The sequence below is a fragment of the Oncorhynchus kisutch genome, linkage group LG28 (genome assembly GCF_002021735.2).
Source record: "Oncorhynchus kisutch isolate 150728-3 linkage group LG28, Okis_V2, whole genome shotgun sequence".
In the NCBI taxonomy this organism is placed as follows: Eukaryota; Metazoa; Chordata; class Actinopteri; order Salmoniformes; family Salmonidae; genus Oncorhynchus; species Oncorhynchus kisutch.
Genome location: NC_034201.2, coordinates 32,009,920 through 32,081,158, shown reverse-complemented (window position 1 = coordinate 32,081,158; position 71,239 = coordinate 32,009,920). Strand labels below are relative to the sequence as shown.

General features: G+C 42.5%; 5 protein-coding genes across 10 annotated transcripts in view; 4 read left to right on the top strand and 1 right to left on the bottom strand.

Moving 5' to 3' along the window:
* LOC109872548 (RNA-binding protein Nova-1) overlaps positions 1-10,980 on the top strand; it is a 29,544-nt gene extending 18,564 nt beyond the window's left edge. For both annotated transcript variants that reach the window (XM_020463817.2, XM_020463818.2), the window contains exons 3-4: positions 1,479-1,645; positions 2,508-10,980. In XM_020463817.2, coding sequence (XP_020319406.1) covers positions 1,479-1,645; positions 2,508-3,524 — 1,184 coding nt within the window. In that variant the 3' untranslated portion in view covers positions 3,525-10,980. The remainder of the gene's footprint in view (positions 1-1,478; positions 1,646-2,507) is intronic.
* Positions 10,981-18,072: 7,092 nt separating this feature from the next.
* On the top strand, positions 18,073-22,438 carry LOC109873371 (calpain small subunit 1-like). Its single transcript, XM_020465021.2, has 10 exons — positions 18,073-18,307; positions 18,975-19,050; positions 19,651-19,743; positions 20,005-20,062; positions 20,284-20,348; positions 20,493-20,561; positions 20,752-20,830; positions 21,079-21,198; positions 21,616-21,674; positions 21,839-22,438. The coding sequence occupies exons 4-10, from the start codon at positions 20,008-20,010 to the stop codon at positions 21,863-21,865; spliced, it is 474 nt and encodes a 157-aa protein (XP_020320610.1). The 5' UTR covers positions 18,073-18,307; positions 18,975-19,050; positions 19,651-19,743; positions 20,005-20,007; the 3' UTR covers positions 21,866-22,438.
* A 572-nt stretch (positions 22,439-23,010) lies between these two features.
* zgc:153990 (Myb_DNA-bind_5 domain-containing protein) lies at positions 23,011-27,679 on the top strand. Of its 2 annotated transcripts, none has more exons than XM_020464680.2 (5): positions 23,011-23,268; positions 24,113-24,327; positions 24,603-25,136; positions 25,256-25,309; positions 26,607-27,679. In XM_020464680.2, the coding sequence occupies exons 2-5, from the start codon at positions 24,201-24,203 to the stop codon at positions 27,047-27,049; spliced, it is 1,158 nt and encodes a 385-aa protein (XP_020320269.1). In that variant the 5' UTR covers positions 23,011-23,268; positions 24,113-24,200; the 3' UTR covers positions 27,050-27,679. The 2 variants fall into 2 exon arrangements, with proteins under 2 accessions (XP_020320269.1, XP_031664225.1); XM_031808365.1 differs by lacking the exon at positions 23,011-23,268 and adding an exon at positions 23,276-23,807.
* Positions 27,680-36,753: 9,074 nt separating this feature from the next.
* On the bottom strand, positions 36,754-44,178 carry adad2 (adenosine deaminase domain containing 2). 4 transcript variants are annotated; one of them, XM_020463787.2, is made up of 9 exons: positions 43,746-44,178; positions 42,775-43,254; positions 42,147-42,275; positions 41,814-41,964; positions 41,400-41,567; positions 37,979-38,193; positions 37,641-37,878; positions 37,316-37,448; positions 36,754-37,095 (listed from the first exon to the last, which is right to left on the bottom strand). In XM_020463787.2, the coding sequence occupies exons 1-9, from the start codon at positions 43,864-43,866 to the stop codon at positions 36,985-36,987; spliced, it is 1,746 nt and encodes a 581-aa protein (XP_020319376.1). In that variant the 5' UTR covers positions 43,867-44,178; the 3' UTR covers positions 36,754-36,984. The 4 variants fall into 4 exon arrangements, with proteins under 4 accessions (XP_020319376.1, XP_020319374.1, XP_020319375.1 ...); XM_020463785.2 differs by having other exon boundaries at positions 42,147-42,287; positions 43,746-44,175; XM_020463786.2 differs by having other exon boundaries at positions 42,147-42,287; positions 43,752-44,175.
* Positions 44,179-58,756: 14,578 nt separating this feature from the next.
* LOC109872519 (delta-like protein B) lies at positions 58,757-65,149 on the top strand. Its single transcript, XM_020463784.2, has 7 exons — positions 58,757-59,015; positions 59,117-59,356; positions 59,467-59,524; positions 59,638-59,895; positions 60,953-61,314; positions 61,626-61,842; positions 63,367-65,149. The coding sequence occupies exons 1-7, from the start codon at positions 58,965-58,967 to the stop codon at positions 64,086-64,088; spliced, it is 1,908 nt and encodes a 635-aa protein (XP_020319373.1). The 5' UTR covers positions 58,757-58,964; the 3' UTR covers positions 64,089-65,149.
* Positions 65,150-71,239: the final 6,090 nt, after the last annotated feature.

Sequence of the window (71,239 nt, the reverse complement as noted above, 5' to 3'; positions counted from 1 at the left end):
TGAACTTTTTGGCAACAATGCAAAACGTTATGTTTGGTGTAAAAGCAACACAGCTCATCACCCTGAACACACCATCCCCACTGTCAAACATGGTGGTGGCAGCATCATGGTTTGGGCCTGCTTTTCTTCAGCAGGGACAGGGAAGATGGTTAAAATTGATGGGAAGATGGATGGAGCCAAATACAGGACCATTCTGGAAGAAAACCTGATGGAGTCTGCAAAAGACCTGAGACTGGGACGGAGATTTGTCTTCCAACAAGACAATGATCCAAAACATAAAGCAAAATCTACAATGGAATGGTTCAAAAATAAACATATCCAGGTGTTAGAATGGCCAAGTCAAAGTCCAGACCTGAATCCAATCGAGAATCTGTGGAAAGAACTGAAAACTGCTGTTCACAAATGCTCTCCATCCAACCTCACTGAGCTCGAGCTGTTTTGCAAGGAGGAATGGGAAAAAATTTCAGTCTCTCGATGTGCAAAACTGATAGAGACATACCCCAAGCAACTTACAGCTGTAATCGCAGCAAAAGGTGGCGCTGCAAAGTATTAACCTAAGGGGGCTGAATTGATTTGTTAAAAAAGTTTGAAATATCCAATAAATGTCGTTCCACTTCATGATTGTGTCCCACTTGTTGTTGATTCTTCACAAAAAAATACAGTTTTATATCTTCATGTTTGAAGCCTGAAATGTGGCAAAAGGTCGCAAAGTTCAAGGGGGCCGAATACTTTCGGAAGGCACTGTATATGGCCAATATACAATGGCTAAGGGCTGTACTTTGGCACGACGCAACGCAGAGTAATAATGTCATATTTATTGTAGTGTTTTTGCAGACTGCCATATACTGTAGTATTTACTCTAGGGTTTTTGTGACGTTACTATAGTGTTTTTAAAAAATGTATTATATTTGAAATAGCAATGAGGGCTTTGTCTTTGAGGAAACCACATTTTCCATAAACTGTAGGTTGGTAAGACTGGAGTCAGATTGGACAGTTTAGAGCTTTTACTCTTTTCTGGGGGAACACAATATATGGTCTATACTTGGCATGTCAGTTTCTCACTTATGGGTGGCACAAATTGGGATATATGGGAGGAGAATGGGCAGGGTATATGCAAATTAAGTATTTACTGTAATGTTTTTGTGGTCTGTTGTATACTGTAGTATTTACAGTAGCATTCTACAGTATACTATAACATTCTATAGAAAGTGTTAGTAAGCATTTCCTTGGAGGATTTATACCATGCGTATAACATGCGTATACCATACATACGACTAATAAAACTAGGAAAAAAATATAAAAATAAAAGAATACACATTATTGAGGTATACTACAGTGTGTAGTATAGTATTCTACAGTATACTAGAGTTTACTATAGAATGATTTAGTACTGTAGTATACTATAGTAAACTGTAGTATTTTGTCATGTGGGTAGTACTGATACACTGTGATGTTTCTTTTTTGTTCTATCCCCACAGGAACCACAGAGCGGGTGTGTCTGATACAGGGTACGGTCGAGGCGCTAAATGGTGTCCACAGCTTCATCGCGGAGAAAGTCCGCGAGATGCCCCAGAGCGCCCAGAAAACAGAGCCAGTCAGCATACTGCAACCACAGACCACTGTCAACCCCGATCGCGTCAAACAGGTGAGAGACAGGTCCATTACAGTCAGCCAACCCTGACACGGAACCCAAACCGGCTGCGCACGCGAGACATCGTGCATACATTTATTTTTTCCCCCCACACCAAACACGATCACGACACGCAGGTTAAAATATCAAAACAAACTCTGAACCAATTACATTCGTTTGTGGACAGGTCGAAAAGCATTAAACATTTATGGCAATTTAGCTAGCTAGCTTGCACTTGCTAGTTAATTTGTCCTATTTAGCTAGCTTGCTGAACTGACTTCTATTTTAGCCCTTGGCAACGCAGACGCTCGTTGACACGTGCGAGCAGTGTGTGTGCGCACAATAATATAGATTTCAAAATGTATTTTGCAATGCACGCGACGCGAGTGGTGTAGTCAGGGTAGGACCGACCACCATACTTAACATAACCATAGCATGGACAATGACCTGTCAGATATAGAACACGACCGATCAAAGCATGTTACCTCCCTACCTACGATGATCTGTCTGAGATGTCAATAGTGTAGACATGCAGAGTCATAAGGGCACGTGGTCAGCACATGGCAAGAACACAGTCACACTTTGTCTCACAGGGGCATCTGCCCCACAACCTGAGCCCTGGCAGGGTCAGGAAAATGTGAGAGCATGGGGTTATTTTTACCGGCCGCCTGCCCGCTAGGTCCTCAACAGTGCCACAGAGCTGGACGGCAGCTGCAGCCTTAACCCCTGGGATTAACACATCGCTGAGTAAAGCAGAGGGCTGGGATAGTAGAATGACTCAGTGAGCGTTCTCTCTCTCTTTCCTACTTTTCAATCTCTCTTTCTGCCTCTCTCCCTCCCTCCCTCCTTCTCTCTGGCTCCCACTATTCCTTTGCAGGCTAAGTTAATAGTGCCCAACAGCACGGCTGGGCTGATCATCGGTAAGGGCGGGGCCACAGTCAAGGCGGTGATGGAGCAGTCGGGTGCCTGGGTCCAGCTGTCCCAGAAGCCTGAAGGCATCAACCTGCAGGAGCGCGTGGTCACGATCAGCGGGGAGCCCGAGCAGAACCGTAAAGCCGTGGAGATCATCGTGCAGAAGATCCAGGAGGACCCTCAGAGCAGCAGCTGCCTCAACATCAGCTACTCCAACATCTCAGGCCCCGTGGCCAACTCCAACCCCACCGGTTCCCCCTATGCCAACTCGGCTGAGGTCCTTCCCAACGCCGCTGCGGCTGCTGCCACTGCCTCCAGCCTTCTAGGCCAGGCCGGCCTGGCAGGAATGGGCGGCTTCCCGGGAACCATGTCCAGCTTCTCTGGCAATGACCTGCTGGCCATCACCTCGGCCCTCAACACACTGGCCAGCTATGGCTACAACACCAACACCCTGGGCCTGGGCCTCAACCCCGCCGCTGCCTCCGGGGTCCTGGCCGCCGTGGCTGCTAGTGCTAACCCAGCTGCTGCTGCTGCCGCTAACCTCCTGGCCTCCTATGCCAGCGATGCCTCTGGCTCCGGCCATCCTGCTGTTGGTCTGGGGGGCTTCTCCCTGGGCTCGCTGGCTGCCGCCACGGGGGCCTCCAACGGCTACCTGAATGCCTCGTCACCACTGATGGCTTCCTCCCTGCTGGCCGCAGAGAAGCTGGGAGAAGGGGCCAAGGACGTGGTGGAGATTGCTGTGCCCGAGAATCTGGTGGGCGCCATCCTGGGGAAAGGCGGGAAAACGCTGGTTGAGTACCAGGAGCTGACGGGAGCTCGCATCCAGATCTCCAAAAAGGGAGAGTTCATACCTGGCACGCGGAACCGTAAAGTTACCATAACAGGGTCACCCGCGGCAACGCAAGCCGCCCAGTATCTGATCAGCCAGAGGATCACGTATGAGCAGGGTGTGCGTGCCACCAACCCACAGAAGGTGGGCTAAATGGGGGAAAAAGGATGTAATAAAGGAAAGATGGAGACAGAGAAAAGAAAGGGAATCAAGGGTCACGGAGAGAGGAAAAAACGTCCAAATATCCATTCAATATTTCAGTATTAAAAAGAGAAGGTGACAAAGAAGGAGGTGAGGCAGAGAGAAAACCGGGATACGTGTGTGTGATTGTGATTGTGTTTTTAGGACTGAGGTTGTGATGTTTTTTAAAAGTGGTGTCGAGTCCTTTTGATGACGAGTAAAGCTGAACTGGTCCACTGCCAAGCAGCAGAGTCAGGGGTGAGTCCACACGATTTCACCCCCTTCAAAAACCTCACAGCTGGGTTTGTTTTTGGATTTCGTTCTCTTCTGATTTTCTTTTCTTTGGCTGTGTTGATTTTTCAGCTTCAGTTGTAGATCTCCGCTCCCGGTGAGTTGAGGTTCCGGACAGGCTTAAAGAGCAGAGATAGCGTTTTGCTCATGCCTTTTTGCTTTGATGTTAACCTCGCTCCATGTGAACAAAGCAAAAGGCCTTGTTTACATGAGAGAGGTAAAATGACGAGCACCAGAGGTCATCCAATACCATTTGGCAACCATTTTAATCTAAATTCTTAATGGATATCAGAATATTAATGACATGCCACTGTATGGTTCATATCAAAATTGAGGTTTTAACAATTCGGTTTTTATCCTTTTTATTTTCCTCAATTATTTATTGAAATATGGTCTCATTCAAACACATATAGATTATTTAAACCTGTGAATTCGGGTTGATATGAATGTAAAGACATTATTATTGTTATTTTGTTATTAACGAGGATCAAATTTTGAGTTGCAGTGACAGATATGTATAGTTTTCACCCAGAACTGCACAGGACTAGTGTAGATCAGGGGTCAAATGTTCAATGTGAGAGGATAGAGACACGCAGGAATGTACACATACACAGGAACAGACACACATTCATACATGTTTACCGCCACCAACATACACACCACTTTTGGTGCTACGAAAACATAACTACAGATCTCTAGGCCTATATTACCTGTATCACCTAAATTGAAAATCCCTTTGGAGATTGCTCTCCCTCTCCTTGATTGTAAGATGCCAAGCATTATTCACTTATCTGTAGTTTACGGGATCTAGTTCTGCCTTTATATATTTGACCCCGCTAGTTCTCCTTCAGCTGCCATGGCAAACTGTATCTTGTACCACCGTGGACAGTTTAGATAACGTAGTTACTGATTTTTTTTTTTTATCCTATTGTCATGAATTAGCCCGGTACTTTGAGTTCGCCAGCCGATATTGCGCCTTGGGACATGCTCCTATGTAGAAATTTGAATAACCCCCCATGGGACGGAGCATCATACCCGAGAGGGAAGCCAGCACTATACACAGCTTGGTATCTTACATTACCTTTTCAATTGAAGAATCTAACCGGAAGAGTCCCGAAGGGAACAAAGCAGTCTTGTTAAGAAAAGCAGTATAGAACGTTATCTGTGAGCGAGGAGATGATTGCTTTATATCAGAATGGCTGGTAGTCAAGAGAGACACTAATGAGAAAGAAATTGACTCACCATGAAACATTTGGCGTTTTCTGTGAACCATTTTTCTCAACCAGAGTCAATACCAATATGGAGTCAAGCAGTTTATGCAGGTGGTTAGTCCAACCTGTTATCTTGCCTAAAGCAGACATTGACACTAGCTTACATTGGCAGTAGTGCATAATGCGTTGCCCAAACATTTATCTGACATTCTGTAAGGATAATTGTTTGGCAAAAACGCAGGAAGGGTAATTGTCTTCTAGAACATTCTCAAACACAAAGATTAACCTTGCTTCTGCGCTGCTATCCATTGGTTTTCATCCGAGTACACTGGGTCTCTTATGACTGCACTGTGAGACACAACAAAGACACAACGCAAAGTGTGTCTGTCCCTTCTTGAGCCAAGGGATCATATTTTGAAGTACATATCCAGGATATAGGCCTACAGCTGGTGCACTTACATCGCATGTTCTAGAGCAGGGATGGGCCACACCAGTCCTCGGGGGCTTCTTCCCCATCCCTAGCAAACACAGCTGATAAAACTAATTACATTGTAAACTGAAGATCATGATTAGTTGATTATTGGAGTCAGGTGTGTTAGCTGGGACAGAAGTGTGACACCAATCAGGCCCCAGAGGACTGGAGTTGCCCATCCCTGTTCTAGAGCAAAACCAGCTGAGCAGCGAGATAAGGAACAGTTCCACAAGAACATCCATAATGTGATGTCTTGGAGATATTTTGGTTTACCAATAATATTGCACAACAGAGAGCTGCTACTGGACGTTTTTTCTACTGATCAGTCCAGAGTCATCAGTCAACCATAGTGTCTTTTATTAAGGTCTGTGCTATCCGGGATCCTTGGCATGTCCCTAACCCATTGAAGTTGAAATGAAAAATGGTTAAGGTAAGGGTTAAGGTAAGTGTAGGGGTTAGGGTAGGGACATCCCAAGGATCCCGGATAGCATTGACCCTTTTATTAACCCAAATGACTCCTATGACATTTATTTTCCTGCATTGCAGTCCCTGTATCCTATTCTGACCCTCTTTTCCATTTCACAAATGTATCCATAGACTTATGTAACCAGAGCTCTGGGATCGGCTTCCAATAATACAGGACCAGGAATGATAGTGTCAGAGAAAGAAACAGCAGCACTCCCCTTACAGTGAAATGACGAGGCTCCTTCTTGAGACAGAATTGACCTTTACCCCACCTTACTAACAACTCTATGTTTGAGCGCTCCGCATGGCACCAGCCACGAGCCCCATTACCTTGACTCACTGAATACACGTTTCTCTTTCATTGTATTTCTGACGGGATGTGCTGTGACTTTTAATAGTAGTCAACGGCACACTAGTTACTTGAAATGAAATGGCACTCCAGTTAAAATATCTGTAACTTCTTTCACCTGTGGGGTTCAAAACCTTCATATTTTAGCCCTAACCTCACAACATTTTAATGCTGATTTAAAATACAAGCACAAATCAAGGTGGATTTAATAATAGAAGCAATGCAACTACGCTTGGTTTAGAGAGAGACTACTCCAGAGCTGTCTGATCTGTACACTGTACCAACTCCTCTCTCTCCATTCATTACTTTTCCTCCTCTTTCTTTAGACATTTCCCCACCCTACATGTGCTCTTTTTGGTCTATTTTAAAGTCCTCCTATATAGAGATTACCTTTTCTCTCTCCTCTGCACTGCTCTCCTTCTTTCTGTCTTGTCTACTCATAGGCGCTGACGTCTGGGAGTTGCAGGGAGTGCCGAAGTGATTGATAGGAGTTATGCACTATAGGTCAGAAGGGTATGCAAATATTTTCACAGCCCATAGAGTTCACCAGTCAAAAATGCACAGATATCACCTGCCTCCAAACTGTGACAACCCACAAGACCAACCAGCAACATTGGTTCAAACTTCGGTATCAAATTCCCCACTAAAAGAAGAACAAGTAGGATTTAGACAGGCTTACACCGTGATCTATGACCTTCCAGGGGAAGGGAAAGCAAAATAGGAAGGCGAATCTTGGTTGAATGAGAACATGTCTGTTGGTTGACCAAACAGAGCTTCTATTTCAGCCTCATAACAAAAGAAAGCAGGAGTTTATTAAAAAAAAGTAAATGAGAGAGAGAGAGAAAGGTGGGAACTCGTTCGTGACCTCATGCTGAAACAGTGACATCCTTTATGCATATCCTCTTATCTGAAAAATGACTAGAAATTCATTTCTGTGGAATATGTCATGTCAACATGATCTATATGTACTTAATTGTAGCTATTCTAGTTTGTAGTCCAAATGCAGTCCAGCGTCGTCAATACAATGTGAAACTCTATGTTATCTTTGTGTGGATGATGAAGAGTGCCAACTAACCCTGATTAAGATTAGCTTTGCGATTTGTTTGTGCATTACGATGACTCATCATCGACAGGTGGCGTTCATATTTCTGTTATTGAGGATTTAGTTTGACCGTAAGAAAAATTTAAAGAATATTGGAAGCAATATAGTAGCATGTTGTCCTGTTTTGTGTTTTTATTATGTCTATTGTATGAACCTTTGAAATTACTAAGATTTTGAATGAATAGGTTTACATGTACTTTTTGTAAGTTATGAAAATGCTGCTATTTGATAAGTAAAATATAAAAAATATTTTAGTTGAAAATATGTCTGGTCTGTTGATAAGAAACATGCTCTAAAAGACAGGGGCGTAAAACGAGGTGTATAGAATACTATACAGTATTGGTAAGATAGTAACAGTAATAATTGTACCTGTGCCAAACTAGACCTCTGCAGCTTCTGAAATTGTAGATGTGCGATCAAATGTTAGATATCAATAACTTGTTTAGAAGTGCTGATCAAGTGCCAATCAAACAATGTTTTTCAGTTAAGAAAAGATAATCGTATATATTACTTCAGAAAACGATGGACAAATAACTATTTTGTGCATTGTTTTACCCCATAGCTACATAGAGTAAGAGATAAAGATTGTGATTTTTATGGATCCATGTTGTTTTACACTCCATGCATCCCCTGTGTGTTCGTTTGACCTGTGGCTTAAGCACTGCTGTTTTTCACAAATGTCTCTATAGGCCAGCATGGACTAAGCATAACATGTTATAAGCATTCATAACATAGTCATTAACAATCAGACAAAATGTGTTTCGTGGAGTTAGGTGTTATCTTTTTGCACGTCTTCTATTGCATGGTATCAAAGTGAAAAATTGAGGGAGAAAACTAAATGGAAAAAAAATGGAGGTTTTCTCGCAACATTCAAAGACATAAAGTTGCATGCAGTCAGTTGTAGAACACTTAAGTTAAAATCACCTCATATTTAAAATGTTTCATGTCGTAAGTTGGGAGGGAGCCCATTATTGTCATGTTGGCCCAAATACAACACATTTCAGATCAAATTCTCATACAGTCCATCTCTTTATATTCTAACAGACCAGGTTTTATTTTCTTAAGGTACCATAAGGAGTATTACAAATGTGAAACAAGCAAACGCGAAAATGTTATTCAGTGTTATTCTTGAGTTTTGCTTTCTAGAATACCAGGCATTTTTTAAATCAGGTTAAACCTCACAAAACCCGTGTAATATTTTTTAAAGATTTTTTGTACCACAGTTTGAATGCCCAAATCTAATCTATGAATGTAATCCCATTTGCTCATTTTTTCAGTTGAATGTTTATCAGTCTTTTAATGTGAATTCAGGGCTGGAATTTCAACTACATGTAGAGTTAAGATATTATGTCAAGAACCAATTTCAGCTATAGTCAGGTAGGCCATAGTCATAACCCAGATATGTTTTAACAACACTTCCGATTCACTGTCAACATTGTCCTGTTTGTTTGGTGTTGCATAAATGCACTTTACTGATCAATGGGTCATACCTTTTTACAAAATTCCATCTCCTGTTATTGGATGTGAAACAAAGCAAACCATGTTAACGTTCAGCCGTTTTTGTCATTCTTTGCTGTTGCTCTGATATTGTTTGTTGAGGTTTTTTTTCTGATCTTTTTGGGTCTCTGTGTATCAGACTTCTCTGAAAAGGTGGCACCCGAGTCCACATAATATGGTTTATCCATTTCCTTTTGAAAATATTTGTGTAAATCACAATGAGTGAATCTTCTTTAAAAGAGGGAGAGGGAATTTAGAGTGGAGCTGTTCCATCTTGTCATGTTGCATTCTGCTGCCTTGAAGTCTAGAGGGCGGAAGTATTTTTATGAACAAATTGGCATTGAAAGCACGGTAAACCTCATACAATGTCTCTATGTGGTGTTATCAGAGAGTACATGTTTGTTACTTTACAGAATGCAATCCCAAGGTCTTGCTGATATAATTTTAGATGGGATACAAATACAGCACCAGCAAAATTTGATTGCCTCGGTTATACCGCTGTCAGTGTTGGTGGATTGGACAACTCAACCTGTAAGAACCCTGTGTAACCTAAAACTATTTTACCACTGCATGCTATGACTTTCTGTCTCCTCCTTCTGCCGTGCACTGCTACTAACCCCCACCACCCTTCTAACCCCTCCACTACTGAGTGCCAAACTAAGTCAACACCATTCCAAACCTTCAGTTGTTTTAAATATGATGTAGTCTGGACATGCATCTGACCCTCCAGGATCTTCCTAAGGGAGGATTCTATCGAACTATCAGACAGGACTAAGCCGGTTAAGGCTGCTTGCCCCCTCTTCTCCTCAACTCTCTCCATCATCTTTTCAGCCTACATGACATTATGATTATGTGTGCCGTTGTGTCTGGCACCTGTCATTGTATTCACCCATTGAATGGGAAATTATTCTGAGCCCATTCCTCTGAATAGTGGGAGAAAGACAGGATTTTTACCAACCAGCCACGACGCCATCTCTTATCTTTGACCCTCCCATGAACTAAGTTGACCTTATCCACCCTTTGCGTGCTCATCTGCATGTTTGGATTATTTTGACCCCAGATTTATTGCCAAAATTAGCTGAGACTACAACTGTATGAATTTTCATTTGGTTTTAATTGTTTTCTTGTCATCCGGACAATTCTGCAGGGTTGAAGCTAACAAATCTTGTCTGAAAAAAGCATGACAATGCCCTGCACACCTCTTCGGCTCCATTGTAAATATTATTTTGGGTTAGTTTTTCATTTTAATTTTGTAAAAAAAAAAGGTTTTCCATCTTAAGAAATGGACTGTCAGCATATGTAATATGTTGTCCTAAACTTAAGAGTTGGGTCAATTGGAATGACTCTGGTGTCTATATTGAGACAGAGAAGATACCATTTCAAAGTCCAGACCTCACTTGTCCTTTGACTGAAGCATTTGCTTCGATGCCTTTACACAGACACAGTCTCAATCTTAAAGCTACAAGGGCAACATTGTATTTCCTTGTGCCATGTCAGTGAAGTACGGGTGAGAGCCTTTTATTGAGATATTTGCCAATACGGGTGCCAAATTAAATCGGCACTGAGCCAAAAGCCAGCCAGCCTACACACTGAAGCTGTGGTAGCAATGGGATGGTTCACTTCCCAATCCCATATCCCTCCCAAAACACTTAATTGTTTGACATTTGACTTGACATGTCACTATATTCTATGCTGCCAGTCAATTTCTTGCTTTCCTCAGTGAAACATCTCAGAAGCAGTTAATTTTACAACATTACACTGTTGCTCAATGACAACAGCAACTATCAAAAGGGAATGAAAGTGTATTTTTATTATCAGTTTATCTGAGCATCATTCATTAATAGATTTAAGGGTAATGACTATTTAATGTAACTGTAGTATTGTGTTTGTAAAAAAAAAAAATCGGTGAGTTGTGTTTGATGACTCGTGGACTACCAGTGAAGTCAGCATTTCAGTGTTAATATATTGAATTGTTTTTTAAAGATTATTTTTGCGACAGCAACAGCAACAAAGAGTCATTATAAATGTTCATTTTAGCATCACTTGTCTTCTGTTCCTTTATTCTCCTCCACCTCTACTCTCTGTCTCATTGGAGTGAAAGGTCTTGAGTTGATTAAAGTGCATGCGATATGCTCACAGAAAAGTTCATTTTCTAAATGGGGTGCTGAATCTTAGCTTATGAGGTAGTCCATTAACAATTAATATGACAATACTCTCCAAATCATGACCGGTTTTATTGTGCATGTTCTGTCTGAGTGCTGTTCTAGTTGTTGTTCAAAGTCTTGAGTAAAAGCCAAAGCGAGCGTCTAAGCTAATTTGTAGTTCTAGTACAGTGGCGTGTGGGCAGAATGTTGTAGTGTTATCTGTTTTGTGAAGCTGTGCAGTTCTTCACAGGCCAGAACCAGTTTGGGAAGTTAAATTAATCTTTCCTTGATTTTTTTTGCATCCTCTCTTCTTGCCTCCTTCTCAAAACTCATTGGAGAAGGTCAGAAGGGGGACCGGGGACCTTCTCCAAAATAGTTGAGAAGCTCCTGAGTGGGGCAGCGGTCAAAGGCACTGCATCTCAGTGCTAGAGGCATCACTACAGACCCTGGTTTGATTCCAGGCTGTATCACATCCGGCTGTGATTGGAGTCCCATAGAGTGGTGCACAATTGGCCCATGGTCGTCCGGGTTAGGGTTTGGCCGGGGTAGGCCGTCATTGTAAATAAGAATTTGTTTTGAACTGACTTGAGTGGTTAAATAATAGGTTAAATAAAAAATAAAGGAGGTAAGGAGATAGGATTCGCGGAAAGACAATTGGGATAGAGTCATAATCCATCTTTGTCCCTCCAACATCATTCCTCCTGCACCATGGGACATCCTCCATTAACAATAACTTCTAAAACCAGAGTATAACAGTCATTGATTTATAAAGCGGTTTTCATTACATCTCAAAGTGCTAATTGTTACTGGTGCTTGAAGATTTTATAAGACAACACAGAACAAGGAGGGGTCTACTAGGAAGGCAAATCCTGTATAGGTGCATTTTGAGGTCAGATTTGAAAGAGCCAAGTTCCCTTGAGGTGGACGGCAGGGAGCACATTCCAGATGCGAGGATATGTGGTCTAAAATGGCTAGCTGCTAGCTTTTCTCATAGGTCAACCTGGCACAATAGGCCACTATGCTGAGGATGACCAGCTGAGAACATAATTATATCCGGTAACAGAATAACGAAACAACGGAGCAGTGACCTTACAGGGTAGAGCCACCATCCAATCACATTTGTTAAACAGGTGAACTTGTCCACCAGAGGGTTATTATAAAACCTCCAACTTCAAGGTAAGTGTTTGAAACCCTTGCCTTAGTCTAAAAGGTGGAGTGTGACAATAAAAATGGCATGATGCTTCTTTATGGGCTACTTACTCAAATTTCAAAAGGCACGTTTTGCATATATGACTAAATTCAAAGTTGTTGCTTACCATTTCCCATGCATCCATGTGCTTTTACAGAGAAGAAAACATGGAGGATTCTACATCAGTTTTGTTGACGTTGAGGTAGAGGATATTTTCCTGGCACCACTCTGCCAGGGCCCTCACCTCCTCCCTTTAGGCTGTCTCGTTATTGTTGGTAATCAGGCCTACTACTGTTGTCGTCTGCAAAGTTGATGATTGTTACCGGTTAGAAATATGTGCTGGGCTGGTCATACTTAGGCCAACCTGGCTCAATTAGCCAATATGCTATGAGAAAAGCTAGTCATTTTAGACCACAGGTCTAAACCTCGGTCTAAGCAAAAGTTTGAGAGTACGGCCCCACTGAGTGTGTCTGGCCAGGTGGCTGAGCAACCTCCATGAATGAAAGATATTGGCTGTTCTGGTTACTTTGTAACTTTTATGTCTCATCCAATCTCTAAAGTTATACGAAAAGCTGAAATGAGCTTCCTTTAGTAAATTAAGCATTTGATGAAGTTGATATTGGAAAGTCATTCAGTAACATGGCCTGGTAGTAATAACAGAAAACACTGAAACAGACGCACCGCACCGACAGATGTTTTCACCATGTGTGAAGACTAGAAAATAGCTGTCAAAAGCAGTACAGCAATATCTAGGCCTTCAGAAAGTATTCACACCCCTTGACTTTTTCCACAGCCACAATTTAAAATGGATGATTCAATTGAGATTTTGTGTCACTTGCCTACCCCATAATGGCAAAGTGGAAATATGTTTTTAAATTTTTATTTTTATTTTTTTACATATGAATTAAAAATGAAAATATAATTTATTTGAATCAATAAGTATTCAACCCCTTTTCTTATGGCAAGTTCAGGAGTAAAAATGTGCTTAACAACTCACAAAATGAGTTGCATGGACTCACTCTGTTTGCAATAATAGTGTTAAACATGATTTTTGAATGACTACTTCATCTCTGTACCCCACACATACAATTTATCTGTAAGATCCCTCAGTCTAGCAGGAATTACAAACAGATTCAACCACAAAGACCAGGGAAGTGCACCTATTGGTAGATGGGTAAAAATTAAAAAAGCAAACATTGAATATCCCTTTGAGCATGGTGCAGTTATTAATTACATTTTGGATGGTGTCAATACACCTAGTCACTACAAAGATACAGGCGTCCTTCCTAACTCAGTTGCCGGAGAGGAAGGATTTCACTTAGGGATTTCACCATTAGGCCACTATATATGTGCAAACCGATCTCATGTGCTTAGGGCATAATATCAAGGAGAAGGTCTCCCCAACTCCCCACCTACACCCCATAAAGTTAAAGGAAGCAAGTGTGGTACCATATATTTCAAGACCGTCTTATCTGGCTCTGTAGAAGCATTTGATTCCCTCTGTGGGAGAAGGTAGTGGTGGGCTAGAATGATAAAATCATGTTGTCAAGGTAACGGGTGGTACAGAGTACTTTAGAATGTCACACTGGGGATGCTCTTGCAAGGATTCAACTTGTAGACCTGGCAACTCCTAAACAACTCAAGATCTGCAATGCACCACCATCAGGGCGACCAGGTAAGTGCAAGCTGTGGTGATATTTTCTATTTAAATCAATCAAAATGTTCAAAACCCACGGCAAGGTGACTCGGGTCAAAGCTATTGCAAATAATTATTGGTGCCCCCATTTGTGTAATTTCAAACCCTATCACTGCAGCACACAGCCAGATTCTTAAGATGGCACTGTCTTGCAACATGGTGAAAGGAAAATAAAGGTGGAGAAACTACTGCAGAATCAAGAGGCACCCCTTAACATGGCTCCTGATGTAACCATGGAAACCTTTATTTCATGGTTAGAGTGATTCTTTGCTGGAGTGCGATTGAAAGGGTAGATATCTCTGCAGAGCCATTGTAATACATTATATTTTACATGGTTCTTCACAATACTTATTACAATTATTCAAACTTGAACTTCTGTCCAGATACAGTATTATATCATCATCCCTAATTGTCTTTATACATCCAAACTTGTCCTGAATTTATATCATTTTGATTGTTTAATATGAGCAATATATGATGCTAAATATATGATACATGTGTGTTGCGCATAATGATAGTATGGTAACTTTCAGGCAAATCAATATGAGATTTTAAAAAACAACAGCCTAGTTCTAGGAGGTAACTGTTAGCCTAACACACGCTAGACGTACTGCACTGAACCACTGAGCTTGAGCAAATAAAAATGTAGACTTCATAGCAAAAAATAGGAATGACCCCATCTCTGATTGAACAACTGACTGTCAAGTGCATGAGCCCGTCTCCTTTGCAATATACTCCAGTGCCATAGAGAGCACTATTTCGCTACATATGGATTCAAGTCAGATGTTCAATCTTCAGAAGAAGATTCTGATATCAGAAAAAATGCTTAAACGCTAACAAATAGTCTTTATATAACATGACTGCTTTATGTTCATAGTCGCTACAGTTCATTCTCATTTATTCTGAGATTATGACTAGTACAGGTTCCAGTTTGGTTACTAGCTAACATTAGCTACTTCCTTTAGACAATTGCAACATTCCATGTTGATTTTCAGGATGGCACTGTGGTGTATAAATGCCAAAGAATGGGACATGTGGCTGCTCAGTGTGAAGGAAAGGAAAGATGTGCAAAGTGTGGAGGGGAACATGATAACGGTAAATGTAGAAGCAATGTGAAGGTTATGTGCTGTAATTGTGGGGGAGAACACCGTGCAGGATTTGGTGGATGCCAGGTGCAGAGAAAGGCTAGAGAGATTCAGATATATAAGGCTCAGTCAAGACGTACAATATCATATGCAGCCTTATTCTAAAATAGATTAAATTAAATGTGTTTCTCATCAATCTGCACACAATATCCCACAATAACAAAGTGAAAACAGGCTTTTATACATTTTTGTAAAGTCAAACAGAAATACCTTATTTACATAAGTATTCAGACCCTTTGCTATGAGACTCGAAATCGAGTTCCGGTTTATCCTGTTTCCATTGATCATCCTTGAGATGTTTCTACAACTTGATTGGAGTCCACCTGTGATCAATTCTATTGATTGGACATGATTTGGAAAGGCACACACCTGTCTACATAAAGTCCCACAGTTGACAGTGCACATCAGAGTAAAAACCAAGCCATGAGGTTGAAAGAATTGTCCGTAGAGCTCCGAGACAAGATCGTGTCGAGGCACAGATCTGGGGAAGGGAACCAAAACATTTCTGCAACATTGAAGGTTCCCAAGAACACAGTGGCCTCCATCCTTCTTAATTGGAAGAAGTTTGCAACCACCAAGACTCTTCCTAGAGCTGGCCGCCCGGCCAAACTGAGCAATCGGGGGAGAAAGGCCTTGGTCAGGGAGGTGATCAAAAACCTGTTGGTTACTCTAACAGAGCTCCAGATTTCCTCTGTGGAGATGGGAGAACCTTCCAGAAGAACAACCATCTCTGCAGCACTCCACCAATAAGGCCTTTATGGTAGAGTGGCCAGACGGAAATAAAAGGCACATGACAGCCCGCTTGGAGTTCGCCAAAAGGCACCTTAAGGACTCTCAGACCATGAGAAACAATATTCTCTGGTCTGATGAAACCAAGATTGAACTCTTTAGCCTGAATGCCAAGTGTTTCATCTGGAGGAAACCTGGCACCATCCCTATGGTGAAGCATGGTGGTGGCAGCATCATGCTGTGGGGACGTTTCTCAGCGGCAGGGACTGTGAGACTAGTCAGGATTGAGGGAAAGATGAACGGAGCAAAGTTAAGCCAGATACTTGATGAAAACTTGCTCCAGAGAGCTCAGGACCTCAGACTGGGGTGAAAGTTCACCTTCCAACAGGACAATGACCCTAAGTACACAGCCAAGACAATGCAGGAGTGGCTTCGGGACAAGTCTCTGAGTGGCCCAGCCAGAGCCCATACTTGAACCCGATCTAACATCTCTGGGGAGACCTGAAAATAGCTGTGCAGCGATGCTCCCCATCCAAACCAACAGAACTTGAGAGGATCTGCAGAGAATAATTGGAGAAACTCCCCAAATACAGGTGTGCCAAGCTTATAGCATCATACCCATGAAGACTCGAGACTGTAATCGCTACCAAAGGTGCTTCAACAAAGTACTGAGTAAACGGTCTGAATACTAATGTTTATGTGATATTTCATTTGTTAATTTGTTTATTTTTTGTTTTCACTTTGTCATTATGGGGCATTGTGTGTAGATTGATGAGGGGGAAAAACTATTTAATCAATTTTAGAATAAGGCTGTAATGTAACAAAACGTGGAAAAAGTCGAGCTGTCTGAATACTTTTCAAATGCACTGTATAGCAGGGATAGGCAAAAAGATTCAGCTGTGGGACGATTTTTGTTAAAGCGGATCGTTACTGGGCCAGTCCATAACAAATTTACCCCAACTTAGCCCAATAAAAATAAATAATAATAATTTCATGCCTTGATTACATTGAGACATGATCACATATCCCACTGGGCACAGACTTCAATTCAATGTCTATTCTACGTTATTTCAATGTAATTTCATTGAAATTACATGGAAACAACATTGATTCATCCAGTGTATGCCCACTGGGATGTCTATTTTTATTTGTGGGTAGTATACTTGGGAACAGATTTACCCAAATACAATTTTTTTGTTGCTAAATTCCTGGTGATTTTAGTCTCTTTTTTTTCTTCTAAAAACTAGAATCACATTCTTTTGTTTAAAAAATAATAAATAAATATACTTTGGGGGGCCAAAACGACCTCTGATATATAGGTATAACACCAGGTATGACATCATGAAATGCATTTATTCTAATGCTGTTCCAGGTGTATAAGACACCAAAAACAAAATGGATACAGTTATCCAACAGAAGTCTCTAGGACTGGGGTATGTCAGTAATTAAAATTGTATATGAGATGCTTTTGTAAATTTGTGAATACGGCCCAGTACATTACTGGGGCCGAGCTTCCTGCCATCCAGGACCTATATACCAGGCTGTCAGAGAAAGGCCCTAAAAATTGTCAAAAAGACTCCAGCCACCCTAGTCATAGACAGGGCGGCAGGTAGCCTAGTGGTTAGCAACCGAAAGGTTGCTAGATCAAATCCCAAGCATTTCACTGTTTTTCACCTGCTTCATTTCACCTGTTGTATTCGGTGCATGTGACAAATACAATTTGACTTGATTTGAAATGATATGACAGCTGGATCTACGCCTTTACTTGTTTACAGGTAGGCTGCCTTGTCTGAAAGGGATGCCTGGAGAGAAGCTTCCTCATTTGCTGTTGAAGTACTGTGAGAGAATCGCTGCTCTTGGTGCATTTGCTGGGAAGACTGTACAAGCTCTTCCTCCACTGCATCCAGGGGACGCACCACGACTCCCTCACTGGCAGGGTGGCCAAACTGCTCGCTGCTGGGGCCCTGACAGTGGCCACACTAACCCTAAGCACCAGGTTGACCCTCACCAAAGTCATGAGGGCCAACCTAAGGAAGTAACATTTGAGGACTTGGAGTTCTGCACTTGGGAAAACATGTCCTCAAATGTTACTTCCTTAGGTTTTGCTAGAAACTTGCTCACATGTTGTGCAGATAAGTATTTGACTTGTTTCAAGAGAAATGTTCAATTTTTCTTCATAATTTTTTGTTTTTCATATTTTTGTACAGATAACCATATACATATGTTAGAGATTATAGTATTTAATTTGTGGTTTTATCAGGCTTGTGGCAAAGATTTTATTTTCTTCATGTGGTCAAGTTATGCTTGGCGGTAAAGACATCCCTTTTCTTTTCATTATCCACTCAGGGTCGGGGGGACACGTGTAGCGAGTTTGATTGACAACGTCAGTGGGCGTTTACTAACTTGGTTAATTTGGGTAACATCCTTCTTTCTATTTACAAGTTCACTTACTGGCACCAAATCTTGGTAAGTAAATACCCCTAACATGTTGACTACTTCGGTGTTATTATAGTGTTAGTGTAGCCTCGTTTGCTAATATAAGATTTGCCTACTAACAGTAGATTAGCGCACTGCTAGTTAACCTTAGCTGCTTCCTGTCCAGGCAAGCTAGCTGGTTTGTAGGCTTGCAAAAAAGGACATACATTTCTTTAAACCTACATCCATCCTACAAAATATATTCATAGCATTGATGTTGTATGGCTACCAGGCATTTGTCCGACCTACATTAGCTGTCATACTTTGTAAGCTAACGTTAATTTAGCTGGCTACATTATAATGGTCGGCCATCTAACCAGCTGTCGTTGGTTTAACATTTTTTTTAAAGTATCATTCGCTGGGGTATCTAATTTAGGATAATTTTACTTTTTTTAAGCAGACCAGCCAATTTGGATACGTAAAAATTGTCTGGGGGGCATTTTATTGGCAAGGCGTCATTGGGTGAAATATTTGCAGTGGGTGTGTCCTCATGTGTCAACACTGAGTCATTAGCCTACACTGTTAGGTTTCCGTTATTCTTGAGATTGCCAAATGCTTTCCATTATGGCTATTTATGACTCTATTAATGAATAATTAGGGCTATTTCAAACTACTTTAGAAACGAATACGTTTTTAATCTGTTTTTTCCCTTCTACAGGTTGACAAATTCAATTCAATTTATTAAAGATGTTTCTGGCCAAAAGACTCATTGGTGGCATTCTTGATGTTGTAAGGTAAGGATCTGGCTATAGTACTAAGGACCTCTTCTAAATCATTTGCACTTATTATGTATAAACAATGTTTATACATAATGTAGTTAGTAGTGTTTTCTGGGCTTTGCCAAATGGGAAGGGGGTTGAGGCTTTTTAGGTTGTGTGGGTGCAAGTGGAATGAAAGTTGTCTAATCTTAGAACCAATTTAAGCAGTGCCAAAGTCCTATCATTGCATAGACTTTCAGGTATGGATAATATATTCTCACTGTGATGTTTTAATTAGTTTGGAATCAAGAGAGAATACAAGGTGTTAATTGTTTAAGCTAAGTTGGACAGGAGCATGATTCTTCAGCTAGTAGTCACTGCAGCTATTACCACTGACCAAGTCAATCAATGCCTCTATATCTCTGCATAACTATCACTCTTAGGAATGCTACCCAGTGACTAACCTATTCATCTCCCCTGTGTCCCCTTCAGCAATATTGATCCAGCTTCTTTTGTGCCCTCTGACCCATTGAGTGGCATTGCTATTTCATAATTTATCACCAGAATACACAGTTGTTATGGATAATAGTAACCTGAACAATAAATTCCTAATTTCCTAACGTTGTTATCCTGCAGCCTGCACCACGAAGGCCACTTGCGTATGCAGAGCAGAGTGAGAGTGACGAGGAAAGACAGTTTCGCAAAGTCTTTCAGCAGTTGGCTGGAGATGTGAGTACGATATTTCCTTGCTACTACTCCCTCACCATATTCCTATTTTGGTTTAACTTCATATTACCTCTGTAAAAGTAAACACCTTGTGGCAACCATACACCTTGCCATTAAAAAGGCACCGTGACTGCTGAAATGCCTTTGGTGCAGGATGATCTTCATTTAATGGCTCAAATTCACTACTGAATACTGTGAATAGATGCACTATGCATGCTATGCTTCAATGTTGGGAATAATTCAAATGAATAACTTTTCCTTCAGGACATGGAGGTGAGTCCCATCGAACTGATGAACATCCTGAATAGAATTATTTCAAAACGTAAGTCAGGGTTCTATTCTGTCTATTTCTGCCTGGATGTACACGCTTGCGTGCTTTAAGCAAGTCTCTATGTATGCCTGTTTATTGACAATCCTTTTCTATCCTAGAAAGCCATGTTTGAGATGTAATATTCTTGATGAATTTCTCAGTGAGGCTGATATGTATTTGTGAATGAGTAAGGGGATGATACGCTGAGTGATCTGGCTGCTTTTTAATTTCAGATGGTGACTTGAAGACAGACGGGTTTAGCATAGAGTCCTGCAGGAGCATGGTGGCAGTCATGGATGTATCCTTCCTGTCATGACCTGTTTGTGGTGGGGGTCAGGGTCCAGGCTGTGACTTAACAAAATGTGGAAAAAGTGAAGGTGTATGAATACTTTCCGAAAGCACTGTAAGCATCAGGTTTTTGTTAACCTTAACTCTGTTGCAGAGTGACAGCACTGGAAAGCTTGGATTTCATGAGTTCAAACACCTTTGGAACAATATCAAGAAATGGCAGGTGAGTATTTAATTTCCACCAGCTTGGTAAAAACTATTTGTCTCATTATTTCTTAATTTGAATAATGAAGTAGTTTGAGAGTATTAGCACTATTAGAAAGTATGATAATGTGTAACCATGGAAATTGAATCAAAGAAGTATTATACTACATAAATGTATTTCAAAATAAAGGTTTTTGTTTTGTTTTCAGGGTGTGTATAAGACTTATGACACTGATGGCTCTGGGGTTATTGGTGCAGATGAGCTTCCCAACGCTTTCAGGGTTGCAGGTTAGAGATATCATACAGCACAGCAAGATTTATATCACTGTTTGGCAGACACTTGTTACAGCTCATATGTTCTTATAACATTGCACTGTGATATGAATACATTTTGAATGTCAAAACTTTTTAAGTGGTGTTTGAGATTGTAATCCTCTGTTTCCAGCTTCATAGTTAAATGTTTAGATATCAGCATTTCAGTTTTGACCAAGGATATTCATAAAACCTAAATATGTATGTCTATGGTTTGGACCCAGGCTTCCGCCTCAACGACCAGTTGTTCCAGATGATCATCCGCAGATACAGTGAAGAGAATGGGGACCTGGACTTTGACAATTACATTGGCTGTCTTGTGAGACGACTGGATGCTATGTGTCGTAAGTCTGATTCCCTGCTCTTTTCCATATCGTCGTCATGGTAGGGGTTCTTTTAGCTCTGTATAGAGTTTAAATATAGAAACCATATGCATTAACCTTTTGGTACATGTGTCAGCACAACTAATGGTACTCCGTTTGAAAATAATGGGGTACATAATCATTGGAATATTTTATTGGCAGTTTTCTCTATTCAAAAGTCAGTTGCACATCTGAGCTATCTTTTTTTGCAGGTGCATGGTAACAGTTGATAAGATAAGAAACCTGCACACTGCTCTTGATAGAGCCTTGTTGACCTCAAGGCCTTCATTAGAGCTGCCTTTTGAATAGAGAAAACAGCTTTGCCAATAAAATATTCCAATGATTATGTACCCCATTATTTTCAAAGGAGTACCATCTGTTGTATTTTCCTGATTTCAGGTGCCTTCAACACCTTAGACAAGGATAACGATGGAACCATCAAGGTCAACATTCAAGAGGTAAGCATGTCACACTTACAAGCTGTACCAATGAGATGGTATTCTAGCAAAGCTACTTTGGTTTTTGGCATCACTGTACAATGTGTTCCTATCACACAAGAGGTCAAAACCCACCATTGTACAGGGTTGATGTCAAACAATTGTTTTAATTTGTTTCTTTGCAGTGGCTCCAGTTGACCATGTATTCCTGAGCTTAGGACATGCCTACAGGTGTTTACAAAACCACTCCATTTCTATCTACTTGATGCTGTGCTTTAGACCACTCCGTGGACCCCCTGTGCCAGTCCCCCAGTGTATGCAGGTTTCCATACATTATTTGCAACCTACACAATGTGAATACAGCTTTTTCATACAACAAAAGGGGAGTTGTAGACTAACGTGGGAACTAAAACCTGCACACACAGTGGTTCTATGGGCTGACACTGAGAACCTCTGGGCCACTCGATGCTGGTCTTGCATTCAACCAAGAGTATCTGCTTGTTTTCCTTTTGAATTGAAGAAAAGACAGCCTTTGTAGAGGTTCTTTCCAATAGTTCTCAAAAGGTAATCATTTACCAATCATTTTTAAGCCAGTTCTGAAAGTCTAACTGTGACACATACATGGTGCCGCTACACATAATGCCAGTACAATGTTAGTTTTTGCCATTGCTTCATGAAACCAACAGATGCCATTTGGTAACTGTTGCCATAAGTCACTGAACTGTTACTATCTTTGAAATGACCCGTGTAATTTTGTATGGAATTAAAGTAATCCTAACAATGTAGTGCTTGTGTTATTTCAACACCTCAAGCATACTCATCTACAAAGTTGTATCAGTCATATGTACAGGATAAACATGGTATACCCTGTCCAATGAAATGCTTACTTACAGGTTCCTTCAACAATAAAAATAAAAATAATAATAATACGAACATAAAGTAAATGGCTCAATAGAATAAGAATTTTAGCATAATACAGGAAGGCACAATTTAGAGTCTAATATTTACAAGTGTTTAAAAATTGTGCGGTATTTAGCAATAACATATCTGGTAGCGTGAATGTATGTGCGTGCTGAAGTGCAGGTGGTCAGCCCAGTTCAAGTGTTCGGCAGTCTATATCGGACTTCATGCTCCGATACCATATGCCCGACAGTAAGGGAGTGAACAGCTCATGGCTGGGGTGTGTGGGGTCCTTGATGATGCTGCGGGCTTTCGTTTGAGTAGTCTTGGATGGCTAACATTTCATCAGTTTGTTTCACCCATGCTCTGGGAATAATGGTTGTGTTTACCTGATGGCTGGATTAATACATTTATCACCCATCGTGGTTAACTTGACCACTGTTTCTTCATTATGATGAAAAGCTTATTAGCTACTTCTATATTACGTTTTTTTAGGTGCTTGGGAAAGTTAAGTGATTCCGTGCTTTTGTCCTTTCAACGTATGATTTCAACAGCGCCATAGCTCACGCATTGTGGTCAGTCGCAGGACTTCTCATTCCAGAAAAAACACGTACTGAGCTTGCGTACAAACTAGCGCGAGACATCGGACTGTGGCTAGCTAACTACCAAGTTTTCGGACTAATCGCAGAAATCACAACCTTTCTTTCCCTCAAAGGTAAAACTGTAATGCAAAGCAATATTACAAATATCTAGCCTATTTTGGTGTTATTTTTCAGTCTCGTAAAATGAATGAAGAGGCGACATTGCGTGCGCAAACGTTTGCTAGCTACAATCTTGTTAAGACGTGACTAGCTAACATTAGCTAGCTAGCTTACTTGTTCACGAAAAAAACGCCCAAAATGTGAACAATAAGCAGTAACGGCATTTGATGTTAAGGCATTGTTTTAAAAAAGTGCAAATATGTTACCATATTGCAGTTACTAACCGGTTTCTCCGCTATCGCATAGATAACATCCTAGTTAGCTAGTTAACTAACAAGTACATTTTTTGGGTATGGGTAAGTTAACGTGAACTAATGTAGCTAGCTGGCAGTCTAGCCCGTAAACCGAGCTAAATCAAGAGAGCACTGACTGCTGTCTGACGATGATGATACTCGGGTTGCGTCTGTCTTCTTGGCAAGACAGGCTGATGACTGGTCAACAAAGGGATTGCGCTAGACTTTGACAGCTGTGCAAGTAATTTATAGGGTGCAAGGTTTGTATTCATGATTCTGTCATGCAATGTTGTGATTGGGGGAACCAAATTTAATTCAATTAACTAGCTAATGAGTACAGACGCTCATTTGCGTGCACACTTTACTGTAGCTGAATTTAGATGCACTTGCTGATTTTCTTTATCTTATCCACCTTTATTATATTATAAATCAACAATTACTCAAATTGTTCTTTTGTAATCTGATATTTGTATTCAGTATCAAATGTTTCCTTTTAGTTGTACGCTGTTGGGTATTTGATAGAGGTCCAGTGATGTATTATTATGAGTTACATTTTTGGCTCCAGAAGAGCTAGTAGAATCCCTACTAGGAGGACTGAAGGCAGAGACCAGTGAGAAAGAAGCAGACCAGAGAGATAAGAGGTATTGTGGAAGATGTCTGCCTCGCACTTCTTCAATGAGGACAGTGTCACGCGGTTCAAAAAGAGAAAAGCTCGCTTTACCTTCAGTGAGGTCCACATCCTCCTAGATGAAGTGAAGAAGAATCGGCACATCGTTGTCGGTATGTACCTCTGTACCCTGCAGCACTTCATGTTGATGTGATGATAAAAAATTAAAAAATTGTTTAAAACTTTATCCCAATTTGGGTGTCATCCCAGGCTCATGCCTGTGTTTCTTTTCAGAATATAGACACGTGGTCATGCTTTAATTTTGCAGATGCACAGTAACTCTTGTCTTATGCTCAAGTACCGGCTCCTCTTAGACACCAGTATGTATGGCCAAACAAACACCAGAATCTGATCCTTTTCTTATTAATTGTCCCTCTGACTCTTACAGGGAAGTTTAACCGCGGTGTACCAACGGATGTGAAGAAGCGCGTGTGGGCGGAGATCACAGCCAGTGTGAATGAGATCGGGGAGAGCCAGCGTGAGGTCATCGAGATCATCAAGAAGTGGTCCGACCTCAAGTGCGACACCAAGCGTAAGGTGGCCGCCATGCGGTCGGGGGCCAACTTCAAGGGGATCAACTCGCGGTTGTCCCGCGACCTCAGCCCCACAGAGAACATTGTGCATCAGATTTTGGAGCTGGATGGAAAGCGAAGCCGGGTGCCAGGTCTCCATTATGGGGCTTTCAAGGAGGGAGATGATGATGAAGGACCAGAGGAGGAGGATGAGGAAGAGGACATGGCGGGGATACACAGTTACCCCAATGAAGGAATAGACGTCTCGATGCCACCACCCTCCACGCTTTCCTCGGCAATGCCCATGTCCTTTTCCATGGGGATGCCCATGTCAGGCCCTGGCCACACACCCATACCCCCGGTTCAACCCAAAGATGACCATTCTATGCCAACCTACAGTGGCCCGTCCAGTGAGTTATCTAATTTGAAACTGGAAGGGTCTGAGTTGTTCAATTTATACACCACACACAACTTTCAAGGTGAGGGTTTATCGAGGGTGCATATTCACATATTAGATTTTCTGTTGCAGGAGATTCTTCACATCCCTCTTATGAAATGCAGTACGAGATACCCACTGGTGAAGGTAACTGCGTTTACCCAACATTCAACTCGCTTTATTTGTCTATAGGGTGTGATTTGTCTGGTATTGCAGTACTAGAAATACGCTTGTGAAATACTGCCGGATGTGTGGTATACGGGCTGGGAATTGCCAGGGACCTCACGATACGATATCACAATACTTAGGTGCTGATACCAAATGTTTTGCGATTCGATGTTCCAAACATACTGCTCACCATACAGTGCCTTCAGAAAGTATTCAGACCCCCTTGACTTTTTCCACATTGTATTTACAGCCTGCATTTTAATTGGATTCAATTGAGACACAACACATCACTGAGTACCACTAAATATTTTAAAGCATGGTGGTGGCTGCATCATATTATGGGTATGCTTGACATTGGCAAGGACTAGGGATTTAAAAAAAATAATAATATAATTTTAGATAACACAAAAAAAAGGGAATAGAGCTAAGCACAGGCAAAATCCTAGAGGAAAACCTGTTTGTCTGCTTCCCAACAGACACTGGGAGACAAATTCACCTTTCAACAGGACAACCTAAAACACAAGGCCAAATATACACCGGAGTTGCTTACCAAGACAACATTGAATCTTCCTGAGTGGCCTAGTTACAGTTTACTTAAATCGGCTTAAATCTATGGCAATACTTAAATGGCTTTGTAGCAAGGATCAACATCCACCTTGACAGAGCTTGAATAATTAAAAAAATAATTTGCAAATATTGTACAATTCAGGTGTGCAAAGCTCTGTTACTTACTCAGAAAGACTCAGCTGTAATCACTGCCAAAAGTGATTTTAACATGTATTGACTCTGGGTGTGAATACTTTTAAGAGTTATTTCTGTATTTAATTTAATACATTTGCAAAAAATATATATATTTTTTCGCTTTGTCATGGGGTATTGTGTATAGATGGATGACAAAAAAACAACAATTTTATCAATTTTGAATTCAGGCTATAGTCATGTGGAATAAGTAGAGGGATATGAATATTTTCTGAAGGCACTGTATTACATGTCTGCTGCAGAGGGACAAAAGCCATGAGAAAACTGCTTTTATCAGTCATGGAAATAAGCTCTGAAAACCTATTTTAAAAGATGGAGAACAAGCTATGAATACAAAATACCAGAGTTTTGGTGCAGTTACAGCCAACTAGAGCAAAAATATTGCGACAATGTCAATACGATATCGTAAAAATGTATATCCTGATGTGTAACTATCGATTTCTCCCCCCATCACTATGTGGTATGTGTAACCTCAAACACACGCACAAGTTCAGTGTCACCTCTTGCCTTTCCCTAGACACTGAGAACCAGTTTGGGCAGACAGATGACGAGCGTCAGGACGAGCTGCCCCCTTCTACCTCACAGACGTCCAGCCTCACAGAGGACAACCAGGGGAGTGGCGGCGGCCCACACCCCTCCACAGGCACCCAGCCCTCGCCCTCATCGTTCTCCGCCGCACCACCTACAGCAGGCCAGCCACCTCGGAACGCCAGGGAGAGCATGTTGCAGAGTGCCTCGCTGAGCATTCAGGAGCAGCACGCCACCAACACCGCGCTAGAGACGGTGTCGCGCTCCCTGGAACTGCTGTCAGAGTCAGTGCAGCAGCTGGCCGAGACGCAGCAGGAGTTTGTGCGCGAGTCGCTGCAGCTGCAGAGGGAGACGATGCACATACTCCGAGACTTCACCAGTGGGGCCCTGGCCCTCATGCATGACAAGCTCAATGGACGTCCGGCCCTATAGCCCAGACAATGCTGCACTATCTGCCCCTCCTGTGGAGCTGGACGGGTGTGTTCCTTTACACTGGGTACAAGGTTGTTCCATTTCTTTCATTGAGTCATTTACTCCAGACATTTTTAGTGGGTTGTGTTCCGAGTTACTGTATTTTATAGGAGTAACCCTACTGTCTGCGTAAATGTTTAAATTATGAACTGTGTGTTATCCCGCCAAGGGAAATACAGAAACTCAAAAGCAGAATTAGGGGTTTCTTGCACAAATTAAGAGCCTATTTGTTTCTTCCCCCATTTCTCAGATTATTAAAATGGAGTCTAGTTTAAGGCTCAGAGAGATTCTAAAACTTGCCTAATTTTAGAGTGCGGTAATAATGTGTAATGTTTCCTAAAGTGTCCTGTTGTATCATGTTGAAAACAGGTTCTATCTGATAAACATGTTAGAGCGATAAGGCCCCGTCATTTGTAAAGGTGTGCATACTTATTGAGATTATGGACTGATTTCTGTATGTTCCTTTTTTTATGTGAGACAGTTTTAAACTAATTCTCCTTTTGTCTACTATGTTGATGTAGTCTCCTTATGTACTATTGTACGGAGATATTGTAGAACATGTAAATAAATATGATTGATAACTGCTGTAAACTGACTTTAAATTGCTCTTTATTATACAGTAGGACCTCGGAGATACAAACACATTGGGAATGAAAGTCATTCAGAACCCTTAAATGTCTAACTTTCCAATAGCGTAGGTTCATAAAGGTGCCGGCAAATGCCTCGCTTACCCAAATTTCTGTATTGTACATTGCTCTGTTACACATTTTTTGTGAAGTCATTAGCACAGTATACATGATGCCAATTTTGGCTTCAAGACGTAGGCAATTGGAAAAACCAAAAAGTAAATGGTGCCCATTTATTGGCACATTGAAGCACGCTGTAAACTCAATGGATAGTAGTAAAACCATGACATATTGAGACATACACTACATGACCAAAATGATGTGGACACCTGAACATATCATTCCAAAATCATGGGCATTAATAGGGAGTTGGTCCCTCTTTGCTGCTATAAGTCTCCACTCTTCTGGGAAGGCTTTCCAGTAGATGTTGGAACATTGCTGTGGGGACTTGCTTCCATTCAGCCACGAGCATTAGTGAGGTCAGGGAATACTGTTGGGAGATTAGGCCTGGCTCACAGTCGGCGTTCCAATTAATCCCAAAGGTGTTCGATGGGGTTGAGGTCAGGGCTCTGTGCAGGCCAGTCAAGTTGTTTCACACCGATCCCAAACAAACCATTTCTGTATGGATCTCGCTTTGTGCACAGGGCATTATAATGCTAAAACAGGAAAGGGCCTTCCCCAAACTGGTGCCACAAAGTTGGAAGCATAGAATTGTCTAGAATGTCATTGTATGCTGTAGCGTTAAGATTTCCCTTCACTGGAACTAAGGGGTCTGGTCTTGCCCGAACCATGAACAGCCCCAGACCATTATTCCTCCTCCACCAAACTTTATATTTGGCACTGCATTCAGTTCTTGTGCTGACGTTGCTTCCAGAGGTAGTTTAGAACTCGTAGCTACGTGCTTCAGCACTCTGCGGTCCCGTTCTGTGCGCTTTTGTGGCCTACCACTTCACAGCTGAGCTGTTGTTGCTTCTAGACATTTCCACTTCACAATAACAGCACTTACAGTTGACCGGGGCAGCTCTAGCAGGGAGAAAATTTGACAAACTGACTTGTTGGAAAGGTGGCTATCCTATGTCAGTGTGCTACGTTGAAAGTCACTGAGTTCTTCAGTAAGGCCATTATATTACCAATGTTTGTCTATGGAGATTGCATGGCTGTGTGCTCAATTTTATACACCTGTCAGCAAAGGGTGTGGCTGAAATAGCAGAAGGGGTGTCCACATAAACTACATATACAAAAGTATCTTTATGCACATTTGCCATTCACTTAAAATCCATATGGACAATTTTGATTGCATATTTGTTTTTTTATCCTTAAGCCAGACACTGGTCTTTAGCACATGTTGGCAATGTTTAAAAGGCAAAAGTCCTTTACTTTGTTATTGCCCATTCGGTTGAATGGTCAGTCCTTAACTCCGGTCAGTCTAACTCTTAGGTTTGTATCTTTGACATTCTACTGTACATAAAATCCAACCACGTGCACCTCTGTGTGTACAAGTCATGTGCGGGTGCGAGTCGGACTGTTACCAAGGGAGAGAGCAGTGTTGCCAACTTAGCGACTTTGTTGCAATATTTAGCAAGTATTCAGACCCCTCTTGCTACACATTATCCCAAAAAATCGACTGGCGACAAATCTAGCGACTTTTTCTGGTGTTATTGGAGACTTTTGGAGACTGACGTGAAAGCACATATCGTTCTTACTCTTCTCAACAAGCAGCGAGTGCTGCCGTGGGCCCCACCCCTGTCCCAAAGCACTCACAGGCAGCCCAGTCCTCGCGCAGCAGTCCCTCCCAGCTGCAGTCAGAGCAGGAGATGTTCACCCCTCCACGTCTAGACTGAAAATGAATTGCACATGTGGGAAGCCGCAGCTGGCTGATCCCACCCTGGCTTACATTCAGGGTGGGATGTAAATGTCAAATGTTCTTTGGTCTAAACTAAATCACTGCATTTGACTCACACAGTCTCAGTCACTTACTCACCTTGTCCAATGTGTGTGTGTGCGCCTCTCTGTGACATAAGCTAAACATCTAGCTGGCTAGCTCATCATGTCTCAGTCTAAACTATACACTCAAAAATACAGAAAGGAGTGGGAATCAAACCCTGGATTCAAAGGCTGGTTGAAGCCGTTTATTGGAGATGATACACGGACATACTGCCTGTATTGTAAGGCTGATTTCTACGCAAAACTTAGTGATGTAAAAAAACACATGACAACTAAAAAAATTCTCAAAAAGGCAAACAAAGCCTTATAACAGTTCCTGTGGATAGGGACTGACAATGCCTCTTATGACGGGGATTAACAATGGGGTCCATAAAGTGCTGGAGGAGGCGTATGGCCTCAAATATCTGGTTCTTATTCGCTGTGTGTGCCACTCTGCAGCTTGCTGGAAGTCATGCTTCCAATGACACCATCCCCCGTAGTGTGGAGTACTTGGTACGAGAGACTTATAACTGGTTCAGTGTCTCCAAAGCGCAGGGGGGCCTACAAGGCCATATATGAGACCATCAACTTTGGGGAGAAACCTTTACAGATAACCAAGGTGTGTGCCACACGTTGGCTCTCCATCGACCCGGTAGTTCATGCATTTTGGACCAATGGGAGGCTGCATTTCGCAGTCACCAAGTCCAGTGAACACTGCTACATGGCTGAGGTTTTATACTCCATGTACAGTGATCCTCAAAACATATTGTATCTGACTTTTTTGAAGTCAGTCCTGGGTGAGGTACAGTTGGCCATCAAGGCTTTTGAGGGAGAGCAAGTAGATCCTCTTAAGCTACTTGACAGCTTGGTTAGCCTGATCAAGTCTGTGAGCAGCAGGGTGCTGAATCCACTGGCAAATGTTTATGTACTCAAAGGGCCAATAGATGGATACCTCAGTCCCAAACCGTACCATGGTTACCTTTTTGAGTCAAAGGCAGCTGAGCTCCACCTTGCGCCTGAGGATGAAAACAATGTCCGAAAGCGGTGTGTAGCCTTCACCATCTCCTTCACTAATGAGTTGAGAGTGAGACTGCCGGACAACATCGAAGCATTGCAGTACATGTCAGTTTTCAATGTGGAGGAAACTATAAAGCACAATAAGAGCCCTAGACAAATAGAAAAAAATAGCCAAGTTCCTTGGCTACTCCCCTGCAGAGATAGACAAGATTGTCCAGCAATGGCGTGCCATCCATCTTAGTAAATGGAATGAGACAAAAACACACTGGGCTTCTGGAGTGAGATTTGGAAGTTCAGGGATGCAGCTGATATCAACCCATTTCAAGAACTTTCCGTGGCTGCTGTGTTTGTGTTGTCCTTGCCACACTCAAATGCTGAAGTCGAGAGTCTTCAGCCAGATGTGTGTGGTAAAAAGCAAACTTAGAAATCGGATGTCCTTGCATACCCTTAACTCCATCCTGTACATTCAATATGGACTGAAGATGTCTGGTGAGGCTTGCTATGAGCACCAGCTGCCTGATAATGTTTTGCAGCTTTTTGGCACATCAGCTGCTTACTCATTTAAGTCAGCTCCCTCAGTTGCTGAACCTGCCATAGAGAGCCTTGACCAAAATTACGATGACCCACTCTTTCTGTGAGCCAGCACAGCCTGTGTGTGTGTGTGGAGGGGGGGTCTGGAGAAGAAAAAAACAATTAACCTGAATTAGGGCCAGACTAGTTATGTTGATGTTCAAATACTGGAGAGTTGAGACCAAATCACGGACGCTGGACAGAGTGGATTTCAGTTGTAACAAAAGACAGTTTTAATGAGTCAAAGATATCTTGTCCCGCAGTTTTACGTGCACGGATCTAGTTCATATAACTCGGCAAGGAGTCAGGTGAAAAAGAGGCCTTATACAAAGGTTACATTCATTTTTATACATAGAATAAAGTAGGTGGAGTCTTGTCGTTTTGGTCTTCTGACTGGTCAAAGGGTTGGAGGCAGGCCTTGCTCTAGCCAGAGCGGGCCCCATTGGTGCACAGCAGAGTCTTGTTCTCTGAGCTCCCGACCAGTAGAGGGGGTGAGATGTGTGTTTATACAAGGAGACATTTGTGTGTCAGGAAATCTGACACAGGAGAGCAGAGGGGGTCAGTTTTATGGCTGGGTGTATGTGTTCTTGCGATGGAATGTCTTTGTTTCCTGGGGTCGGGAGACAACGAAGCTGAGGGGATAGTGTTAGGGGGGTAGTTTTATTGCTGGCTGTGTGAGCTAGTTCCTGTTTTAGCAGGGGTACGTAAAATGACTTGAGTCAGGCGGTTTGGCTTGGCGCTGTATAATATATGAGCCATGTATATGAATGTTTACATACGTACATACATACATATACAATCTAAATGGACCAAAAAGAGACAATAGAAAAAACTGTCAATGGCAATGTGAGAAAATCATGGTAACTGTCATATATATATATATATATATATGACAGTTACCATAATTTTCTCACATTGCCATTGACAGTTTTTTCTATTGTCTCTTTTTGGTCCATTTAGATTGTATACAAAAAAATGTTAAAAATGTCTGGATTTTTTCCCCTCATTTTGTCGGTCATAGTTGAAGTGTACCTATGATGAAAATTACAGGCCTCTCTCATCTTTTTAAGTGGGAGAACTTGCACAATTGGTGGCTGACTAAATACTTTTTTGCCCCACTGTATATACAGGGCTGGGGAGGGAACGATTACATGTATTCTGAAACATTTAAGGGGTTACAAAAAAAAAAACGGTAACTGTAATCCGTTACCAGCAAAAATCTTGTAATCAGATTACAGATACTTTTGAAAAACTGGATGATTACTTCTAAATTCAGAAAGGATGTTTGCGGGGAAAAAAAGAAGATTTGACACTGTTCTCAATGACATTCAAATCAGCATTGAAAAAAGGCACAAATTTAAGTTTGTTCCACCTGAGCGAGTCTGACCACAAATCAGGGACCACTATGATGATACACCACATGTGTTTGATGGAGAGCAGGAATATACTTTTTTAGGCTACAGTCCAAGCTATGTCTTCCAATTGTGCTATTGCTGTCAGCATCCAAAGATTATCCAATTTGAATAAACACTTGGTAAAAATGACAGTAGTCCTGTAGTCTACGGCGATACAGATATCACTTATAATTGATTTATTTCTACATTGCGCATTGATGTGAAACACACTGCTACTCTCTCATTTTGCTATTTGCTCTTTACGGATTGTGGATGGCTGTTCACAAATCTAAATGTGTATTTCAAACCAATAATGGTTGAATTCAATAAGTTTAAGCTGCCTATCAATCATTGTTTTTGAAACCAGTGGACAGCCAGTGAAAAAGGCGCTCTTGCAACAGCTGCATAGTGCGGATCCAAGCCTATGGAATAAAAGTGGGGCTAATATTGCTCAATCTAATTCATGCTGATAAAAAAATTATCCATAGGCCTAATGGACACATGCTCAAACTTGCACACTTTTTATAGAATTAAAAAGGGGCAATCTGTAGTTGCTACATCCATTGGACTTATCTCCATTGATTCTTGAAGAATATAACTTAAATGCCTCATGAGCTTAGTTCAACTGTCAGTCACACACCATGAGAACCCAACATATAAGCATGTTTTTCTTCAATGTTTATAAACATTGTAAATGTAAACAAACACTGTATAGCCTCATAACATGGTTCAAACAATAATGTTAATATCATGGATGGTCAGTCCTTGCATCCATAGCTCTGTCTATTAATCTGAGAGTGGTTACATCCCACAGCTTTTTACCAAAACAGAGGCGGGGCAACCGTTTTGTTTCATCTGTAAATGTGCCCTTTAAACAGCTGCACATTGTCAAGTTATCAAAGTGTCACCAACAAAAAAGGTAAATAATAGGCCTATAGCAAATGCAGCATATGGCATTCATTTTTCACATGTAAATAGCACTTTTCAGTAGTGCTCAAAGCATGCCATTCCATGAGCGCATTATTTATTTTTCAACTCAAATCAATGAGCCCAATCAGTCCTCCAAAATCATAAACAACAGTGTAGGGCTGGCTAATAAGTCCTTAGTTTTGGGGTCATGGCTCAGGTAAAACAGGCTGATCTATACTTCCATCTTTCCAAGTCCTATTCTTGAAGATCAAGGGGTATAACGTTTATTGGAATGAATAGAATTCTGAGGAAAGCCCATTGCATCAGACCAAACATTACTCACTCTCCCCACAGGTGTGATTAATACCTCTGAGGGTTTAGAGCTTGAGGTAGTCACCTCATACAAGTACATTGGAGTATGGCTAGATGGTACAGTGTCCTTCTTTCAGCACATATCAAAGCTGATTCAGATGACCATCCTACCCATGCTAGATTACGGAGACATAATTAATAGATTGGCAGGTATGCTCTCGAGCAGCTAGATGTTCTCTACCATTTTTGGCCATCAGATTTGCCACCAATACTCCTTATAGGACACATCACTGCACGCTATACTCCTCTGTAAACTGGCCATCTCTGTATACCCATCGCAAGACCCACTCCCCCCTATCTGAGATATCAACTGCAGCCCTCATCCTCCACCCGTTCTGCAAGTCACATTCTGTTAAAGGTCCCCAAAGCACACACATCCCTGGGTTGCTCGTCTTTTCAGTTCGCTGCAGCTAGCGACTGGAATGAGCTGCAACAAACACTCAAACTGGACAGTTATCTCAATCTCTTCATTCAAAGACTCAATCATTGACACTCTTACTGACAGTTGTGGCTGCTTTGCATGATGCATTGTTGTCTCTACCTTTTTGCTGTTGTCTGTGCATAATAATGTTTGTACCATGTTTTGTGCTGCTGCCATGTTGTGTTACTACCATGCTGTGATGTCATGTGTTGCTGCCATGCTGTGTTTTTGTCTTAGGTCTCTCTTGTTGTGATGTGTTTTATTTTTTTTGTATTTTTTTTTATCCCAGCCCCACAGGAGGTCTTTTGCCTTTTGGTAGGCTGTCATTGTAAATAAGAATTTGTTATTAACTGACTTGCCTAGTTACATAAAAGTTTAAATATATAAAAACCAACCCATGAAGTAACATTTTACATCCATAAACACTACTGTTCAAAAGTTTGGGGTCACTTAGTTTCTAGCTATTTTGCCAGAAACGAAGTTCTTAGTTTCTGGCCATTTTGAGCCTGTAATCAAACCCACAAATGCTGATGCTCCAGATACTCAACTAGTCTAAAGGCCAGTTTTATTGCTTCATTAAATCAGGACAACAGTTTTCAGCTATGTTAACATAATTGCAAAAGGGTTTTCTAATGATCAATTAGCTTTTTAAAACGATAAACTTGGATTAGCTAACACAACGTGCCATTGGAACACAGGAGTGATGGTTGCTGTTAATGGGCCTCTGTACGCCTAGGTAGATATTCAAAAAAAAATCTGCCGTTTCCAGCTACAATAGTCATTTACAACAAATTTCTGATCAATTTGATGTTATTTTAAATGGACAAAAAAAAAGTGCTTTCATTTAAAAAACAAGGACATTTCTAAGTGACCCCAAACTTTTGAACGGTAGTGTATGGCCAGCTATGTAAACTTTACCATTGATTTATCCTGCAATAGATGTCATTCAATTGATAGCATACAGTTTTGTCTTCTTCTAATGCCCCTTAAGGGGAAAGTAATCTAAAAGTAATGGAATGTAATCCGATTACGTTAATGAGTTTGGGTAATCCAAAAGTTACATTACTGATTACAATTTCGGACAGGTAACTAACGGATTACATTTAGAAAGAAACATATCCAACCCTGCCAACATTTTGATCGACGACAACACTAACTAGAGCTGGGTCGATAAACAGAAAATGAAGAACAGTGACTTTGCCATCCTCTTACCGAAGTAATTTTGTGGCATTGCGTGACAACATTTTAATTTACCCAGCACAGTGTGCACCAGTGTAATGATCATGCTATTTAATCAGCTTCTTGATATGCCACACCTGTTAGGTGGATGGATTATCTTGGCAAATGAGAAATGCTCACCAACAGGGATGTAAACAAATTTGTGCACAGAATTTGACAAATAAGCTTTTTGTGCATATGGAACATTTATGGGCCATTTTATTTCAGCTCATGAAACCAACACTTTACATACTGCGTTTTTATTTTTGTTTTGTGTATTTTAATGTCTTATACTTTGAACTGGATAAAGTCAGTCGAGCCCTCCTGTTTAGCTACCTTGCTTTGAAGTATAGCCATTTTATACCTTATTCATTGAATGAGGGAATCATTTTATTAGACTTTTTTGTTGTATGCTAATGTTACAGCATAATACCTCCAGGAGAGCTACTGGGTGTGCAGACTTTTGTTCCAGCCCTACGCCAACACACCAGATTCTACAACTCAACAGAACCTTGTTAAGTGGACTCCGATGTGTTTGAGTAGTGCTGGATCAAAAGGCTGCATACCCAGTGGCCTAGCTCTCCAAATAGAGTTGACCACATGTTTTATACAGGAACACTGCTGTATATTTTACTAAGGCATTTTTCCGACAGTGGTACTGATATGGTATGGAGTATCATTACACTAAGCTGGTATTGATATCGAAGCCAAAATTCTGAACACTTGAGTTTGATCTAGCTAATGATCAGCCCATTGGGGTAGCCTAAACAAATAAAGATGGGCAACCCCATGCTTCAGCCATCTATAGCCTAGCCACTATGCTACTACATCCATTAGGCTACAGGATTATGCTCATTGCTAAAATAGCACACCAGCCTGATAATATGAGCCATCTAGGCTATAGCCCTAAAAATGCAACTTTTTGCCAACACGGGCTCATTCTTGGAGAGGAATATTAGCAGGTGTGTGGTGCGCGGAGACCCCAAAATTGGTATTCAATTGCACTCCAAGAGGCATTAAAAAGGTCTTAAATTCATGGGACCTGTAAGTAAGCCTTGTCCGAGCCAGAACGGCTCATAGGGCAGTTGCGATTTTCCTGATTCTGTAGCATGAAGCAGCTTAATGCACAAGTACACACCCTGGACAGGACTTTAGTCTATTACAGGGCCTAGTTTTAGTTTTCATGCTCACCTTTAATTCAAGATTTAAATCTGATTAACTTCAGAGTTCTCTTTATTTTGCACATTATTGAATACTTGATGAAAACAGAATGGGGAGATATACCTGTCAAACTTGGCACACAGAGCGTACAATACTGCTTATTTGAACATAGGAAAACTCAGGGGGAATACCTTTAATGCAGAAAGTAACAGACTCCAACCGCTTCTGTCCTTCAAAAGAAACCCTTACTAATGGACCCCCGTGCCACCCTCCACTCTGAGAGGCTCAGGGACTGAAGCTGTCCACCAGGTGTTTAGAGTTCCATGGACCTGCGTTGTTGGACAGGAACTGCTGGTTGACCACGGTCTTGGCATTCTGGTAGGAGTGAGCCTCCACCTGCAACAACAAGGTTCCACAAATCATTCACCACAGAGTACATATATCAATGGCTCACATTCATACCTTCAAAAGAAAAAGTCAAATCGTCAGTCAAATAATCCAGCATTACATGATAAATGACACATCCCTGCCAATTATAAATATGTTCATTCAAACAGAGTAGCTTATACAATTCAGGTTACATTTTCAATGATTAGCAATTAACACACACACATACTTTGGCACTGTGGTACGTGGGGAGATCCTGTAGGCAGCGGTATCCTCCCAGAGTTGCAATTTTGCGGAAGTTACTGTAGAGGGCCCTCTTGCACAGCCTGCTGGAGAAGCCAGAGCCACTCACAAACGGGGAACTGAGGGACAGAGAGGAGACTAAAAACATTACCATCCCTGAGGTACCAAAGAAAACTCTCACCACAATGCAGATGTCTAAAGTACTAATCTATATCTAGTAAGTAGTAGAATGTAAGATTGCACCCTACTGTGTCCTTTGCCCTGATATAACCAACATCCCAGGCCCCAGGACCTGCTCTGCTCTGACATACCCATCCACAGTGAAGCCATTGGTGCTGTCTAGGACCTCGATGCTGGCGTCCCCGAGGCACCAGTTGATGCTGAGGTCTGTGCAGTGGGCAGGGCTGAGTGGAGGCCCCACCCCCTCACCGCTGAGGAAAAAAATCTGCTTCCTGCTGAATGGCGGGGCCAGCAGCTCCTCCCAGCCCCCCTCGCCCAGGCGCTTGTTGATCGTCTCCGACACCTTCTCCGAGTACTGGCTGGAGTCACCTGAATAATAGAGACCAGTATATCTAAGTTTTTCATTTCTGTGGGTCTTTCTTTTTTCAATTTTAAAGCCATTGGCTTTTTTCAGTTGCAAAATGTTTACCCAGCACCACACTGGTGATGTACAGTGGTTGGACGAAGTGGCTAAGCAGCGCGCCCTGAATCCCAGTGACAGTCCAGCGGCACAGCTTGTCGCTGTCGGACATGCAGCAGACGCGGGCGCCCCACACACTGGGGTGGAGGAAGGCCACAGGAATCAGGGAGCCCTTGGCGTGGCACTGCAGCTTCAGAGAGGAGTAGCTGCTGCTCAGAGACTTCCTGTGGGGAGACAGATAAGAGTATGTACAGGACATAAGTTAAAAGAGATGGGGGTGGGGGGAATCGATACATTAGAGTATCAAGAGAGAATTGATATATTGTCAAATAATATTACTCCAAGTAACGATCATCTTAGGTCTTCCTATAAATAATGGGGCCGACGTGTGACATTTGGATTAAAAATTCTAAATGGTTTGAAACAAATTATTTTCATGCAGTTCCACATGTATACTTAGAGAAGTAAAAGTGAATATATGCAAATTGACCCATGGCTCCACCTATCCAACAATATAGGCCTAGGACTATACAGAGCCTTCAGAAAGTATTCACACCCCTTGACTTTTTCCACATTTTGTTGTGTTACCGCTTGAATTTAAAATGGATTAAATGTACGTTGTGTGTCACTGGCCTACAAACAATATCCCTAATGTCATAGAGGAAATATGTTTTTTGAAATGTTTACAAAGTAATTAAAAATGAAAAGCTGAAATATCTTGAGTCAATAAGTATTCAACCCCTTTGTTATGACAAGCCTAAATAAGTTCAGGAGTAAACTTTTGCTTAACAAGTAACATAAGTTGCATGGACTCACTCTGTGTGCAATAAGTGTTTAACATGATTTTTGAATGACTACCTCATCTCTGTACCCCACACATACAATTATTTGTGCGGTTCCTCCGTCAAGCAGTGAATTTCAAACACAGATTCAAACACAAATGCTTCCCAATCCCGCGCAAAGGTCACCTATTGGTAGATGGGTAAAAATGAAAAGCAGACATTGACACCAGGCCAAATATACACTGGAGTTGCTTACCAACATTGAATGTTTTTGAGTGGCCTAGTTAAAGTTTTGAATTAAATCAGATTGAAAAATCAATGGCAAGTCTTGAAAATGGCTGTCTAGCAATGATTAACAACCAAATTGACAGAGCTTGAACAATTTTTTAAAGAATAATGTGTGAATATTGTACAATCCAGGTGTACAAAGCTCTAAGAGACTTACCCAGAAAGACTCACAGCTGTAATCGCTGCCAAAGGCAATTGTAACATGTATTGAATCATGGGTGGGAATACTTATATAAATTATACATTTCTGTATTTCACTTCAATACATTTGCAAAAATGTCTAAAAACATGTTTTCACTTTGTCATTATGGAGTATTGTGTGTAGATGGGTGAGAAAAAAAAACAATTTAATACATTGAGTTCAGGCTGTAACAACATGGGGAATATGTCAATGGGTATGAATACTTTCTGAAGCAAGGACTTCCAGGGACTTTTTCAAGAACTTCATTTTAATTACCAAGGACCTCAATATATTCAATTGTGTCATTTATATAATTGTACATATACAAAGTGTAAAAAAAAAAGTAGGCCATTACGACTTTTTTTGCCAAGACATTGATATTCAATTTATTATTACATTCTAAAATATGAGAATACTGTGGACATTGCCTGACTAAATAGATTTTTCTCTAGCCTATGTGGCCAACGCAGGCACAAGTAATAAAGCCAAGCATAGCGGTAGCATTAATCTCACCATTGTTGTTTTTATATTGGGAAGGTGACCAAAACCCAGGTTAATTTTTCAATAGGATTTGTATTGGAAAGCCAAGTTGACGCCAACATTAGAAGTTGTCGTCCTCAAAATAACCGCACCACCCTTCAATTAAAGTGAAGGAGCCACATCTCTCACAAAATCTGATAGAAAATTAAGGGAGCAGGAGAACTTATAAATTGGCTACAATAACAACAAGGACTTTTCACGCACCAAGTTGCGGAAATGTCTGATTTTCAGGGTCAGCCTATTCCAGTACTTGATTTTCTGAGCTCCAAATTCAAGTAGGCAACTTTAAGGCCCTTGTATTGTTTAAAATTGCAGGTCTAACGTGGAAGACATGCATTTGTCATGTTATTTCATTACCAGATCATATTGTGAATAAGGCCACTAGGCCATGTAATTTGTTGTTATTATATCCTGAAAAATGTATAGGAGTAGCATTGGGTGTTGCGCAATTGCCTATCCTACAAAATGAAGCACTGCAGACTGTCCAATCCGAGGCACAAATACATATGAAAATATGAATTTGTTACCGTAACGCTTTCCTGTTAAATCTAATGAGATCCTGCTGTAAATCAAGCAGACTACAGATGATCAACATCAATTCACTAGGGATATAGATCAACGTGGATCCAATCACAACGGTCTTCACCGGAGTAACGCATGATACACCAAAATATTCTGGACATTACTCGTGAATACCTTTTTTCCAGCACTTAGCGCATGCGATGCAACAACAGCCTATCACAACAACAGCCTTATCACAACAGCTCTTTGTCACTTGACTGTCATTAAGAAAATTCCTTCCTGGAGCAGATGATGTGTGAAAATATCAAGGCGTAACTAACCAGCTGGAATCAAGTGCCTGCACATTCAACAAGTATTATGCATAATTATTTAAGAACCACGTTAATGACAGTATCAATTTAAGTATCAAGGTACGGTAACTTTTTCGGTTAGAAGCATTCGATTTTGTATTTGTGTGCCCATGAAAACTGTTTTCACCCCGTAACATAAGTAGACACAAAATGTTAGGTCAGTGGGAAGGAAACCCTGTTCCTGGACAGCCACAGGATTTTGTTCCAACTAGGTACCACACCTGACCGACTGAGATAATTGATCAGTTCAGTGATTGCCTAAATTCAACACACCTGGTCTTCCAGGTCTGTTAAACCAAAAACATCAGGGCCAGGGTTGCCTACCCCTATGTTAGGTAGTTACACTGCATTTCTGAGATCTCCACACAAAAGAAACTGACAGCTAGATCCAGGATTCTTACAAGGTTCAAGTTCAATGTCCAATTTAGCTGATTAATGCCTAATATGATATAAGGACAACTTACACTGCCATAAACACAAGGACAGAAAATATTTTATGTCACAATGTTTAACAAATCTTTCAAGACACCAACCATGATAACAGGTTAAACTCATGAATTGTATTGAATATAGTTATGATCCCCTTTATATCTTAATGTAATGACATGATTTTTTTTTTTGCAGATTATTATAAATGACTTATCAGCAGCTGTAACAAGTTGTACTGTGTAGGAAATGGTCACTGGTACACTAGCTTATAGAAAGACCCACATATACAGTACCCAAAAATGTATACACACGCACTTTGACGTGAACAACACACTTACATGAGGATGCACTGAGCGGCGCCTTTTGGCGTCTGGTTGGTGTAGAGGTGCAGGTAAATCTGGGGCTTGAGCTGGAGCAGGTGGCTGTCGGAGGTGCTCTGGTAGATGGAGCGTTCCTTGTGCTTGGGGTCGTGGCTGAAGAACAGCAGCAGCTGCTTGAACAAATACCTGTACATAAAAAAAGGAATATTAACATTATTTCCTGATATCCAGTAATAATGGCAACGCTGAACTCAAAAAGAGAAGACAATGGATTATCAGAGGGATCCTATTAGGGTTGTGTTCATTATGGCACAAAGGAAAACGGAAAAGAAAAATTAGCGTTTCAAATTGGACAAGCCCAAGTAATCCCTCCCTGTTTCAGTTTGTTTATTCCATTTGGTGCCTAATGAACACGACCAGGATGTAGTCTACCTTTGGAGAGCCCGTCTGGCGATGACGATGGCATGACAGTCATGCACCACGGTGCCACTGAAGCAAAGCCAGCCGCTGTAGCTCGACTGGCCTGTGCCCAATGCCACCACCTCATAGCGCTCACAGGACTGGCCCCCGGTGTCAATCACCTCTGAGGATACACCAACAATACACCCCATAAACACACACTGTTGATGTAAGATTAGGCTGAACAGTGTTTCACACTGAGTATACGTTTACCCAATGTGAAAAATGCAGTGGGTCATATTTTGGGGTGAACTCTTATTTTGGGTCTGGAATGAAACCTATAGTGAGCAGTATGGGAGAACTCACCTCTCTCTAGGACAAAGGCAGCCAGGTGGCTTTTGCAGCTATGGAACTCTGGACACTCCCTCAGGAGGCGCTCAAACCTCTCGCTGCACACTGCTGTCATTCGATGTTTATGCCAGTCTGTGTAACCCACTGGAAACACAGCTAGAGGAGATGTTCATTAAGATCTTTCTAAAGTGTGCTTAAAGGAATACTTCTGGATTTTGGCAACGAGGCTCTTCATCTAGCTACTTAACTAGAGTCAGATGAACTCGTGGATAACATTTTTATGTCTCTGTGTCCAGTATGAAGGAAGTTAGAGATTTCGCGAGCCAATGCTAACTGGCGTTAGCGCAATCGCTGGGAGTCTATGAGTATCTGATAGCATACAGATACCCATAGACTTCCAGTGTTAGCGCAACTACCTCTAACATCCTTCATACTGGACACAGATACATAAAAATGGTATCCACAATTTCATCTGATTATGGGGAAGTAGATAAAGGGCCCCATTGCCAAAATCCTGAAGTATCTCTTTAACTATGTGTGCCTTTACAGAGAAAGTAGCCTGTTCCCTCAATTTTATTTATCCAGGAAGTCCCATTGAGGTCAGAAGACCTATTTTACAAGGGACACTTGGCCCCTCACCCACCTCCAACCCGCTTGCCTCTCTTGGGGCTGCTCTCCAGGTTGTCCAACTGGTCCAGGACCCCTTGTTTGAGGAAGCTGATGTCCCCCTCGGACCGGGGCGGTGTGCCTGGGAGAGAGTACCTGTCACAGTCATCGCTAAAATCCTCCAGGTCAGCTGGCATCAACCTGTGGCCCTGCAGAGGGAGCCTGGGGGAAGATGACTTCTGGACAGGCATGCAGTCTTCTGTCAGCAACGGCCCCAGCAGGTTTGGGGTCCTGGAAACACCACCATCAATACATAGGGTTTTGGCGAAGCCCAGAGGGTCATCGACATCACAGTCGAAATCTCGCCCCATGGCCCCACCACTGCTGCTGATCCGGTGGTGCATCCCCATACCGGGCTCGCCCTCTGAGGGAAAACGCTTCAGCAGAGAGGCCGCCATTCTCGGCAGCCGCTTGTTCACAACGTTATGGTCCACCATTGTATGAGACCTGCTGTAGACTGAAAGGTAACGCCAAAAATACTTAACACATCAACCAAGTTAGGACAGGATTTCTCTGACTACAGCCCTATATATGATCAATGCACGATGAATGCCCATATAACGAAAGTGAGCTAGGTCGGAACTGTTATTAATCGTCCTTGGACATGGCAGGAACCACAGCAAAAAAACGAACTAGCAACGTTAACTGAGTTAAGTTAGTGAAGCAAGATAGGTCGAAATGTTCTCTATACTGAATTTGCAAGCCAAACGATTCACCTGACCTTATCCAACAGGTTAGTGAATTTGCAAGCTAAACCATTTACCTGTCCTTATCCAGCAGGATAAACTCACTTTCGTGATATGCACAAGAGTTCTGTAATGACAAGTTGTAACAAGCCTTGTTTGGCTTCCTAATGCATAGCAACCGTGAATCTTTCAATTAATTAGTGACATAGCGTTACTTTCACATTAAAGGTTCTAGCTGTGAACATAAAACTTAAATTGTTACCGTCACCCCGAAATGTCAATTGAAGGTTGACGTTCCCTCGATGGATTTGGACACGAGCAGGAGCTTCTGACGTGTTTGGGATAAAACAATAGTGTTGCTGTTTAGCTAACGTTACACACATCTACAATCTTGATGGCGAGTCGTCGTTGAAAGGGAAATGTCATGTTCTACTTCATATTCATCATCTCCACCCCATCAACATATGAAAATTGCGCGTTTCTATGTTCAATAGAATAACTTTTTTTTTCTCGTTTTGTGTTTGCTTGTCTAGAAATGTAGGCTCCTGCATGCGGGGGAACTGGGTTATACATCTTGTCAAGTAGAATTGTTTTGCATTTTAGCAAACCTTAACTATTTTCCTAACATTAACCCAATTCTCCTCACCTATTACGTTAATTCTCCTAACCTGCTACGAGTTGTGAATTCTGACATAAGATGTATCCCATGCCAATCATTTAGGCTGGCCTGTATGGAGTGGCATCTCTGGCATGTGTTTGAATTTGCAGGCAAGTGGTGTACAAAATCTAAAAGCATGCCGATGCAAATACATTGATTGGGTAATTTATTGATTATGGTTATATTTGTATTTATTATGGATCCCCATTCAGCAGCTACTCTTCCTGGGGTCCAGCAAAATTAAGGCACGTCACAATACATTCACAGATTTCACAACACACTTGTGCCTTCAGGCCCCTATTCCATCACGAGCACATATCTACAGTACTTCAATCCATGTGTATGTATGTATGTGTATAGCGTGCATGTTATCGTGTGTGTATGCATGTGTCTGTGCCTATGTTTGTGTTGCTTCATAGTCCCTGCTGTTTCATAAGGTGTATTTTTATGTTTTTTTAAATCTAATTTTACTGCTTGCATCAGTTACTTGATGTGGAATAGAGTTCCATGTAGTCATGGCTCTATGTAGTACTGTGCGCCTCCCATAGTCTGCTCTGGACTTGGGGACTGTGAAGACCTCTTGTGGCATGTCTTGTGGGGTATGCATGGGTGTCCGAGCTGTGCGCCAGTAGTTCAAACAGACAGCTCGGTGCATTCAACATGTCAATACCTCTCATAAAAAACAAGTAGTGATGAAGTCAATCTCTCCTCCACTTTGAGCCAGGAGAGATTGAAATGCATATTATTAATATTAGCTCTCTGTGTACATCCAAGGGCCAGCTGTGCTACCCTGTTCTGAGTCAATGGCAACTTTCCTAAGTCCTTTTTTGTGGCACCTGACCACACGGCCCCACGGTAGTCCAGGTGTGACAAAACTAGGGCCAGTAGTACCTGCCTTGTTGATAGTGCTGTTAAGAAGGTAGAGCAGCATTTTATTATTGATATACTTCTCCCCATCTTAGCCGCTGTTGTATCAATGTGTTTTGATCATGACAGTTTAAAATCCAGGGTTACTCCAAGCAGTTTAGTCATCTCAACTTGCTCAATTTCCACATGATTTATTACAGGATTTAGTTGAGGTTTAGGGTTTAGTCAATGATTTGTCCCAAATACAATGCTTTTAGTTTTATAAATATTTATGACTAATTTGTTCCTTGCCACCCACTCACTCTAAAGATAACTGCAACTCTTTGGTAAGTGTTGCAGTCATTTCAGTCGCTGTAGTAGCTGACATGTATAGAGTTGAGTCATACACATATATAGAAACTCTGGCTTTACTCAACCAGTGTGGCATGTCATTAGTAAAGATTGAAAAAAGTAATGGGCCTGGACAGCTACACTGGGAAATTCCTGATTCTACCTGGATTATGTTGGAAAGGCTTCCTTTAAAGAACACCTTCTGTGTTCTGTTAGACCGGTAACTCTTTATTCACAATATAGCAGGGGGTGTAAAGTCATAACACACAAGTTTTTCCAGCGGCAGACAATGATTGATAATGACAAAAGCTGCACTAAATTCTAACAAAACAGACCCCACAATCTTTTTATCATCAACTTCTCTAAGTCATTTGTGTAAGTGCTTTGCTTGTTGAGTGTCCATGCTAAAATTCTGTTGTCAATTTGTTTACTTGAAATAGCATTGTATCTGGTCACATTCCTGGTCAAACACAGCTGATGGTTCCTTTTAACATGAGTCTTCAATGTTCCCAGGTAAGAAGTTTTAGGTTGTAGTTATTATAGGAATTATTGGACTATTTCTCTCTCTACCATTTGTATTTCATTAACCTTTGACAATTGGATGTTGTTATAGACACTTTAGTATTGCCAGTGTACCAGTATAGTTTCCTTCCCTCTCCTCACTACTCCCTGGGCTCGAACCAGGAACACATCGACAACAGCCACCCTCGAAGCAGCGTAACCCATGCAGAGCAAGGGGAACAACCACTCCAAGTCTCAGAGTGAGTGACGTTTGAAACGCTATTAGCGCGCACCCCGCTAACTAGCTAGCCATTTCACATCGGTTACACAAGCCTAATCTCGGGAGATTTCTTTTGATTTTACCTTTATTTTACTAGGCAAGTCAGTTAAGAACAAATTCTTATTTTCAATGACGGCCTAGGAACAGTGGGTTAACTGCCTGTTCAGGGGCAGAACGACAGATTTGTACCTTGTCAGCTCGGGGATTTGAACTTGCAACCTTCCGGTTACTAGTCCAACACTCTAACCACTAGGCTACCCTGCCGCGATGATAGGCTTGAAGTCATAAACAGCGCAATGCTTGACGCACAACGAAGAGCTGCTGACAAAACGCTGTGCTGTTTGAATGAATGCTTACGAGCCAGCTGGTGCCTACCACCACTCAGTCAGACTGCTCTATCAAATAATAGACTTAGTTATAACATAATAACACACAGAAATACGAGCCTTGGGTCATTAATATGGTCGAATCTGGAAACTATCATCTCGAAAACAAGACGTTTATTCTTTCAGTGAAATAGGAACCGTTCTGTATTTTATCTAAGGGGTGGCATCCATTAGTCTAAATATTCGTGTTACATTGCACAACCTTCAATGTTATGTCATAATTACGTAAAATTCTGGCAAATTACGCGGCCCAAACTGTTGCATATACACTGATTCTGCGTGCAATGAATGCAAGAGAAGTGACACAATTTCACCTGGTTAATATTGCCTGCTAACCTGGATTTCTTTTAGCTAAATATGCAGGTTTAAAAATATATACTTCTGTGTATTGATTTTAAGAAAGGCATTGATGTTCATGGTTAGGTACACATTGGAGCAGTCTCCTCGTGGAGTGCAATGGAGGCAGGTGGTTAGAGCATTGGACTAGTTAACTGTAAGGTTGCAAGATTGAATCCCCCGAGTTGACAAGGTGAAAATCTGTCGTTCTGCCCCTGAACGAGGCAGTTAGGTTGCATATGATTTTGTGGCCCGTGCCATATACTGCCTGTCAAGGCAGGGGTGAAGATGACATAACATCGTCTGCACACTAGAGGGCAGCAAAGTAGCTACGTAAATTAGCGGCCTGAGCTGCAGTGTCGGCTCTTCTGCAAGAGTGTAGGTTTTCATTTCAGCAATCACCCCATCAAAAGATTAAGAAACTATATAAACAATTTGAAAATGGTGCTGAATGTTGTAGCCTCTACACAAGCATTTTAACACACATTGGCCCCAATTAAAAGCAACCTACAAAAACAGGTTCACTGTTACATCCAACTCTAGCTCACAGTTTGCCTTTGTGGCGAACAACCAGGCCTCATGCTAAATTCCTGGAAATCATTTTTGTAATTTGTTCCTTAAGTTAATTATCATCTTCAAGTCAGTCAATTAGTCTTAACTATTAGAAATAGGAGACCCCCCCCCCCCCCCCCCCCCCCCCCCACACACACACACACACAGCGGCAGTTAACACAGCCTTGCCTTGTTTTACAGCTCTTGCCCATCTCAGTGGGCTAGTAAACAGCAGCCGGGGCTGGCTTATGGGGGGGGGGGGGGGGGGGGTAGTATAGCATGGATGGTGCGGTCTGGAGGATGTGGTGGTGGGGGTTTCTATTCCTAATAGCTGAGGGGAGGGGGAGTCTAATGGGGGGCTGACAGGGGCCTCTGAATGTGCAGCTGTATTCATCACTGTTGTTGGATCCCTTCTCCTTTAATTTTAGTAAGATAACTCAAGCCAGAGTGTAAACATGTCTGTCCCTGGATGGCATGTTTATATAAAGCAACACACGGATGAAATACGGCTTGACAACCTTGGCATCGGTATTCTAGCCTTTTTACATCTCCGATCAGAGTAGTGAGACAGAGATTCATGACTTGTTCTCCTAATCTGGATTGAGAAAATATTTTCAATACTTATTTACTTTGAACATGTTATGGGTTCCAAATGGAGGCTTCCTTCCTGCCAAGAAATTATACTAAATGTTAAATTCCTTCCAATTTCCCTGAAAAAATGCACTACTCTGGTTTTGCTGATAGCATTATGGGGCCCGGCCTCATTCAATGAAGGAATTAAATTATGTCCCTATTCAGCCAAATCAAACATGCAGCAGGAGGTCATGTCTGCACTGGCATAACAAATGTACAACCTTTATAGTCACAGGAAGAATCAAAAAACATTGGTGAGGGCCATTGCAACCTGAACCTAAGATATGTTACATTAACTTTACCATTCCAAGACAACGTTGTGTGTGTGCTCGTAGATTTCCAGTTGACCTCTCCAAAGAAGGTTGCCACTGGGCTATAGAGTTAACTGACATCTGGTGAAAAGAGTTGTGGATTTAGAGAGGCCAAAAGAAAAGTAAAATTGACCGATCGATTTCTCCTCCTCCGCATGTACCCTCCCCCGTTTCTTTTAGCCCCTGTTGACCTCTGCCCTTTTCTTTCTTGTCATTTCACCCCCACCTGTTCCTGTTCCCTCGTCCCTCCTGCCCCGCCTTTCATCTCCCATCTGCCAGAGTAGCTCCAGGAGGAGAGTGAGGGATATGGGGAGTGAGGAACAGGAGGAGAGAGAGAGAGAGAGAGAGAGGGATATGAGGAGCGAGGGACAGGAGGAGAGGGAAGGATATGAAGAGGAAAGGATATGAGGAGAGAGGGAGAGATATGAGGAGAGGGAAGGATATGAAGAGGGAAGGAAATGAGGGGAGAGATATGAGGAGCGAGGGACAGGAGGATAGAGGCAGGGATATGGGGAGCGAGAGATAGGAGGATAGAGGTAGGGATAGGTGGAGCGAGGGACTGGAGGATAGAGGCAGGGATATGGGGAGCAAGGGAGGGATATGGGGAGAGCGAGGGACAGGAGGAGAGGGAGGGATATGGGGGGAGCGAGGGACTGGAGGATAGAGGCAGGGATATGGGGAGCAAGGGAGGGATATGGGGAGAGCGAGGGACAGGAGGAGAGGGAGGGATATGGGGAGAGCGAGGGACAGGAGGAGAGGGAGTGATATGGGGAGAGAGAGGAATATGGGGAGTGAGGGACAGGAGGAGAGAGGGAGGGAAATGGGGAGAGAGGGATATGAGGAGCGAGGGAAAGCAGGATAGAGAGGTGGGATATGGGGAGCGAGGGACAGGAGGAGAGGTAGAAGTGAAAACTGGCAGATCTCGCTATAGTCTTATCCTGTATTAAATCCTGTATTAAATTATCATCATGCTACCACATGAAACAAAGAGGATTGTGAGTCACATTGTAAAATTGATTTCTGTTCCTCAAGCTGATAAACCATTTAATGTTATGTATTTCACCGCATTTGTTTATGATAACAATTATATACAGGAAGTGATTTGTCTGTGGAAGTTTAGACTTTTTGGAAACGGATAGTTTAGGATAAAAATATTTAAAGACAAGGAGGGATATCAATGTATTTAGCCATTGTTTTCTTGGACATGGCAGATGTAAAATGAAAAGACTAGAGACTTGCACATCCATGCCTCAAAAACACACAAATTACCCTTATTGATACATGCCTTACAATATCTGACAATGGAGATATTCTTATTGGGATTGTGGTTGGGGTGTTCGTCTTTGGGCCAAGCAATAAGAGTTTGTGGCCCGCAAAGGACCTTGTATTACAGTATCATAAGACATGTCCTTACACACACATGAAAAATAGCTATAACATCACATAGACACACACATACTTACCCTACATACACTTAACCCACATGCTTGCACATGAGCAGCATATCAATGAGCACAACCTACCACACCCAGCCACATGCTCCAGCACAACCCCCACCCCTCCTTTTGTCCCGTCCCACAGTCAGACTGCAGTCTGGGGGTAGGGAGGTAGGAGTAGTGGCCAGAACAGCCTGGCTTTTCCCCTGAGGGTCTGGGGAACTTGGCCTGATTCTCCCCCAACTCTCCCGCTCTCCCTTTAGGGAAAGGGTCTCTGGGCAGCTGTATTGTGAACCAGGCAGATGCTTGTCCTTTTGATGGGAGGGCAGGGGTAACTCTGTGAATCCTCTTCCCAGGTTCCCATGCCCCATGGCAGGCTTGTGTCACACCCCTCGAGGGGATACAAATGAAACAGCACCAGAGAGGGAGCGAGACCAGGCACACAGTCCATCTGCTCCTTGACACAAAGACCTCTCAGATATACCTATAGATATGCACAGCATTGGTCCGCATATAAAGACAACAGGTATGCTATCTTACTGGGGAACAGAGTGTGATATTGAAATAAGAATCTTTGACCTACTACTACTGTATATGATGAAAATGTAGCTATACAACAGGGTATGAGAGAGTGAAATAGAACCATCATTACTGTATGTGAAGACAATAGGATTATGTAATAACCAGAGAAATAATAACCAGGAAAACAATATAGAAATGTTTATGGTAATGTATTAAAAGCTGGAGTTAAAGACACAACTGGAAGCCTAACTTGTATTCCTTGAACTACAAAACACTAGGAACACCTTCCTTTGTTTGCCCTCAGAACAGCTTCAATTAATTGGGGCATGGACTCTGCAAGGTGTTAAAAGCGTTCCACAGAGATGCTGGCCCATGTTGACCATAATGCTTCCCCCAGTTATGTCAAGTTGGCTGGTAGTGGATCTCTACTACTATCTCTACGAATAGCTTGTTCCATCTCATCCCACAGATGTTCAGTTGGCTTGAGATCTGGTGACTGGGCAGGCCACTGCAGTAAGTTGAAGTTACTGTCATGTAAGTGTATCCATTCCTGGACAATCCTATCCTTGTGGCATTGGGCATTATCCTGCTGAAGAAATCAATTTGCAGATGGATATACTACTGCCATGAAGGGATGCACCTGATTGGCAATGTTCAGTATCAATGATGTTCAGATATCTATAGCATAGATCAAAGTAGGCTAGTCTTATCTGGTTAATATCCAGCACTAGTTTTGGGGCTTTTTTAGGAGGTAGTTGCTATGTTTTAAGGCATTGGCAGCTAATCTTTATTAAATAACCATAACATTTTACATATACTTACTGTACAAAACATTAGCAACACCTGCTCTTTCCATGTCATAGACTGACCAGGTTAATCCAGGTGAAAGCTATGATCCCTTACTGATGTCATTGTTAAATACACTACAGTTTGTGTAAATCAAATCTAATTTTATTTGTCACATGCGTCGAATACAACAGGTGTAGTAGACCTTACAGTGAAATGCTTACTTACAAGCCCTTAACCAACAATGCAGTTTTGAGAAAATGCCTAAAAAATTAAATAAATAAATAATTCAAGAGCAGCAGCAAAATAACAATAGCGAGGCTATATACAGGGGGTACCGGTATAGAGTCAATGTGCGAGGGCACCGGTTAGTCGAGGTAATATGTACATTAAGGTAAAGGTATTAAAGTGACTATACATAGATAAGAGAGTATCAGCAGTGTAAAAGAGGGGGGGGGGGCAATACAAATAGTCTGGGTAGCCATTTCATTAGATGTTCAGGAGTCTTATGACTTGAGGGTAGAAGCCACTTGGACCAAGACTTGGCGCTCCGGATACTGCTTGCTGTGCGATAGCAGAGAGAACAGTCTATGACTAGGGTGGCTGGAGTCTTTTTGATAATTTAGGGCCTTCCTCCGTCACCGCCTGGTATAGAGATCCTGGATGGCAGGAAGCTTGGCCCCAGTGATGTACTGGGCCGTACGCAACTACCCTCTGTAGTGCCTTGCGGTCGGAGGCCGAGTAGGTGCCATACCAGGCAGTGATGCAACCCATCAGGATGCTCTCGATGGTGCAGCTGTACAACCTTTTGAGGATTTGAGGACCCATGCCAAATCTTTTCAGTCTAGGTTAGGAATAGGTTTTGTCGTGCCCTCTTCACGACTATCTTGGTGTGCTTGGACCATGATAGTTTGTTGGTTATGTGGATGCCAAGAATGGGGGTGTGCTCGGTCCTCCTTTTCCTGTAGTTCACAATTATCTCCTTTGTCTTAATCACTTTGAGGGAGAGGTTGTTGTTCTTGCACCACACGGTCAGGTCTGTGACCTCCTTCAAATAGGCTGTCTCGTTGTTGTCGGGGAACAGGCCTACCACTGTTGTGTCATCGGCAAACTTAATGATGGTGTTGGAGTCGTGCCTGGTCGTGCAGTCAGGAGTGAACCGGGAGTGCAGGAGAGGATTGAGCACGCACCCCTGGGGGGCCCCCGTGTTGAGGATCAGCGTGGAGGATGTGTTGTTACCTACCCTTACCACCTGGGGGGTGGCCCGTCAGCAAGTACAGGATCCAGTTGCAGAGGGAGGTGTTTAGTCCCAGGGTCCTTAGCTTAGTGATGAGCTTTGAGGGCACTATGGTGTTGAGCTTGAGCTGTACTCAATGAATAGCATTCTCACATAGGTGGTCCTTTTGTCTAGGTGTGAAAGGGCAGTGTGGGTTGCAATAGAGATTGCATCATCTGTGGATCTGTTGGGGCGGTATGCAAATTGGAGTGGGTCTACGGTTTCTGGGATAATGGTGTTGATGTGAGCCATGAGCAGCCTTTCAAAGCCTTTCATGGCTACAGACATGAGTGTTATGGGTCGGTAGTCATTTAGGCAGGATACCTTAGTCTTCTTGGGCACAGGGACTGTGGTGGTCTGCTTGAAACATGTTGGTATTACACTCCGATAGGGAAAGGTTGAAAATTGTTAGTGAAGACACTTGGCAGTTGATCAGCGCATGCTCTGAGTATACGTCCTGGTAATCCGTCTGGCCCTGCGACCTTGTGAATGTTGACCTGTTTAATGCTGAAGGTAAAAATCTGTTATTCTGCCCCTGAACAAGGCAGTTAACTCACTGTTCCTAGGCCATCATTGAAAATAAGAATTTGTTCTTAACTGACTTGCCTAATTAAATAAAGGTAAAATAAAAAAAATATTGGCTGCGGAGAGAGTGAGAGTGAGAGTGGCTGTGCTTCCCTTAGTAGTCTGTAATAGTTTGCAAGCCCTGCCACATCCGACGAGTGTTGGTGCTGGTGTATTACAATTCGATCTTAGTCCTGTATTGATGCTTTGCCTCTTTGATGGTTCATCGGAGGGCATAGCGGGGTTTCTTATGAGCTTCCGGGTTAGAGTCCTGCTCCTTGAAAGTGGCAGCTCTAGCCTTTAGCGGATGTTGTCTGTAATCCATGGCTTCTGGTTGGGGTATGTGCAGTTGAAGTTGGAAGTTTACATATACTTAGGTTGGAGTCATTAAAACTAGTTTTTCAACCACTCCACAAATTTCTTGTTCACAAACTATAGTTTTGGCAAGTTGGTTAGGACATCTACTTTGTGCATGACACAAGTAATTTTTCCAACAATTGTTTACAGACAGATTTTTTCACTTATAATTCACTGTATCACAATTCCAGTGGGTCAGAAGTTTAATTACACTAAGTTGACTGTGCCTTTAAACAGCTTGGAAAATTCCAGAAAATTATGTCATGGCTTGAGAAGCTTCTGATAGGCTAATTGACATCATTTGAGTCAATTGGAGGTGTCTGTTGTTCCCACATGCTTCAAGAGGGCCACCATTGTTCCTGTTCCCAAGAAAGCTAAGGTAACTGAGCTAAACGACTACCGCCCCGTAGCACTCACTTCCGTCATCATGAAGTGCTTTGAGAGACTAGTCAAGGACCATATCACCTCCACCCTACCTGACACCCTAGACCCACTCCAATTTGCTTACCGCCCAAATAGGTCCACAGATGATGCAATCTCAACCACACTGCACACTGCCCTAACCCATCTGGACAAGAGGAATACCTATGTGAGAATGCTGTTCATCGACTACAGCTCGGCATTTAACACCATAGTGCCCTCCAAGCTCATCATCAAGCTCGAGACCCTGGGTCTCGACCCCGCCCTGTGCAACTGGGTACTGGACTTCCTGACGGGCCGCCCCCAGGTGGTGAGGGTAGGCAACAACATCTCCACCCCGCTGATCCTCAACGCTGGGGCCCCACAAGGGTGCGTTCTGAGCCCTCTCCTGTACTCTCTGTTCACCCACGACTGCGTGGCCACGCACGCCTCCAACTCAATCATCAAGTTTGCGGACGACACAACAGTGGTAGGCTTGATTACCAACAACGACGAGACGGCCTACAGGGAGGAGGTGAGGGCCCTCGGAGTGTGGTGTCAGGAAAATAACCTCACACTCAACGTCAACAAAACTAAGGAGATGATTGTGGACTTCAGGAAACAGCAGAGGGAACACCCCCCTATCCACATCGATGGAACAGTAGTGGAGAGGGTAGTAAGTTTTAAGTTCCTCGGCGTACACATCACAGACAAACTGAATTGGTCCACCCACACAGACAGCATCGTGAAGAAGGCGCAGCAGCGCCTCTTCAACCTCAGGAGGCTGAAGAAATTCACACTCACAAACTTCTACAGATGCACAATCGAGAGCATCCTGTCGGGCTGTATCACCGCCTGGTACGGCAACTGCTCCGCCCACAACCGTAAGGCTCTCCAGAGGGTAGTGAGGTCTGCACAACGCATCACCGGGGGCAAACTACCTGCCCTCCAGGACACCTACACCACCCGATGTCACAGGAAGGCCATAAAGATCATCAAGGACAACAACCACCCGAGCCACTGCCTGTTCACCCCGCTATCATCCAGAAGGCGAGGTCAGTACAGGTGCATCAAAGCTGGGACCAAGAGACTGAAAAACAGCTTCTATCTCAAGGCCATCAGACTGTTAAACAGCCACCACTAACATTGAGTGGCTGCTGCCAACACACTGACTCAACTCCAGCCACTTTAATAATGTGAATTGATGGGAAATTATGTAAAATATATCACTAGCCACTTTAAACAATGCTACCTAATATAATGTTTACATACCCTACATTATTAATCTCATATGTATACGAATATACTGTACTCTATATCATCTACTGCATCTTTATGTAATACATGTATCACTAGCCACTTTAACTATGCCACTTTGTTTACATACTCATCTCATATGTATATACTGTACTCAATACCATCTACTGTATCTTGCCTATGCCGCTCTGTACCATCACTCATTCATATATCTTTATGTACATATTCTTTATCCCCTTACATTTGTGTCTATAAGGTAGTAGTTTTGGAATTGTTAGCTAGATTACTTGTTGGTTATTACTGCATTGTCGGAACTAGAAGCACAAGCATTTCACTACACTCGCATTAACATCTGCTAACAATGTGTATGTGACAAATAAAATTGGATTTGATTACCTGTGGATGTATTTCAAGGCCTACCTTCAAACTCAGTGCCTCTTTGCTTGACATCATGGGAAAGTCAAAACAAATCAGCCAAGACCTCAGAAAAACAATTGTAGACCTCCACAAGTCTGGTTCATCATTGGGAGCAATTTCCAAACACCTGAAGGTACCACGTTCATCTGTACAAACAATAGTATGCAAGTATAAACACCATGGGACCACGCAGCCGTCTTACCGCTCAGGAAGGAGACGCATTCTGTCTCCTAGAGATGAACGTATTTTGGTGTGAAAAGTGCAAATCAATCCCAGAACAACAGCAAAGGACAATGTGAAGACGCTGGAGGAAACAGGTACAAAAGTGTCTATATCCACAGTAATATAAGTCCTATATCGACATAACCTGATAGGCTGCTCAGCAAGGATGAAGCCACTTCTCCAAAATCGCCATAAAAAAGCCAGACTACGGTTTGCAACTGCACATGGGGACAAAGATCGTAATTTTCTGAGAAAGATTCTCTGGTCTGATGAAACAAAAATAAAACTGTTTGGCCATAATGGCCATCGTTATGTTTGGAGGGAAAAGGGGGAGGCTTGCAAGCCGAAGAACACCATCCCAACCATGAAGCACGGGGGTGGCAGAATCATGTTGTGGGGGTGCTTTGCTGCAGGAGGGACTGGTGTCAGGTGTGGTCTGCACAACCCAGAGGGTGGTCTGCACAACGCATCACCGGGGGCGAACTACCTGCCATCCAGGACATCTACAACACTCGATGTCACAGGAAGGCAAAAAAAGATAATCAAGGACAATAACCACCCAATCCACTATCTGTTCACCCCGCTTCCATCCAAAAGGTGAGGTCAGTACAGGTGCATCAAAGCTGGGACAGAGAGATTGAAAAACAGCTTCTATCTCAAGGCCATCAGATTGTAAAACAGCCAACACTAGCACAGAGAGGCGGCTGCCTATCTACAGACTTGATATCATTGGCCACTTTAATAAATGGAACACTAGTCACTTTAATAATGCCACTTCAAGAATGTGTACATATCTCACATTACGTATCTCATGTATATACTTTATCCTACACTATCTATTGCATCTGAGCCGCTCTGTCACTGCTCATCCAAATATTTTATATATTCTTATCCCATTCCTTTACTAGATTGTGTGTATTAAGGTTTGTGGAATTTGTTAGATATTAGGTTTTGTTGTGGAGTTGTTAGATATTACCTATTAGATACTGCTGCACTGTCAGATCTAGAAGCATGAGCTTTTCGCTACACTCACAATAACATCTGCTAACCATGTCTATGTGATTAATACATTTTGATTGATTTGAAAGGAGGATACCTAGTCAGTTGTACAACTGAACACCTTCAACTGAAATGTCTTCCGCATTTAACCCAGGGTCATCCTAATGTTTTGTACACTCAGTGTATACCATTTAGCAGACGCTTTTTGCAAAGCGACTTAGTCATGCGTGCATACAATTTACGGCCCGGGAATCGAACCCACTATCCTGGCGGTAGAGCATGGCACTTGCAACAACTGAGCGACAAAGGACCTTTTTAAGCTTTTAATATTTATTTCTGATGAACATTTCTTTATATTTCTATGCCGTTGAGGACTCCTTTCAGTATGCTACATCTGTTGACTGATCTGTGCCCAACTTCACGGATTGACGTGAATTAGTGTTGTCGCATAGAAGTGTGCCAGGGATAATGTGCGGTTCATTGACGCCACGCGCCCCTCGCTCGTTAGAATATGAATGTGCGAGCGAACAGCAGTGGCCCTTCCCCCTCTAAATCACACACACACACACTTTAGAGTGAAGCAATTTTTATGACTCTGCTTGAAAGGGTTTGTTCTCAATAAACTGGCTACACATATTATTGGTAGGAGATTATATAGTAGGCTAATAGTTAAATTGACTATATAGTCCAACATCCCATAGTAACTGTTTCAATATTAAGGTTATTGAAGTGCATGGTCTAAAGTAACGTATAGCTAAACTAGCTCACTGGGCACAGACGTCAGTTTTTGTTTTATTTGGTTGAGTTGTCAAACAACGTGAAATCAACCAAAAATGTCACCCTGTCATTGGATTTAGGTTAAAAGTTGCATGACAAAAATACGAAATTCCCTTACTTTGATGACTTTTTAATAAATCAGTTTTCCACGTTGATTGAACGGCATCACATTTAATTGTTTTGTTGAAATTACATTGATTCAACCTGTTTTTGCCCAGTGGTGGGCTACTGCCACTCAATATTTTGCAAATGTCCAATGTTAATAGACGCTATTGGGCAGATTATCAGTATTGATAGCATGTGGTATGCATTTGAATCATTCACCCCTCTAATACAGTTTATGAAATAATGATGTAGGCCTATAGGCTATACTGGCAAAAGGCCCATGCACGACAGATGCTGGAAATACCACCGTTGGTACCCCCTAAATCAATATGCATTAAGAAAGTAGTGCGCAGTTGGGAAGGATGGTTCGAGAAAACAATAGTGTGTGAGGACACCGCACCGTACACCATGTGCCATTGATTACCATACAGCTGTTCGCATGGAGTTCACACAAAGGCAACTGCCATGATATCCAAAACTCTAGCGCGAGTGCCCTCCCCAATTCAACCAGTTAACAATAGACCCCCGAATATCCCCGAGGCGCACAATGAAAGGTCTTATCCGTAACCTGTCTGCTTTTGTCGGCTAGCACGCGTCTGAGCAATTATTTTGGGACTGAAGGGCAGACCATGCAATTCTTCCATACAGCCCTTCCATACAGCCTTCAGATCGATATTTAGCCTACCAAAAAAACAATAAGGGCAATGAATTATTATGCCAACGTTTTGTGAAAAAAAACTTATTTGGAATATAAATTATAAGCCTAAGTATATAGGCTGTATCAAATAATACGTTATAACCACCTATAACCACAAATGTAGCCTAGTCCGTCAGGTGATACTGTCTATCTATTAATAGACCATTTATTTAATACCGGTAGGCTAAAGTTCTTACATAAACAACTTTCTCTTTACATGTTTCCAATTTTGTATTTTTTTTTAATGTCTGATAGAAGTTGAATAATTAAATATGTAGGTCTAAACATGCCGTTTTAGATGCAGGTGTCATTCTATTTCCATAGGCTACTAGCTAGCCCACAACTCCAAATGAGTGGACATTTGGCTATTCGTATTACTGTATAAAATTCATCTTGATCCAATCACACTTTAAATATGATTATGGTCGAAGTATAGGCCTTGTGCCTTCAAATTTTGCTGACAAATTTAATCAGCACCAAATACACACGCATCCCACATCTACTGGTTGTCCCTTGGGTCTTTCCCTGTCCCGCCTCCTAACGCGCGAAGGGGGCGCATCAGGGGTATAAAACCCTAATCAATCTCATTCAGCACCAGAACCAAAACAAGTGAAGACCACGACCAGGGAAAAGGGAAGAGCGATAACTTTTTATGCCTTTTCACACTTATTTTATGGTGTGACTGCAAGGATATTTTTCTACAGCTTTCGCTATTTGATTTTTGGGGAATAAGCGCGTGTCACTTCTATTGGACACAACGAATGCATGCACCTGCGGATTGTTGTATAGCTACCAACCAAACAACTGACATAAATGGCCTCACTACCCTTTAGATGTGTCTTGGCTTTGGTTGTAATGCAAGTGGTAAGTACGAAACGTAACAATAAGGAACCATTCAATATTGCCTTGCTTTACACACAGCTTAAATATGATTTATAATGTCCAATTCGTTCTTCTCTTGGCAGGTATCGTCCTCTGGAGTGTTCGAGCTGAAAGTCCATTCGTTCAACACTGCCCACCGCATATGCAGAAGGCATAGAGACTGCCACATATTTTTCCGAATTTGTCTAAAACACTCGGAGGACGTTATCCATGCGGAGCCACCATGCACGTTTGGAACGGGACACACCAATGTCATCCGCGCAGATCAGACCTCGATTTCCAGCAGCGCTCCAATTAGAATACCGTTCCATTTCAAGTGGCCGGTAAATAACCGTTTATACATAAATATGAAATGTTAGACATGGAAATATAAATGATGTTACTGTATATCATTATTGCGTAAACTTTAACCCAGGATTTACCTCTATTCCAGGGAACATTTTCACTGATAATTGAAGCATGGAACGCAGAAACCCCTACAGAATACACAGGTAAGGTATTGTTGCTTTAGACATATTATAGCCTTTCTTTAACAGCCTACCTAAGTTCAAACATTCGGTATGTCAATAGGCTACTAAAATACACATGTTATTTTATATTTCAGACAACCAAAACAACCTTGTCAGCCGCTTGGCAACCAGAAGAAGACTGGCCATCGGCGAGGACTGGTCTCAAGACGTCCACTTCGGAGAGCAGAGCGAGCTGCGCTACTCCTACCACGTATTCTGTGACGAGTACTACTTTGGCGATAGCTGCGCCGAGTACTGCAGACCCCGCGACGACACTTTGGGCCACTACACCTGTGACGAGGAGGGGAACAAACACTGTCTGGAGGGCTGGAAGGGCAACTACTGTTCTGATCGTAAGTACAATCGAGTTAACGTCAATGACTACGTTACTGTCCAGACTCAGATGCTGTCAACCAGTTTGGACGGACTGCACTGTATAGGCCTATTGCGGATGGACTGCACAGTGCACGCAATTATGAATTGATCAATGAGGCTAATGTTATAGTTGGCATTCTCCTTGGTGAAACACAATTAATAATTTTTAAAGGTTTCACAGGGACAGCATATAGGCAGCATTTAGGCCTGAATGATTGGTGACAATAATTATTACATACAGGCCTAATCACAATAATTATTACACATAGGTCTACACAATCACACCAACAATGAAGCAAGTGCAACACTTTAACTCACCATTGTTTTATGAAATGTTTGTCAAGTTATTTCTAAATTAAGATTACGTCTCCCTAAAGGATTTCACTTGAATACTTTAACCAGCCGTTCTACCATTTTAGACAGGCATAATTGCAGGAGTCTTAAAGGGGCAAACTGCAGTAACTACATCCATTTTGTACCTATTGATTCTTGAAGAATATATCTTATAAATGCCCCATGAGCTTAGATCAACTGTCGTATCCCATCAGAAACCAAAATATCCCCTTTGTTTTACTCCAATGTTTGCAAACAAAGTAAATGTAAACAAACACTATAGCTTAGTGTATGGATTTGAGAGTGCTCCATTTTGGTGAAACAGTGGCAGGGAGTAGCTTTGTTATTGTTTTAACTGCTGATTGCTTGTGGAGTTCAATCTGCCTTTTGTTCCCCTGTAACAAAGGGAGAAAGAACCGTGACTGCCAGGGACACATGTTGGAGATGCTGTGTGTCTGTGTGTTGCGGGTGTGTGTGAGGCAGAGGGAGAAAAGAACTGGCTTCTGTTCCTGCGGTTGTGTGCTCACCAGCTGCTTGGTTTAATACTTAAACAGTTGAAGTCTGAGACGGGGCTGGGGAGGGGGGTGAGACGGTGTTGGGTGTCTGAGTGTGTGCATGTTCTGTGATATAAAGCGCAGGGAGGGGTGCCCAATCTGCCCATTCATTGTAATCACCCTCCCATCTCTCCCCTCCTCCCTCCAGCCATCTGCTCGGCGGACTGCAGCGAGAGGCACGGCTACTGTGAGGCCCCTGGGGACTGCAAGTGCAGGATGGGCTGGCAGGGGCCCTCATGCAATGAGTGTGTGCGTTACCCAGGCTGCCTCCACGGCACCTGCGGCCAGCCATGGCAGTGTGACTGCAAGGAGGGTTGGGGCGGCCTCTTCTGTGACCAGGACCTCAACTACTGCACCAACCACCGGCCGTGTGCCAACGATGCCACCTGCACCAACACAGGCCAGGGCAGCTACACCTGTACCTGCCGCCCGGGCTACAGCGGCACCAACTGTGAGCTGGAGACCAACGAGTGTGACAGCAACCCCTGCAAGAACGGCGGCAGCTGCAATGTCAGTAATATTTCTGCTTGCAGGAAATAGGGGTTGTTCAATATTGGCTAGTTTAATTGTGTGTTAAACAAACTTTTATTTTACATTGGAATGCCATGTTTAATTTGTTTAACTTAATTGTCCATTTGAGGGTAAAATGGAAATGTATCCTTGACACTAACACAGTGTAACAAACACATTCTAGTAATAAATATGTTCAAATAAGACAATGTCAGAAACATGATCAGCCAAAGCCCAGTCTAGGTGTCTCTAACATCCATATTCTCGACAGTACTCAAAAATACTCTATTGACAATACTCTCTCTCTTTAGGACCTGGAGAACGACTACTCGTGCACCTGCCCCCAGGGCTTCTATGGGAAGAACTGTGAGATCATTGCCATGACGTGTGCCGACGGGCCTTGCTTCAACGGGGGCACCTGCATGGAGACGCCAACGGGGGGCTATACCTGCCGTTGCCCTCCCACATACACCGGCTCCAACTGCGAGAAGAAACTAGACCGCTGCAGCAACAGCCCATGTCTGAATGGTGAGTCTGACTGTAGTGTATTACGTTTTTTTTTTACATTTGCAAGTATTAAAGTGCAACTGAAGGCAATAAACAGCTTATCTGAAAAAAAGCCAGTGGCATCGATGTTATTCAGAAACATTTATTCCAGTGTCAAAATTGACTACAAAGTGTAAATAGTATAATTTTGTTCATAAAGTCAGTCTTGTCTAAAACAGAGTTTTCTAAGTGAGTTCGTCATGACTCACTTGAGGGTTGGGTTTTGATTTCGACAATGCTCTCTTGACCACAAACAAAGGATTCAAAGCAGCGGTGAGTGCGCTCTATTCAATTCTACAGCAGAACACAGACGGTGAGACAGACCTGCCTATCAACGCAGCGGATCTGACGTTGTTTACATAAAACAAAACGTCACATTTTTTTAAACGTGGTAAGATCATAAACAGTTCAGTCATATGTGCTCAAGTGCCAAAAGTAGGATAAAAACAGCAGGCAGGTTTCTTGTTTTAACAGGCGGATTGCACCGGGATAACATCTCTTTTTGAACCTGGTAGTGGAGGTCTTGATGCTCCTCTATCTCCGCCTAGAATAGATGGTAGCTGGGAGAACAGTGCACTGGCTGCGTGGCTAGGGTACCGTGCTATCTTTTGGCCTCTAGTATGGAATCTGTCAGCATAGATGACCTCGATGGAGGGGAGGGCAGTGCCAATGATTTTCTCTGCATTGAACACTACCCTCTGATGTCTTGTGTGTTGGTTTTACCATACCACACAGTGATGGATCCAGCCAGGATGCTCTCTACCCTGACTCTGTAGAAGTTGACTAGAGTGAATGCCTCAGGAATTAGAGGCATTTGTGTTGGCTGACCATGTCAGATCGGACGAGATGGTTAGGCCCAGGAACTTAAAACAGTTCACCTGCTCCAAATAAATGTGGAAGCAGGTGAAAGTGGATGGAGAGGAGCTTGTCTTGGTTCTGATGACCTCTATTGGTTCAAGTATGCACCTGCTGGTAGTACTTGCTAATGAAGTACTGGACTTGGCTGGTTGAACAATGAATGAATACATGTTTTCAAAGTATATCAATGCAAACAACCTAAGCACATCTTCCTGGAGAAAGTCAATAAAATGTTATTCTCGGAAACACAGAACTAAAATCTTGTGTAATTGCATCAGAGGGTTGATTAAGTTCTGGGTAGGTGTGTTAAAAAGATACTAGAGCGAGAAGCGTAAGCTCCACTCCCTCTCTGCAGGTTCGGGGAAAGTCTATGGGCCAAATGTCCCCTCCCCTTCTGAAATTCGAAAGATGCGAGCACCTGCGAAATTGTGATTTGTCCAAATGATTAGTGACATGGGAACAAAAGTTCCTCGTTAGTCATTGCATCCCAATCTGTTGACAGAATCATGTTATTTTGATAAAGACAGAAGTCATGAAGACTTAAGAAGTGACAACAGTGTGATATCCCATGTACCCCATCTTGTACTACTTCAGAATGTGGTAGGCTGCAGTGTACTAAGTGGAGCCGTGTCATATGTTGTCTTTTAGGTGGTGAGTGTCTAGACCTGGGTCAGAGTGTGCTATGCCGCTGCCGCTCTGGGTTTACCGGTGCCAACTGCCAGATCAACATCGATGACTGTGCCTCAGTACCCTGCCAGAATGCTGGCACCTGCCAGGACAACGTGGACGACTACACATGCTCGTGCACGTTGGGCTACGCCGGCAAGAACTGCAGTGTGCGTTCGGACGCCTGTGGCCGCGGTGCCAGCGCCCAGCCCTGCCAGAATGGCGGCACCTGCTTCACCCACTTCACGGGTCCTGTGTGTCAGTGTCCGACAGGTTTCATGGGACCTAGCTGTGAGTTCACGCTGCAGCTCAGCTTCCAGCCCGCTTCCCAAATGACAAATAAGCCTTCCTCCGCCACCCTCACCGCCTCTTGCATCCTGGCGTTACTTGCCCTTGGCCTAGCGGTGGGCATCGTGGTGCTGCGGCGGCACCGGCTGCGTAGTAGGAAGCAACTGAGCGACACAGCAGTGTTTAACGACCTAGAGACCGTGATCAACCATTTCCCTAGCGAGAGAGAGGCTTTCCTGGGGCCCAGTGGTCTGTTCAAGATCAGCAATAGCGACCCGCGCCTCAGCTTGGCATCGCTTGTATCGCTGAGCTCCCCAGACGACAGGACAGGCCGGGGACTTGGGGGTGAGCACCGTTCTCTCTCCCCTGGACAGGACTACCTCTGGAGGGGGGAGAGTGGGGCTGGGCTAAGATGAGCCACTGGTCTGGACTCAAGAAGGACAGAAAGAGGATACAGGACAGCCACGCACCTGGGAAGGGAGGGCGGGACAGAAATGGGGAGGAAGAACAGGGGATCGTCAGCACTTCATTTTTCTCTTTTTATGAAATGATAAGTGAATGAAGAAAAGGACAAATGCTACGAATGGTTGGATTCCTGTCATCATTTTTACGTTACAAATTTAAACAAACAAAGAAAAAAACATGTTGGAAAACAACCTCTCGTCATGAAGAACAACAGTAAGTGACCTCTTGAAGTTCGAGAACTTTAGGAAATCTCCTCAGAGAAAGGTCTTCCACGTCAAATAACCCAAAGAGACGACTACCAATACCACATGACCACTTACGTTGGACACTGACCTATTTATTATTGCCCTTGCTGCAACACAGTCATATTCACCAAATGACTCGAAGAACCATTTAAACCAAATACAGGAAGACCTAATTCTCTGACCTGTATGTTTTTGGAACACCAGCGCATAATAATGACTTATCAATGACCTTCAAGGAGAGGATATATTTTGTGGATTGACTTCAGTGTGTTTTTGTTTGTTTGCACATTTCACCAGAACTCTAATTTGAGCAATTCCAAAAGATAAAAATATGTTTTGTCATTGAAAAATGTACTGTGATTTCTTCTAACATACATACATCAGTCGGTATACCATCATTTTATTTGTTATTTATTTATTGTGTAAAATGTTTGTCAAATCTTCACCTTTTTTGCCACAAATCCAGAGATATATTTATGTGATCCTAAATGAACAACCTGTAATGGATGTTCTGCATCTTTGTGTGTTGCTGTGTATTCTAAATAGCCCATGAATACTCCAGGAAGAAACACAAAATTGATTTATGACCTGAAATCAATGAACATGTAACTTTGATACACAGATCTTGACATAAGTATTGCTGTTTCTGAAGAACAGCCAGTGTAATTTTATGTTCATGCCAAAGTTTGTGTTTAGTCTGGCATTTGCTCTCAAAAAAATGTTTTGTTGTTGTGTTTGTAATGTGTTGAATAAAGATGATAAAATCATCAGCTTTTCTAGCCTATGGATTATCAACATACGTTGGCCATATGATATAGGATTAAATGTTATTCAGTTAAAATAGTTGTTTTCATAGTGGTTTATGTAAGACAATATAGTAGAAACAAGCACAGGCATTAACTAGTATTTCACCGACTCTCAAACCTGAATCTGTGGCCCCATTCTTCCTTGCTGTCCTCACTATCAGAGGGTATGATCCTAACTGCTTTATTAGGCTACTTTCACCCATAGAATGTCCCTGTGTCCATTTTCCTGTGAATGTTAGTGGATATGTTGGCAAAAACATTGACCAAGGCCATCATTTTACATGTCTTCCATTTAGCAGGATATTGCCCTGTAAAGTAACCTAACTGCACAACGTTGCCCTGGGGAAACAAAAATCTATATCTTTTTTTGTATACACTATATATACAAAAGTATGTGGACACTCCTTCAAATTAGTGGATTTGGCTATTTCAGTCACACCCGTTGCTGACAAGTGTATAAAATCGAACACACGGCCATGCAATCTCCACAGACAAACATTGGCAGTATAATTGCCTTACTGAAGAGCTCAGTGACTTCCAATGTGGCACCGTCATAGGATGCCACCTTTCCAACAAGTCAGTTTGTTACATTTCTGCCCTGCTAGAGCTGCCCCGGTCAAATGTAAGTGCTGCTATTGTGAAGTGGAAACATCTAGGAGCAACAACAGCTCAGTCGCGAAGGGGTAGGCCACACAAGCTCACAGAACGGGACCACCCAGTGCAGAAGCGCGTAAAAATCGTGTTCCAAACTGCCTCTGGAAGCAACGTCAGCACAAGAACTGTTCGGGAGCTTCATGAAATGGTTTCCATGGCCAAGCAGCCGCACACAGTGGTGTAATGCTCGCCGCCATTGGACTCTGGAGCAGTGGAAAGGCTCTCTCTGGAGCAGTGGAAAGGCTCTCTCTGGAGCAGTGGAAAGGCTCTCTCTGGAGCAGTGGAAAGGCTCTCTCTGGAGCAGTGGAAAGGCTCTCTCTGGAGCAGTGGAAAGGCTCTCTCTGGAGCAGTGGAAAGGCTCTCTCTGGAGCAGTGGAAAGGCTCTCTCTGGAGCAGTGGAAAGGCTCTCTCTGGAGCAGTGGAAAGGCTCTCTCTGGAGCAGTGGAAAGGCTCTCTCTGGAGCAGTGGAAAGGCTCTCTCTGGAGTGATGGAAATGCTCTCTCTGGAGTGAGGAATCAGAGCGCGACGTATGTTTGTTGTTGTTGAAAGCTGTTGAACACTGAAACCTGTCGAAAGCTGAAACCTGAACTAAAGACCTCGTTTTAAAAGCTGAGTGTTTTTATATACTTTTATTTCATTTTGAATCCTACGGCTCTGTTGGGCTAAATTGCTGTGAGCGCTGCTATCTGTCCTGGGATCCTGCCAGATTCCATACAGGGGAAGCGAAGTACAGGAGATGTCGAAAGCCCAGCTAGCCTAGCTGGCTCTGCAGTCTCAAATGGAGGCCGCTATTGAATGTTTCCAGCGTTGCAGGAGCTGTGTTTACTTTGCTTTGTTCTGGGACAATGTGGACCGTGCTGACTTTCAATGTAGCAACTGCTTGCTTGCAGAGGACTACAGGAGCGAAGTAGCTACTCTTAGCAAGCAAGTAGCAAACCTACATAAGCTACTGGGGAACCCACGCCCACCTACTTTTCCTTTTTCTTCCACCCCAGTAGCCGGACACCGCTCTGGTCTGGTGGAAGTTGAACCGCCGTGTCGGCTCCCCACAGCCGACTGGCCGGTGCTAGGCAGGGTTCCTACCCCGACGGGGTCTCCCACTTCCCTGGAGAACAGAGCTGATCTTGACCCAACCAACCAGCCATGGAGGTATGTCACCTGCCGTGGAAGTCAAGGAAGTCGCCCTCTGGCAACGGGGTCTCCATGGAGATGTTGAGCCCGGAACTGACACAGACCAGAAACAGCTTTGCCGCCCTGGATCCAGAGGTTCCGGCGCCTTTGTCCTTTGTGGCTTCCCAAACAAGATTGGATCCGGAGGTACCTGCGTCTTCGTCCTCGGCTCGGTCTCCCTCTCCGGTGGCTTCTACCTCGGGTTCAGATCCTCGAAGCTCCCAGCCTCACCGGACCGTGAGGCTGCCTGAGAGACCGGCCCATTCAACATCACCAGCTGTCATTATAGGCAGCTCTATGGTGAGAAACATCTCGGTCACCAAGGCAAAAACCCTGTGCTACCCAGGAGCACGAGTTCAGGACTTAACAAGGCTGCTTCTGAGTGTTCTACCACAGATGCCGGGAGCTGACACTGTCGTAGTCCATTTGGGGTCAAACGACATCAGGAGGGCTAGCTCGGAACATTTGAAATTGGATTTTAAAGAACTGATTTTAGCATTAAAAGTCTCCAAAAAACAGCCAATAATTTCAGGTCCAGTACTGTAGCTCTGCTGGAGTCACTTTTATTGATAACTTTGACAACTTCTGTAAACAGAAGATACTCTACAAGAATGACGGAGTCCATCCAAATCATCTTGGCTCCTGGACTCTGTCCACGCATTTCAAGGCTGCGTTGAAACAATGACTGGTAAATGATCTAAAACCAGCTCAGTTAATCCCTACCATTGTGACAATGAGTCTTCATAATGCTGCATCAAATGTACATAATCATTGGTAAACACAATGTAAGTAATGTACCCCTAATTGCACCGAATAGATCTGTTTATCCCACAGCTATTGTAAGCAGTAATCATGAGCCTATGAACCAGAGTTGCACTGTTAGCACTGAGGCAATGTGCAATAGTTGGAAGACCACTTAGTGCAGGGTGAGCTGCATAATCAGCTCCAATGTAAATAACATGAGAAAGTCTACCTCTGATAAGCTTCCCAGAAGCTTTAAAACAATCAAGCGACCCAGAAAAGTGCTAAAAATAGCCCAATAACTTGCTTGTAACAGATGACATTCATATTCTATCTCTGAAACTCACTTGGATAATACCTTTGATACAGTGGTAGCAATACATGGTTATTTAAAGAAAATGCAGAAATGCCAACGGAGGCGGTGTTGCGGTCTATATTCAGAACCACATTCCTGTAAAGCTTAGATTCGATCTAATGTTAAATACTGTTGAAGTAATATGGCTACAGGTTCATCTGCCTCACCTAAAGCCCATTCTTGTGGGAAGCTGCTATAGACCAAGCGCTAACAGTCAGTATCTGGGTAATATATGTGTGAAATGCATGATAATGCATGTGATATCAACAGAGAAGTATATTTTCTGGGTGATTTTAAATATTGACTGGCGATCACCAAGCTGCCCACTCAGGAAAACACTCAGTTAACCTACCAGGGTAGTTCAAACAGCACAGGAATTAAATCAACAACATGCATTGATCACATTTTTACTAACGCTGCAGATATTTGCTTTAAAGCAGTATCCAAATCCATAGGATGTAGTGATCACAATATAATAGCCATATCTAGGAAAACCAAAGTTCCAAAGGCTGGGCTTAATATAGTGAATAAGAGGTCATACAAGAAGTTTTGTTGAGATTCATATGTTGATGATGTAAAGAATATTTGCTGGTCTGTGGTGTGTAATAAGGAGCAACCAGACGCTGCACTTGATCCCTTTATGAAACGACTTATTTCAGTTACTAATAAGCACACACCCATTAAGAAAATGACTGTAAAAACTGTTAAATCCCCTTGGATTGATGAGGAATTGAAAAATTATATGGTTGAGAGGAGTGAGGCAAAAGGTATGGCAATTAAGTCTGGCAAACATACTGCAAATCATGTGACTAAACGAAAAGAAAAAGAAACTACAATATGAAACAAAGATCAATTATATAAAGAATGATAGTAAAAAGCTTTGCGGCACCTTAAATGAAATTTTGGGGAAAAAAAGCCAACTCGGCTCCTTCATTCATTGAATCAGATGGGTCATTAATCACAAAGCCCACTGATATTGCAAACCACTTTTAATGACTTTTCATTGGCAAGATAAGCAATCTTAGGGATGACATGCCAGCAACAAATGCTGACACTACACATCCAAGTATATCGGACCAAATTATGGAAGACATGAATTGTACTTTTGAATTCCGTAAAGTCAGTGTGGAAGAGGTGAAAAAATGATTGTTGTCTATCAACAATGACAAGCCACCGGGGTCGGACAATCTGAATGGAAAATTACTGAGGATAATATCAGATGATATTGCCACTCCTATTTGCCACATCTTCAATTTAAGCCTACTTGAGAGCGTGTGACCTCAGGTCTGGAGGGAAGCTAAAGTCATTCCGCTACCCGAGAATAATAAAGCCCCCTTTACTGGCTAAAATAGCCGACCAACCAGCCTGTTACCAACCCTTAGTAAACTTCTGGAAGAAATGGTGTTTGACCAGATACAATGCTATTCCACAGTAAACAAATTGACAACAGAATTTCAGCATGGACACTCAATAAGCACAGTACTTACACAAATGACTGATGATTGGCTGAGAGAAATGTATGATAAAATTATTGTGGGGGCTGTCTTGTTAGACTTCAGTGCAGCTTTTGACATTATTGATCATAGTCTGCTGCTGGAAAAACTTGTGTGTCATGACTTTACACCCCCTGCTATAATGTGGATAAAGAGTTACTTGTCTAACATAACAAAGGGGGTGTTCTTTAATTGAAGCCTATCAAATATAATCCAGTTAGAATCAGGAATTCCCCAGGGTAGCTGTTTAGGTCCCTTGTATTTTTCAATTTTTACTAACGACATGCCACTGACTTTGAGTAAAGCCAGAGTGTCTATGTATGCGGATGACTCAACACTATACACGCCAGCTACTACAGCGACTGAAATGAGCAACAAAGAGCTGCAGTTTGTTTCAGAGTGGGTGGCAAGGAATAAGTTATCCCTAAATATTTTTTTAAAACTAAAAGCATTGTATTTGGAACAAAACACTCACTAGACCCTAAACCTCAACTAAATCTTGTAATAAATCATGTGGAAATTGAGCAAGTTGAGATGACTCAACTGCTTGGAGTAACCCTAGATTGTCAAAACATATTGATGCAGTAGTAGCTAAGATGGGGAGAAGTCTGTCTATAATAAAGCGATGCTCTGCCTTCTTAACTGCACTATCTATCAACAAGGCAGGTCCTACAGGCCCTAGTTTTGTCGCACCTTGACTACTGTTCAGTCGTGTGGTCAGGTGCCACAATAAAGGACTTAGGAAAATTGCAATTGGCTCAGAACAGGGTAGCACAGCTGGTCCTTGGATGTACACAGAGTGCTAATATTAATAATATGCATGGCTGAAAGTGGAGAGATTTACTTCATCACTTCTTTTATTTATGAGAGGTATTGACATGTTGAATGCACCGAGCTGTCTGTCTAAACTACTGGCACACAGCTCGGACACACATACATACCCCACAAGACATGCCACAAGAGGCCCCTTCACAGTCCCCAAGTCCAGAACCGACTATGGGAGGCACACAGTACTACATAGAGCCATGGCTACATGGAACTCTATTCCACATCAAGTAACTGACGCAAGCAGTAGAATTTGATTTTAAAAAAACAGATAAAGAAACCTTATAGAACAACGGGGACTGTGAAGCAACACAAACATTGGCACACACACACGATAACATACACATGGATTTAGTACTGTAGATATGTGGTAGTGGTGGAGTAGGGGCCTGAGGGCACACATAGTGTTGTGAAATCTGTGAATGTATGGTAATGTTTTTAAAATGATTTAAACTGCCTTAATTTCGCTGGACCCCAAGAAGAGTAGCTGCTGCTTTGTCAGCAGCTAATGGGGATCCATAATAAATACAAATCAAGCTTCACCATCTGGCAGTGCGGCGGACAAATCTGGGTTTGGTAGATGCCAGGAAATTGCTACCTGGCCCAATGCATAGTGTTAACTAAAAAGTTTGGTGGGTGTAACGGCGTTCTTCGTTTGTCGAAAGAGAGTCGGACCGAAATGCAGCGTGGTGGTTAATCATGATCTTTAATGAAGAAAAACGGAACGATACATGAAATAACTGATAAATACAACACAACAAACGGAACGTGAAACCTAATTACAGCCTATCTGGTGAAACTACACAGAGACAG

Coding starts and splice junctions, on each gene's coding strand:
- zgc:153990 (XM_020464680.2), top strand. CDS start 24,201: ATGTCTGCCTCGCACTTCTTCAATGAGGACAGTGTCACGCGGTTCAAA. Junction 25,137..25,255: donor AACCTACAGTGGCCCGTCCA/GTGAGTTATCTA, acceptor TTTCTGTTGCAG/GAGATTCTTCACATCCCTCT. Junction 25,310..26,606: donor CGAGATACCCACTGGTGAAG/GTAACTGCGTTT, acceptor GCCTTTCCCTAG/ACACTGAGAACCAGTTTGGG.
- LOC109873371 (XM_020465021.2), top strand. CDS start 20,008: ATGGAGGTGAGTCCCATCGAACTGATGAACATCCTGAATAGAATTATT. Junction 20,063..20,283: donor GAATAGAATTATTTCAAAAC/GTAAGTCAGGGT, acceptor TTTTAATTTCAG/ATGGTGACTTGAAGACAGAC. Junction 20,831..21,078: donor CAACGCTTTCAGGGTTGCAG/GTTAGAGATATC, acceptor GTTTGGACCCAG/GCTTCCGCCTCAACGACCAG.
- LOC109872519 (XM_020463784.2), top strand. CDS start 58,965: ATGGCCTCACTACCCTTTAGATGTGTCTTGGCTTTGGTTGTAATGCAA. Junction 59,357..59,466: donor CGTTCCATTTCAAGTGGCCG/GTAAATAACCGT, acceptor CCTCTATTCCAG/GGAACATTTTCACTGATAAT. Junction 59,896..60,952: donor GGGCAACTACTGTTCTGATC/GTAAGTACAATC, acceptor TCCTCCCTCCAG/CCATCTGCTCGGCGGACTGC.
- adad2 (XM_020463785.2), bottom strand. CDS start 43,866: ATGTGTGTAACGTTAGCTAAACAGCAACACTATTGTTTTATCCCAAAC. Junction 41,965..42,146: donor TGCCTTTGTCCTAGAGAGAG/GTGAGTTCTCCC, acceptor GTGTATCCTCAG/AGGTGATTGACACCGGGGGC. Junction 38,194..41,399: donor GCCGCTCAGTGCATCCTCAT/GTAAGTGTGTTG, acceptor GTCTCCCCACAG/GAAGTCTCTGAGCAGCAGCT.